The following is a 67,137-nucleotide window of genomic DNA, read 5'->3' as shown; positions in this document are numbered from 1 at the left end:
AACAATTAGATCTAGAAGTGTAGGGATTCTTCTCATAGGTATCATATTTGTATGTCGAGGGCGGAAAAACTGAGTGAGTCAATCTAAAATATTTGCAGGCTTTTATAGGTAGGCTAAATTTCTCATTAAATATTTTGTTTGACTTTATTTCTACTTGTATCAAAACATTTTCATTTGATTAAATTTATATTAAGTTGATCTGACCCAAAATATTTTTTTTTGACATGACTTAATAGAAAAATTTAATACAGTAAACAAAAAAATTTAATTATGTATGTGTATATATATATATATATATATATATATATATATATATATATATATATATATATATATATATATATATATATATATATATATATATATGTATGTATGTATGTATGTATATGGTGCTTAATTAAAGATGCGCATAACTTAATAAAATTCAATTTTAGTTAATATATCATACAAGAAAGTCCAAATTAAAGATCACTTGTCGAAAAGAAAACATTCCTTATGAAATAAACTAAAAAAGATTATAATCTAAGCAAATTAAAAATAAAAAAATAATTGAATTTATATATTCAAAACTATACAAATTAATTACCTATCTATAAGAGCAAATGAATAATGTCATTTCTATTTGCATATACTCTCTTGAGCTTTGCCTCTCTACAAAGATTAATCAGCTCACATATATCAAACATTATAGACAAATAATGTTATGATTGAATTAATTTCTTAAATAGTCATTTATATTTCAAAAATTCTCATCAATTAAAATTATATTTGATTTTTTATAACTATAAGAATCACTCAATTATTTTTTTCCTAAAAATGCAAAACAAAAAAAATTATTCTCTTTTAGTTGACATACCATGTCACATTAAACCCTTTATTCAATTTAAATTTGAAAATATAAATAATATAAAATAACCTTTTGAGAATATTTTTTTATTTTGATTCATTTTGAAACAACTCGAAAAAAATGAGACTAAAACAATATTATTACCTTTATAGAATTAAATACCAAGCAACTCATTTATTTTTTATTTTTTTTAAAAAAATCTCACAAGTCCAAACTTTAATTTGTTACAACTGATAAGTAATGTAACTTATTTTTAAGCACAAGGAGAGGTTTTCTACATTAATCCTAAATTTTATTTTAAATATATTTTTTTACCACACAAATCATTTTGATCATATAAATATTCTTAACAAATCTAAAATTGCTAATTTGTTCCTCACTTCTATCAAATTGTAGTCAAATATTTTTTTTTATCTATATCATTACTCAATCTGACAGTTCTAAAATTTAAATACAAATAATAATTTTTTCAAGTAATCTAATATGTAGCTAAACCTTATATTTAGAAACTCTTCCTACTAAGACTGTAAAAAAATGATGATGCTTTTAATATTATTTTATGATTCATTGTCTATGCTTAAAGTGAAAATTCAACTTCTTGTGAGCCTACTTGAAATCTTAACTATCATCAAAATTCTATACGTTTTTTCTCTAACGGTTCATAACCTAGTGAAAAATAATTTAGAGTGAGGAATTATTTCACCAAAATGTCGTATTTTTTTCTTTCAATAAAGACCCAAAAGTTCTAACACGTCAATTTTAATATTTCTCCTTTACATTAAAGTTTAGCATGTTCAGACATAACTTTATCTATCCTAGTCCATGGACATGGTTATATAAAATAAAATTAGCAACCTCAAGAGAATTAAACACCAAAATCATCTATATAACATGAGACCCATATTATACGAATCAATATTATGCATAAATATAAATGAAAGCCTCAAACACCAAACTCAAAGAAGCTCACTAAGTGGAAATTGAGGGAGTAGGGTCTTGGAAGCATGAATCACACAACAAAATACACTCCACACAAGTAACTCAACACAAATGAGGACACAAAATAAAGGAAATACAACTATAAGAAGTCAAGGAAGTGAAAGAACTCAAAAGGAAAAAAAGGTTGCTTTTTTAAATCTTGAAAAGACTTGGTCTTTTATTTCAGTCACAGTTGTTGGAATGCAACAAATATCAACAAATGTGTTCGGAAAATTGACAAAAGAGAATAACCTCACCGATGAGGCCTGAATGAATTATGAACTTGTTGTTCAACTCATAAAACCCGACGTAGTTTGATTTGTGCCATTATGAGAATCGTCGATTAGGTCCCTATTCACCGGTCTAGACGACATCATATTTCCAAATTTTGGTTCAAAAGGAAAACACGAAGATATCCTGCCTGTAATTTTAGTGCATCATTGAATGGTTACCTACATTGCCAAGTAACATTATTTTTCATTTTTCGAATTCATTTCAACCTATACTCACAACACACATTTCTAAAAGTAATAAATTCAACTTGGGTAAAACAAAACCTTATTTCATGTTGTGGTATGCCATAGTTGGTACTCGTCAACTATCAATTTTGCGATTTAGGAGGGTATAACTAGGTAATGTTCCTTTTTTCCTGTGATTTAGATAGGTAAGAATTTGACACAACTAAGTCTTGAATTGCTTGATTGACAAAACACGAGAAGTAACTATTTGTGTTAAGGTGAAAAAATCATTTTTCAAATCCTTCAACACCTTGTTGGACCACTCAACCTTTTTGAAGATCCTTGTTACCATTTCATCAGTCGACTTTCCTGTGGTTGTGCTAGTTCATTTGGTTTGGGATGGTTATGAGATGTGACATATCTATCTTTTTTAGCTTCCCTATATCTCTAATTCCCACCTTGATATCTCCTATCTCTCTTAAACCATTGTCTTGATCCTTGTTCAAACCTTGGTTCCCACCCTCTCTTATGTAATCTGGATAAAAAAAACATTTGACTTTCAAAAAATTGTACCTTATTGTTGTGTTATGTTTAAACTTGTCACACTTTATTCATTGCTCATTCCTTTTACCAACCATATTTACTAACTTAAGTCCACCTCTCATGGCATGTTTAGATACCAAGTCAAGTTGGATCATCATAGTTGCCATATTTTCATCATGCTCGTGATCTTTTCCATTTTTTCCTTTCTCATGCTCCATTATTTAGAAGATACTTGATTCTTACTAGTATAGTATACTTGCTTTACTTTTGTCATTTTATCAAACAACATTATTGCCACCTCGAATGGTTTTCGTATTAGCCTACTTTGTATAAGTTGGTAAACCAAGTCTTTTTTGACTGAATGAACACTAAAATAAAAGTATTGTATTAGTAAATTGTCTAGAACACCTTATATCGGACATTTAGTAAAAACTTTCAGAACTGCAACCATATTTCGTGAAGAGGTTCATTTTCTACTCTTTTGAAGTTCTTGTTGTTATCCCTAAGCTTTACCATTTTCAAGGAAGGAAATAATCTCTCTAAGAATGCTTTGGTTAACTTTTCTGATGAAGTGATAGAATCATCTGTTAAGTCACCCAACCATTTTGTTGCTTCTTCCATTGAGAAGAATGGTAAAACTCTCAACCCAATAGATTTTAATGAATGTTCATGAAGATAAATGACCCAGAAATATCCAAATTTTTTTGAAGGTGTTCATGTGGATCTTCATGAGATAGTCCCATGAACATTCCCCTTATTTGGAGAAATTATAGCATTGTTACAGTTATGTAAAACAATTCTCTCCATGTCGTAGGAGGTAACTGATGAGTCGAGGACTTTAATTCTTTTATGTTTATTATTCAAGGATTTAGTATCCTCAATGCATGTTTTATGCCCATAACTGATGTTAATGTGTTGATATGAAGAAATGAAGGGTTTGGAGTGAAGCATTGACATTCTGGTTAAAAAAGAAATGGAAAAGTTGAAGAAAAGAGAAGTTGGACCTCACAAAATCAACTTAGTGACTCACCGAGTAGGCCTACAACTCGACTAAAGTTCCAACAAAAAAGCCTAGATACAATACCAATTTGGCGAGCAAACGGGCAATTTCAGTGTCATGACAAATGGATTGATATTAGTGATCTAGCTCACCAAAAGTTTCATAATGAATTTTATAATGGAGCCAATAAAAAATGTGAGTAGAAGAGAAACTCAGCGGATCACTAAACTGGTCGGTGAATCCAACTTACATCACTGAGTTGGCTCTGTGCTGAAATTTTAGGAAAACATAAATACAATTTTTAAAAGAAGATAAGGAGTTCCACATTGTTTACTTCTTTGTTCTTAAGAGTTTACTTTCTAGAACATTGTTTTTACATTTTTAGTAGTGTTTGGATTCAGATTAAGTGATTGTAAGATTTTAGCTTCTATTTTCAATATTCGGGGATCACAGATCGGGGATCGCAGATCGATAGCAAATGATATGGAAAAGTTTGTTGTTAATGATTTCTTGTTTTTCATCATTATTAGATAAAACCCCGTACCTTAGGGGTGTGATTGTGTAATACTTTGTTTGACTGATGGGTATTGTTAGTAGCTAATTTGAATGTCGTTTTTAAGTGGGTTCAATGTTTATGTTTTAATCGATGAATTGTTGTTGCAAATGTAATTCTAGATTAGTTCCCTATGCGTGCTATCGAAAGAGGTGAAAGAGTATAATGATTGATTGATAGTTCTATTGACTGAGTCTTTAAAATCTAGCTTTAGAGATTGCGTTTGATTGTTTCTTTACAAATCGAGCCTGAAATAGTGAGTGGATATGAATTTGGGTTGCTTGGCTATGTTATGCTTGTTGAGGTTCGAAAGAACTCACTTCAAGCGCAATAGTTGATTGAGAGATAGATATTATATTCAAAACATAGACAACTCATTGAGATTCAACAACTTTAAACAACTAGTAATCACCCAACAAGAAATTGAAATTTGACTGATCACATTACTAGGGCTCTATCTTTAGTTGCTTGTTTACCGTGCTAAAGTAATCTTTGTATTAAATTGTTTTCTAAATCATCCATTTGATATTAATAGTTGAAACTATGTGATTTTTAAAATATTGCAAAAATTTTACTTTTACAAACGTTTATGCTTCGTTTCTACTTCTTAATTGAATTCTTTATTAAATTACTCTCTATGGCATTGAACCCAACTCTTAGTTAGGTTTATAATTTTTAGCTACCACCTACACCTAGAATAGGATGAAGTGTAGTTGAGAATTTATACTTCTATTAGGGCCCGTCTGGCCATATATTTTAAAATTATATTTGGGAAAAACTTTTGGAAAATAGTGTTTGTTCATACAATTTTTCATTATTTGGAAAATATTCCAAATTTTCAAATACTAGTTTTTCTAGTATTTGGGCTAAATCTCATTATTTGGAATCTTTTACAAAAACATCCTCTATAGTAGTTGTTTGCAACTATTACACAACTTTTTACATGAACACCAAAGTAGTAATGAAATATTAAGTGAATATTAAATGATGATATAGTTCTTTATTAAAATGATGAACAATCAGCTCAGGGTAATCAAGTTGTGTTTTTTCAACTTCACAGTTTATGGAATGATGGTTGTTGCACTCACTCAAAACTACAAGATTATTATAGTTTCATGGACACTATTTTTTATTGTTGCAACAAAGATCTAATTAAATTGTAATACAAACTTATGGTTAGTTTTCATATTTTTTGAATTTTATGGGTATAAATCATATTTTTCTACAAAAAAGGTGAAATATACCCAAATACTATGGTAAAACCCATGGTGAAATTTCACCTAAATATTCACCCAAATAATATTTGCCAAGAATATGTGAAAATTTATGGCCAAATACTAGCTTATTGAAGTGTAGTCGTGATATAATTTTATTTTAGTTGAATTATCTTATTTGTGTTCTAATAGGTTGTTCTAAAATAGAGTAAGAAATGAGTGTAAATGGGAGTAACACCAGTCAACTTTGGAACAATGTGATATCGGGAGTTTATATGATATTAACGAGGATCAGTTGGGAAGTGCGGGTTCTATTGGATTTCCTTCAATTGTGAGCAATGTGTTGTTTCATGTGACTATCACAATGTTGCAGTTCTTGCAAATGAAGTTTCTCTTTAAAGGACCCTCATGAACACATCTAAATCTTCGTAGATTTTTGTGTACTTCAAGAACACACTCAAGATACAGTCTGACTCTATTTATTCCTTATTCTCTAATGGGAAAAGCAACAAAGTGGTTGCATGAACTACCATGGAAATCACTTCTTAGTAGGAGCTCACAGATGTGTTTTATGAAAGGGTTTTCCTTCTTTCAAATATGGTTAAAGTTGAGGGATAATAGTTAGAATTTCATGTGTATTGATGTTGAACCTATCCATGAAACATGGTTGAGCTTCCAAAAAATTTTCAAATATCCGACTCGCGGGTTGTCCGACGATGTGTTATTGAAATATCTCGACTAGAGTATAGACTTAGTTAACAAAGGTTTTGTAAACCAATTCATTTGGGTAGGAATCATGAGACAACTGTTTAACATAGCATCTGCCCTTCTTGATGAAATGATAAAAATTTATCTGGCATGGTACATAAGAGAAGATCAAGTGTCTCCTTTGAATCTTTGGCTAACAAAGGAAAAAATGAAAAGATTCAAGTCCGAGATGAAAAATTACTCGAAATGATTACCTAAATGGACCGATTGCCCAAGCATGTCATGGGAAGTGGTCTGTGAATGTGTTCTTAACTAATAGTGGAATAATATTTATAAATCACCCTCAGAGGCCATGCACAATTAAGAAGTGCAATTCTTAGCAAACCAAGAGGGAGGTTATCGTCCAAGCTATCCAAGGTCGGGCGGAATCAAGGCTGGAATAGAGATCATGATGATGGTTGGAGATATCGATATCATAAATGGCGTGACTGTGGTGCGAATTGGAGATAATATGGAGACAAAGATCTTTATGTTCCTCCTCATAAACATCAAAATTCAAAAGAACAAAAGTTTGATCCTGAAGGTTTCTTGATCAAAGAAACGCTTTCTCGTATCTTTTAAGGGGTGTAGGGTCGGACAAGGTGCTCATATAAAAGATGATGTATATTTTCTTAAAAAAATGGTTACAAGAATCTCAATTTATATTAAGCATGTTGAAACACAGATCGATTAGATCTCAACTTATTTAAACCCAAGAGTGAAAGGGAGTCTCCCAAGTGACATGATCACATAGCCATGTCACGCACCGACAATAAATGATTTTCTTCTTGGGAGGCAACCCAAGGTTTCTTTTTTTAGTCATTTGAATAATGTTTTTTAGATGTGCAAGTTGAAATCCAAAATTTTTAAGATAAAGGCATATTTTTGTGAGCTAAAGTCCAGCCAGCGATTCGCTGAGTGGTTCAACGAGCCCAATTTTGATCGCTCTTTAAAAAAAATTAATGGTTGAAGTTATGTAAACTTAACTGAAAAAAAACCACTCAGCGCACCATTGGGTAGATCGGCGGCATTAATGAAGCTCGCCAACTGAGGCGTGAACTAAAAGGCTAATGCCTTTTCAACCATTTTAAATTGAAAACCTGTTTTTATTTTAAATTTAGAGACTCTTGCACTCTTTAAATCTCATTTTAGATAGTATATATTACTTGAGGTTTTTTTGGTATCTTCGTGTGATTAAAATTTATTTCATTGCTCACCTTTGCTTTTTCTTAATCGTTTCTTTGTTTGATTCTGGAGTTAGTGTATCGAATTCGCCATTGAATTCAAATGTGAGCATACCATTAAGTAGTTAATTAATATATTGTATGATGATTATATGCGTAATAGAGCGCACGAGTTCTAGTTTTTAATCGAGCATGTCAAATAATTTATGTTAGCAAAAATTAATTGATTTTGAGTGTGAATTGCTTAAATTGTGGTTGTTGCATATTCGGTTTTGTGTGGGATAAGTCTGAGTAACCCAAATTCCATAAAAAAACTTGAATTTTCCCAATAATATATTGGGCAACGTCATTTTTAAGAGTGAAATCTTTGTTTGGTTGAATTTTAACTTATTGAGGGAAGTATGAGTACCCCAACTCAAAATTGTGTAATGGGTAGGCTTGAATTGCGTAGAATATTGCCTGAATTTGTCTGTGGTAAGTTGATGGTTTATAAATTAAAAATTGGTCTTGGAATTTTACACGTCGAGACATTTGGAAAGCTTGGTTGAGCTCTCCGAGGGACAGCGATTCACCGAATGTCCCCTAGATAACTGTGTTTTCCTGAATTATTGCTGAATTATTATGTAACTTTCGGTGATATGCATGTTCTCACCAAGTTTACTCAGGGGCTCACCGGATAACCTTAAGCTCGCCTTCTTGAACCCTAATTTTTGTTAATTTATTATCTGATTTGTGGTGATTCATCTTTTCTTCACCGATCAAGTTCGGTGACTCGCCAAATACCTTTTTGCCTTGCAATTTTATATTGAAATTTTTATCTTTTGTTTTGTTACTTTAGGTGAGCTATTTCTTGCTCATGGAATGATATTAGTGTCTCACCAAGTGGTTTGGCAAGTTATTCAGCAACTTTTTGAAAATTTATGTTTCACTAAGCCATTGAAACCAGATTCGTTTTGTTTTCTCATTTTGAAAGATATTTCCAGACTTGAAGTTCCAGGAAAGGTTCCACCACCCCGAAAAATGGATAAAGGGGTTGTTATTACTATGGAGTTTTCACCTCGTTGATCAACTAGACCTTACTGAACTCATGGTAGTGGTTGGGGAAATTAAAGCAGCTAGTGGAGCCCACTTCGAGTAGTTCTAACTCTAATACCATGGATGTATATTCAACCCACCTCACTATGTCTAATTTTTAGAGTGATGATGATGTGGGGTCTAGAAATCAAATTCATAATAGACACTGAAATGAAGACGTGATGATTTGTAATCCAAAGTAGTTCATGAACCAACATGATAACCACCACTCCACACACCTCAAGGACATATAGCAGAAAAATCCAAGCATCTCTGCCACGATCTAAGAACCAGTTGAAGGTTGTTGATATGTGGAAAATTTTGGGGGAGAAGAGGTTATCCATAAATGAGGTAGTGGACAGATACCCAGTAGTATGTGAGACGCTCCAGATTTATAAATTTGAGCAGTTCAGGAAGTTCAAAAATATGTACGTGCCTACATGAGTTAGATATTTTTACTAGAGTTATGCATAGTTTCTCCCAAAAGAGAAGAACAAATATGGGTCGGTGGTACCGTTAAATTTGTTAAGGTGTGTGGAAGAGAGTGAAATGTAGTGAGATGGACATCAATGATTTTCTTGCATGCACAACACAGATATGGCACCGTTTTAGGCACTTTATGAGAGGGTATGTATATTAACCATAGGATGGTTTGAGGCTGGAGATGTGAAATCTTTGGGGATTGATTTAGTAAGGGATGATTAAGATAAGGTGAGTAGTATTCAACATAAGCTTTTAGCTGCTAATAGTAGCCAGGCGAATGTAGACCATAAGGTAAGAGACATGTCATTTCAAGCTAGTGAAAATGTGCTTCTTAAGGTATTACCTATTGAAGGAGTGATGATATTTCGCAAGAAAGGCAAGCTAAGTATGCGATACATTGGTTCCCTTGAGGTTATTGGATTTGTATGTCTCATGGCTTATAGATTGGCTTTACCTCCTAACCTATCGGGAGATCATTCGGTATTTCATACGTCCATGTAGAAGATATATCATGGTGTCGGGGATTATATTATAAAATTAGGCTTATCTATTAGACAAACACTGTCATTATGAGAAGCAGCCGATTACAATTGATCATGATGTCCAAAACTTGAGGACCAAGGATATTTGGTCCCTGAAAGTTTAATGAAAGCATTGTCTAGTTGAGTAAGCTACTTGCGAAATTGAGAATCACATACGAGACAATTGTCCCTAGATTTTCTTCAGTTCACGTACAACTCTAATCTAATTTTAGCACGTTTTCTCCTAGTTTTCAATCGGGGATGAGTGATGATTAAATTGCTATCTATTGTAACGACTGGTTCCCATCATTATTGAATAGCCAATGGGGAAAAACTTTGGTGTGGAAAACTTTTTGTAGTAACTTGGAATTTCCCAACCTAGTCCAGATTTAGATAAAAACGTAGTCAGTAAAGTTGAGAGAACTATGGTGAAAACTGGGAGTTATAATTATGATTCTTATAACATAAGCGGATGGATAAGACGTTAAGGAACTCATACGACTTTACAAATTGAATTTGGGCGAGTAGAACTTATAAAACTGAACTTGGCGTGAACGGGTAGTTTCTGAGTGTCATTGGTTGAAGGTGTGTTGTAAAAAGGGGGTTTTTGAATTTTTTTTGTATCTCTGTGTCCGTGCAAGTTTCTAAGGAATGTTGTTCCCGCCAGGGCGTGGCTGCTATGGAGAGATGTGTGCTGCCATAGAGGGCCGATCACAAATTAAATCGGAAATAAACCCCAAACACTTTTTATTCAACACTTTTCAACTTTGAGAGCTAGGAGACAAACCAAAACGAGTTCTTGACCATTTTTCACAATTCTTAAGGCTAAAGGTAAGGTTTTAGCTCCCCAAATCCATTTTTCAATTTGTAGAATGTAAATTTGTTCGTAATTATTGTTGGATTAGGGTTTTGGAACTGTTTGGATTGTGGAAAATGCACTAATTTGAATAGTAGGATCATGGGTTTGGTCTAGGATTGATAGCATTGACTTTAATCAAGTTAATAAGATATTATTTATTTATTCCCATGTTATATTAATTGTTGGTAGACCAAGAACAATCGGAACATATCTAGAAAGGGAAGAATCAAGTTTCTTAGGGAAATCATGTTTTGTTTGAGATAAGTGATGGTTGTGAATTCATGTTGTGTGATATACATTTGTTCTTGTTCTTTATGATATAAGTATGTATGTGAATGTTACATTATTTATCACACTAGTTATAAATGAGGAAAGTTAAATAATAGAATGTCATGAATCATGACTTGATTGTATAATTATGAGATTGTACTTAATGATTATGATTGTGTCTTGTTGAATGGATCAGTTGTCACGTTCCGACACACTAACTAGGATCGGTTTCCACGTACTGACATAAATATTGGAACAGGTGTCACAACCAAAAGGAAAACTTGGAGTGGCTACCATGAACCGTTATACTAAAAGTGTAGGTTCGGGTTCCATGAGAGAAATACTTACTTGATATAATTGTATAATTGAGAATTGTGAAATGTTCCATTTGTTTGTAAGTGATGTTTATATTACATATGTTTGGTGTATGCATGTTTATTATGTCGTAATGACTTATGTATGTTGCACTTCGTAGGATAGTCGTGTGATCCAACCAGTGCATTGTGGTTGTGTATTTATACTGCACTTGCTATTTCATTTTTTAGTACCGGACATCTTCAAGCGGCTATTGACAGACCTCGTTTAAAATATTAGTGATCATTTTGAATTCAAGGTTGAGACAGTTCTTCTGGGCTTCCATGAGTTCTTTTTCTGTTTATGTCCATATTTCAGACTTAGACTTTCTACTTAGTTATTTTTATGTTAGTTTGGGGTTGTACCCCTTCTTTTTTAGACTTATGGCTGATTTTTTGATACGTTGACTTTCATGTTCTATGTGTTATTTTCAGCATTTTTTTGTTGGACTTTTGGAGATTATGGGTGCTCTATTTCTTTTCCATAGCATTTAAAACTAATTCTGTAACTTTAAGTGCCTTAGTTTTTAATGGTTCTCCCACTGAAGGTTAGTGTGGTTGCCACTCGCTATAGTCTGGGTCGTGACAGGGGCACATCAATATGGAATAAGGAGATTTCTACTAGAAACTTAGCCTCACGCTAATATCCTCTTACTGCTAAGCATAAATCCCACTAAATAGTAATTAATCTTAACTCATTTTATCATTAGGGAACATAGATCTTCTCCTTTTATCGTATCATTATGGGACATCAATATTCGTCTTCAGTCTTATCATAAGATATCTTCTTAGACCATGCATGAGAAAACCTTTCACTCTCCATGATATTTTTTGAAATAACTTTGAAGGACCATAGTAATTCATTTCATGCTAGAGATGCCCTTCTACTAATGGAAATAATTTTGAATGCGTGATCTATAATCATTGATGGCATATCTTGATACTAATACTAATCAAAACCTAATTAAGGAATATAGCCTGAAAATCATTGAGGGTAAATCTAGATGTCATTCATGTCCTGTGGCAAAGTTTCATAGAACATACTAATAGATACATTTGTCTATATTCTTAGTTGAGTCATAAACATATCTTCCATGAAAACATGCATAATTTCATAAAACATATTAATGGATTCAAGCTTGTTCATAAATTCATGTAAATTAGGGTTCATAAACTAACTTCATATATAAATGCGTGGGTTCACATAAAATTATTTGAAAATAATGTAATTAAAATCAAATCATCAAAATAAGATCATAATAAAGCAATTTAATCCATAAAAATATAACTCATGAGTAAATGAGTGAAAATCTAGTCTAATCTTCACAAATTAAATTGGAAGTTTAAAGAAACTTTGGGACTCAATGGTGTATGGAAACAATTTATGAAATCCCTACATACCTTGATTGTGTAAAACTTTAGGATTAAGAAGTCTAGAAAAGGGAGTCAAGTAGGAGGTCATTAGCCTATACTAAGCCATGAAGCCCTTTATGGAGTTATTTACAAGCCGTGAAAGGAGCCACGACTCATGGTGGTGCTCGTGGATCCTTCCCATGTTTGAACAAGAGGGTCTACCCTCCCACGAGCCCTTAGATTTCTCTTGGTAATCCTCACAGCCCACGGTGGTTGCCGTTGTGGAGAGAAAGAATCCAACTCAAAACCAACCTCCTCCCAGGAACCCCTAGCTAGCTCGTTAAAAGCAATACGGATCGTCATGGTGGTCGTAAAGAGGCAAATACAAGGAACCTCTCCCTAGTCCACTATTCAAGGACCAGTGTTTCCACTATGGCCCGTAAAGTCCTTGAAGGCTCGTGAGTTCCATAATTTAGTGGTTGCGTCAGCTGTATGTCATGGTTAGTTGGGTCTTTTCCTAATGATTTATCTTCATACAATGTCATTTTACCCTTACCAAGAACCCCTATATAAGTGATTTTAACCATGAAATCATCCTATTCAAGTCATTCTCTCCAATTTGTAAAATAAGAACAAGTATTCTTCTAAAAGTATTTCTCTCCATAGAAAAGGTTGAAGAAGAATGGCTCAACATAGGGTTCAAAGTAAACTCTCCAATTCCTCCATTAAAGTAAAGCAATTTGCATTGAGGTATGATAGTTTTCATCCATAGAAGTCTTTTATCCATGGACTTTCCCAACTTCTCCAATTTTCAAAGTTAGAATTTCTCAATTGAGTTAGGGTTTTTCTTCTATGTTGTGGGTTCTCTTGATTATTGATTTAATTGATTGAATTATTATCTCTCATGCATGAATTAAGTTAATTTTTTTCATGATGATCCCTTATGAAACCATGTAATTTACATGTTTTCCATGTTATGATTATATAATCTGTGTTTTGTATTATAAAAGAGAGGTTTATGAATTCAAGCACGTTCTCATGAAATAAATGTAAATGTATTAAGTATTATTTCAGAGTGAGGTATGAATGATGTTGATATTGTTATGTTGTTAAAATAATTTTGTCATAGACAAATGTAAGCATGAACTGTCAAAGGTTTTCTCACACTATAAGGGTTTTGAAGGTTTAAAGGCTTTCGCACCTAAAATGAACCAATGTTAAGGAGCTATTCTAATGTTGAGGAAAAAAATGATTACCCATGCTCTCAAATTTGATGACAAGAGGTGATTACCCATGTCACATGATCAAAAGGACAAGAGTCGATCACCATGTAACGTGATGAAATGACAAGAGGCGTGTAATGACCCAAGATCACCCCCACTCATTACCATCATATTCGACCTTGAAGAGGTATTATAAAAGCCCCTATCATTCGTTATAGCACATATCATAGAATAAAAATATGGAAAAATTAAAAATTTTAATTTTTAAGTTCAACTTCACTTCATATATGAAAATAGAATCTAACTTCGTCACAATGTACCATCTAGACATAGAAGTATAGAAATTCGAGACTTAACCCTTACATCAATAAGGAGTCTAAAAAAAGGAAAGTAAAATAATGTCTTTCAACATAACAAAGAACTAGGAAACTAGAGCATACGGTTTTGTCCTCTGACTTGAGGATTCACCAACTTGGAGAAGCAAATCTAAGTGTTAAGAAATAGCCTTGAAGTATCCTCAAAGGACCGAACCTACAATGTCTGGGAAAAAGGGAAGAAAATATGGGTTAGTACATCACTCGAACAAAGTATGTCTACTATGCATTAAAATCATCAATGCATGTATAAAAGGACATTTTTTTCAAACATGGTTTTTATCAAGTAAGCTAAACATACCCATAAGTTAAGCATCACAATACAACCGAACATAATATTATCCAAAAATGTAGAAAACGCAAGCAATACTTGTGTAATGCAAATAATAGAATCCCATAACCCTATGCAAATCTAAGAATCACATTAAGAAACCTACGTCATACATATATTCATAATCTCATATTTCATCATGAGTTGTTATATTCATAAAGACCAAGCATAGCTTAACATACATAGAACTTAATCAACATAATCACAAAAGAACGCTACTACAACCATATCTTAGGATCCAACAAGTGCAATGTGTAAGACAACTCCCATACCCTCCCTCATTCTATGTAGAACCCCTTAAGAAATCCCTTGTAAGAGTTCATAAATTTCCTTTATTCATTTACCATTAAATTATGGAATGAATTTTCCGACATCTGACCATGAGAGCTATATGGAATCTTGGGTTCTACTCTGTAACAACCTGTTTAGTCGTTTTGAGCAGCAGAATTTATTTCTGGAAAAACTGTCTTGGTCGACGGATCCCACGACGGACCGTCATGGGCACGGCGGACCGTCGAGGGTGTCTCGTTCCAAAACACTTAGAATTCTGAAATTTGGGTACTGAAATTGACTCTCTAAACTTCGTGAAGATATGGCAGGACGGACGTCGTGGGCACGACGGACCGTCACAGACTCTTCAGGGAATTGAGTCTTTGAAGTCTGTGACGGAAGCAGCAGGACGGACCATCGCAGGCACGATAGCCCGTCACAGACTACATAATCCCAGGCTGGGTCGGATTTCTGTTAAATGTTTTAAGGGGCGTTTTGGACTATTCCTGCTTATAATTATAAAGTTAGTGGTTGAATATTAATAATCCAATTTCTTGAGGGTTAAAAGAGATAACCTTGAATCAATTAGTGGGTTAATTCCTCATCTTTTATACTTAATTATATGCTAATTAGGGTAAAAGAAAGAGGGTTTGAATAAGAAAAATAGAAAGAACAAAGAGAGGGAGATCGATCGAGAGAGAGAGAAGAACGAAGAGGAAAACGAAAAGGCTTGGAAAGTAGATTAATTGATCACCATTCTTCAGTGGAGGTAGGTTATGGTTTTTATGCTATTCGTAGTAAATTCTTAATAGCGAATGATACGTATTGGGTAGTGTTGTAAACCCTTCTATATGCTTAATGGTATGCTTGCATGAATCTGATTATATAATTGTGATAAAATAAGCATGATGAAGCTATTGAATCCTAAATCTTGAAAACCCTAATCTACTTTGTTAATGATGATGCCTTGGTAGAAAAGAAGGCTTGATGAACATGTAGTAGATTAGGGGATCGGGTGCCACGTTCCGGTACCAGGATAGTATATGAGGATCGGAGTGTCACGTTCCGACACCAGGATAGTATATGAGGATCGGAGTGTCACGTTCCGACACCAGGATAGTATATGGATCGGGTGTCACGTTCCGACACCAGGATAGTATATGGATCGGGTGCCACGTTCCGGTACCAGGATAGTATACGAGTATCAGAGTGTCACGTTCCGACACCAGGATAGTATATGAGGATCAGAGTGTCACGTTCCGACACCAGGATAGTTTATGGATCGGGTGCCACGTTCCGGTACCAGGATAGTATGTGAGGATCGGAGTGTCACGTACCAACACGAGAGGGATAAAGATAATGAATCTTGAAAGATGTTAATATACTCAATTTAATGAACCTAATTCACAAATGAGTATGATGGGGAGGCGTGAGTCCTCATTGATGTTCTTGGTGTTGTGACCAAGGGTTGTGGTAGTTGTAAATGCCGCATGTTGAGTATTGTAGTTGATTTTATGATATTATCTGATATATACTGTTTTCTATTTTGAGTTGGCCGATGATATCTACTCAGTACTCCTGTTTGTACTGACCCCTACTTGTATGTTTCTTTCTTTGTTATTTGTGGAGTACAGTAAACGAACCGTCGTCTTCAACTCAACCGCAACTCTAGCAAGTCTTCATTACACCGGATTTCAGGGTGAGCTAACGCATCTATCTTGGACTGGATCTTCTTCTTCATGTCTTGATGCCTTGAAGTTCCGGCATGGACTAGCTTTATATTTATTTTAGCTTTCTAGATACTCTTAGAATTAGTAATTCGAGGATAGCTGTTCTTGTGATGATGACTTCCAGATTTTGGGTATAATAATAAGTGTTTGAGTTTTAGAAGTTATTAATCTATTTTTTATTAATGAGTTTTAAGTCTTCCGCATTTTATTTTGTTCATTATGTTTGAAATGACGGGGTTTAGATTGGTTGGTTCGCTCACATAGGAGGCTAAGTGTGGGTGCCCCACATTACGCGTTTTGGGTCGTGACAAACTTGGTATCAGAGCATTAGGTTCGTTGGTCTCATCACATAAGAACGAGTCTTGTAGAGTCTTAAGGAACGGTAGGGGGACGCCTTTACTTTTCGTTGAGAGGCTATAAGACATTAGGAAAACTTCATTCTTTCTTTTCTTTTTTTGTGCTATTATTTGGATCCAATTGATATCTAGGTGATACAAATTGGTATCTGACCATCTTCACTCTATTTCGCAGATGGTTAGAACTAGAGCAACAACAACTGCGCCAACATCAACATCGGCAAGACAAGAAGCGTCTGAGCCAGCCACTGGGGCTATAGCTCGAAGAGGAGTAGTGACAAGAGGCCGTGGAAGAGGTCGTGGGAGGACGTCCTCTAGAGGAAGAGGACGAGCACCTAGCCCATCTGGTACTAGGGAGGTGACTCCTCCACCAACTGAGGAAGTGGTAAGAGAGGGTGAGGATGATGGGAATGAACAAGTACATAATGAGGAATTGCCACCCCAACCTACCACAGAGTTGATCACTCAGGTTCTTGCTTATCTTAGCGGGTTAACTGATCAGGGCCAGACACCTCCAGTGTTTTCTGCACCAACACCTCCGGTTCCGGAGGTACAACATGCAGCTACTATGGCTCCCCGCATGGATGCCTCATTGGAAATAGGCACGTTTCCTCGGTTGACTACAGGGCCTATAATGACGAGTGATCAGCATGAACTTTTCAGCAAGTTCTTGAAATTGAAACCTCCAGTCTTCAAGGGTGATGAATCAGAGGATGCCTACGATTTTCTGGTCGATTGTCATGAGCAACTACACAAGATCGGTATAGTAGAACGATTTGGTGTTGAGTTTGTGACCTATCAGTTTAAAGGGAACGCGAAAATGTGGTGGTGGTCACATGTTGAGTGTCAACCAACAGAGGCACCACCTATGACTTGGGCATCATTCTCTAGCTTTTTTATGGAGAAGTATATACCCCCGTACTTTGAGGGATAGGAGGAGAGATGAGTTTCTAAGCCTAGAGCAAGGTAGGATGTCGGTTACTGCGTACGAGGCTAAGTTTCGCGCATTATCCAGGTATGACACCCAACTATGTTTCAGTCCACAAGAGCGGATTCGCCGCTTTGTGAAGGGGTTGAGATCAGAGTTGCGAATTTCAGCCTTACAGGTAGCAGCTACAGTGAAATCCTTTCAAGAAGTGGTAGACTTTGTGATAGAGGTAGAGGGAGTGAAGCCAGATGACTTCACCATGGCATCGACATCAAAAAGGTTTCGTAAGGGAGGTGAGTTTAATGGTTCTTACTCCAGAGGACAGGGTTCAGGAGGTTACCCCGCCCGACCTCTTCAGTCTTCACTACAGACTGTAGTTGGGGGTCCACCTCAGACCGGCCAACATTTCTCTAAGTTTGGTGGTTATCCCCAGACTTCGTCTTTCTCACAGAGGCCGATTCTTGAATCCAGAGAGTGTTATGGATGTGGGGAGACTGGACACATTAAGAGCTATTGTCCAAAACAGAGTTACAGACCTCCAATAGTTAGAGGTAGAGGTTGTCAGGGAAGAGGCCGCTATTCTGGAAAACGTGGGGGCCGAGGTAATGGTGGTCACCGAACCAACCGGGGTGGCGAGCAAACTGGAACTACTGCGGCGCAGCATGGTAGGGGCAACGAGCAAACAGGTGATAGGGCCCATTGTTACGCCTTCCCTGGGCGGTCTCAAGCGGAGACATCTGATGCTGTTATCACAGGTAATCTTTTGGTTTGTGATTGCATGGATTCTGTATTGTTTGATCCTGGATCCACATTTTCTTATGTATCTTCCTCATTTGCTAATGGTCTTAATTTACATTGTGAATTGCTTGACATGCCTATTCGTGTTTCTTCTCCGGTGGGTGAGTCTGTGATAGTTGAAAAAGTATATAGGTCTTGTCTGGTGACTTTTGTGGGGAGCAATACTCATGTAGACTTGGTTATCTTAGAAATGGTTGACTTCGATGTAATTCTGGGTATGACTTGGCTTTCTCCAAACTTTGCAATCTTGGATTGTAATGCTAAAACTGTGACGTTAGCCAAGCTTGGGACAGATCCGTTAGTGTGGGAGGGTGGCTACACTTCCACTCCAATTCGCATCATCTCCTTTCTTCGTGCTAAGAGAATGGTTAGTAAAGGGTGTTTATCTTTCTTGGCACACCTCAGGGATGATACTACCCAAGTACCTTCAATTGAGTCGATTTCGATAGTCCGTGAGTTTTTAGATGTATTTCCCGCAGACCTTCCTGGTATGCCACCAGATAGGGATATTGACTTCTGCATCGATCTTGAACCGGGGACTCGCCCCATTTCTATACCCCCTTATAGAATGGCTCCCGCAGAGTTAAGAGAGTAAAGGCTCAACTTCAAGAATTGTTAGAAAAAGGCTTCATTAGACCAAGTGCATCTCCTTGGGGTGCTCCTGTGTTGTTTGTGAAGAAGAAGGATGGAATATTTAGGATGTGTATAGACTACAGGCAACTAAATAAAGTAACTGTCAAGAACAAGTATCCTCTTCCTCGCATTGATGACTTGTTCGATCAGTTACAAGATGCTTGTACCTTCTCAAAAATCGATTTGAGATCTGTCTACCATCAATTGAAAATACGGGCAACGGATGTGCCCAAGACTGCTTTTCGGACCAGGTATGGGCATTATGAGTTCTTAGTAATGTATTTTGGGCTTACGAATGCCCCTGCCACTTTCATGAGCTTGATAAATGGGACTTTCAAGCCATATCTGGATCTCTTTGTGATTGTATTCATCGATGATATACTGATATATTCCAAGAGTAAGAAGGAACATGAGAAGCATTTGAGAATTGTGTTGGAAGTGTTAGGGGAGAAAAAGCTTTATGCAAAATTCTTCAAGTGTGAGTTTTGGCTAGATTCAGTGTCCTTCTTGGGACACGTGGTTTCTAAGGATGGGGTGATAGTGGATCCTTCTAAGATTGAGATAGTGAAGAATTGGGTAAGACCTACTAATGTGTCAGAAATAAGGAGCTTTGTTGGTTTTGCTAGCTATTACCGTCGATTTGTCAAGGGATTCTCTTCCATTGCTTCCCAATTGACGAACTTGACTAAGCAGAATGTTCCATTTGTATGGTCGGACGAATGTGAGTAAAGCTTTCAGAAACTCAAGACCTTGTTGACTACCGCACCAATCCTTACCCTGCCAGTGGAAGGTAAGAATTTCATTGTCTATTGTGATGTATCCTATTCGGGTTTGGGTGCAGTGCTAATGCAAGAGAAGAACGTAATTGCTTATGCTTCAAGGCAATTAAAGGTGCACGAATGTAATTATCCGACCCATGATTTGGAATTGGCTGCGGTAGTGTTTGCCTTAAAGCAATGGAGACACTATCTATATGGAGTTAAGTGTGAAGTATACACGGATCATCGTAGCCTACAGTATGTCTTTACTCAAAAAGATTTGAATTTGAGACAGAGGAGATGGATGGAACTACTGAAGGACTACGATATCACTATCTTGTATCATCCGGGAAAGGCTAATGTTGTGGCAGACGGTTTAAGTAGAACTGCAGGGAGCATGGGAAGTCTAGCTCACTTGCAAGTTTCTAGACGTCCATTGGCTAGAGAGGTTCAGACTCTGGCTAACGACTTTATGAGGTTAGAAGTAAATGAGAAGGGAGAATTGTTGGCTTGTGTGGAGGCAAGATCTTCTTTTCTTGACAAGATTAAAGGAAAGCAGTTTACCGATGAGAAACTAATCCGGATCCAAGATAAAGTATTGCGAGGAGAGGCTAAGGAAGCACAAATCGATGAGGAAGGTGTTTTGAGAATCAAGGGAAGGGTATGTGTACCCCGCGTTGATGATTTGATCAACACTATTCTGACAGAGGCACATAGTTCAAGGTACTCTATACATCCTGGTGCAACCAAGATGTATCGTGACCTAAAGCAACATTTTTGGTGGAGTAGAATGAAGCGTGACATTGTTGATTTCGTTGCCAAATGTCCAAATTGTCAGCGAATGCCCATTCCTGAATGGAAGTGGGAGAGAATTGCAATGGACTTCGTGGTTGGTCTTCCAAAGACATTAGGTAAGTATGACTCCATTTGGGTAATTGTTGATAGGTTAACTAAGTCTGCTCACTTTATTCCGTTCAAGGTGACTTACAACGCAGAGAAGTTAGCCAAACTTTACATTTCGAAAGTTTTGCGATTGCATGGAGTTCCACTCTCCATCATATCAGATAGAGGTACGCAATTTACGTCTAAGTTTTGGAGAACATTGCATGCTGAATTAGGTACTAGGTTGGAATGTGCGTATCTCAAAAGAGACTTCAGATAATGGCATGTTGTATCTGCAAAGACCTGCATATACAGATGTGGCATGTGCGCATCTGGCAAGAGATTTCGTCCAATAACATGCAACATCAACCACGGACTTAACGCATCAGCCATGTCATGTGCACATAAGCTAGGTGACTTAAGTCTTGGTCTGAGTTCATCTAGGAAGCATCGGTTTGGAATGCATGCATCAGCAAAGCGGTGTAATCTACCAAATGGGGACTACAACCAAGGACTGCACTATGTCATGTACACATCTACTCTGGCGTGTGCACATCAAATCAGTTACATAGGTTGAGTTCTACATACATCAGTTAGGTGACACCAATCAAATGGATGGAAAGATCCGTCAAGGCATGAACACATCAGTAGTGTCTTCTGTGAATCGACTCGATGACATTTGTTTAAACATGCATCGATAAGGTGATGTCGACCAACAATAGGCAAAAAAAGACAAAGTATTCACACATCTAACGTGGTTATTGAGCATGTGGCAAGCGTCATCAGACAATTGAATGCACCATTATTCAAGGTATGCACTAATAACCCATGGCGTGTGTCCGTCGGTTGGGTACCATTGACATAAGCCAACGGCAGGAACAATAAGTCGAGAACTGTGATTTTCGGGAAAATGACATTGGCCAATGGAAATCAGCCTCTGCCAAGGTCTACAAGAATATGACTTGGCATGTGCGCAATTGGAAAGTGATGTTGGACATTGTAATGCAACATTAGCATGGGCTTGCATGCATTATTCGTTGTATGTGTGCATCGGTTGGACGACATTTGCATCGTCCAACGTTAGGAAGCATCAACTAGAGTATGTGATCTTCGAGCAAGCAATGTTGGCCAATGGTACGTAGCATTAGCCAAGGTTTGCACACATTAGCCATGGCGTGTGCACATTGGCAGGGCCACATCAACATTGACAATGGTAGAAAGCATCAGCCAAGCCTAGTGTGCTTCGAGCAATCGACATTAGACAATCTAAAGCAGTATCAATCAGGAAAAATGGGTCATGGACTGCCGCATAAGTCGTTTATTGTTCACTCTCTCAACCAACGTCATGTGTGGACCGTCTGCATCGGTTGTGGCCTTTGCACATCACTTAGAGATTGTTAGTCTTTGACTTCCCCATCGTCCTTGGCATGCATACAATGACCAATCAACGTCAGATGTGGGTTGCCCTCATTGGTCGTAACCTGCACATTTCTTTGACGACTTCTTTCATGTACTGCACAAGTCTTTTGTGGCTTCTATACACAACTCATCTGTCATCTGTGTGGCCCACCTACATCACCTTTGGCCTACACACACTGGTAAGAGGACATCAATGTATCCTTCTTTTATCGCCTTTTACATGCACACTATGGTCTATCAAGTTCAAACGTGTGCTCCAACTATCATTTGTGGTCTTCATTCATCTGTTATCTAACGTCAGAAGTTCCCATCTATCATCAGCTGTAGACTTCACATATCCATATGCCATTATTGGACGTGGCCTGCCAATATTGTCCATAGCGTGCACACATCGGTTTACCGATGTTAAACGTGTTGTGGCAACATCACCTGTGGCCAACACACTTCGAACTAGCAACACCGAAAGTACCTACCCAGATCGTTTGTGTCTTGCATTTGGTAGAGGAGCAACGTCGCATGCAAAGAAATTGATCGATGTCTAGTCAGAAATTTGCGGATGTCCATTCCGTACAAAAATCAAAAGTGTGAAACGCACTACTTGCATAGCATATTCAAATATTTCTTATCATTTATTCTCAACGTTTCCACCTCACGTCGTTTATTCTTATCTATTTCATTTTGTTAATGGTTCGTCCAATGTTAAAACATCTTTTATTTGTACAGATATGTACTTGATCATAAGTTTCACATCTTAAGAAGTATTTTCGAGCATTTTAATATGGTTTAGACTTTTTTTAAATTTTTTTTTGTAGTTTTTTAGTTTTTACACATTTTAAAAATTTAAATTAAGAAACTGTTGAATTTAAGGTTACTAAATTTATTTGTGATTTTTTGTCTTTAATTTTAAATTTTCTTCATATTTGCTTTTTTAATTAATTAATAACCCATTTTCGGGAATCACCAAAAAAAAAATTCTTGAAATTGTTATTTTATGAAAACTATATATTTGTAAATTTTTTCCATTACTTTTATATATTTTCATAATTTTTATAATTAATTACCCATTTTCCAAGATTAACAAAAAAAAATTTAAAAACCTTAGAAATTCTAGATATTGATGAATTTAATTTTATAATATTTTTTTCATATTTGTTACTCGACAATTACCTATTTTTCATGATTTTACAAACAAAAATAAGAAAAAAAAATTGTGAAATTATTGAAATCAGTTTACTATATTTATTTGTGAATTTTTGGCGTTATTATTATTTTTGTTAAGTTTTTCTAAGTTTCGAGGATTGACTAAACAAAAAGAAAAATTAAGAATAGTCTAATTATTGGATTTAAGATTACTCTATTTATATGTTAAAGTTTGGACTAATTTTATATTTTGTCATATTTTTCTTATTCTCTATTAATCAATTGTTCATTTTTGAGATTTACTTATGAAAAATAACTTTTTTTAAAAATTGTTGAATTTAAGGCTACTACATGTATTTGTGATTTTTGTTACATTATTTTTATATTTTTCATATGTTTAATTAAGTTATTCCTTATTTTCGTTATAACCCAAAAACATACAAAAAAATAACTACTATATATATGTATGTATATATATATATATATATATATATATATATATATATATATATATGTATGTATGTATATATATATATGTATGTATACATATATATAAAGTTATTTGTGAAAGCTCATGCTTCATTGTACCTTAGAACGTGCATGTTTGGGTTTTACATGTTCATTATGAATATTTGAAAAAACGATGTGTATTCCTCTAAGTAAAAATTTGTGTTATGGAATTAAGAGATCCAACTGGCCACACATTTGATGTGGCATGTGGGCATCAGGTAAACGACTTCGTCAAACTGTAAGTGGCATCAACCAAGGATTGTGATCTTTGTTCAAGAGAGGTTGGCCAATAAGAGAAAATATAGGACAATGCATGCACGCATCAGCTGTGACGTGTGAAAAACCGTTGGTCGACATCAATGTTTAAAAATGGCAGGAAGGATAAGCCAAGCCTAGTGTGCTTTAGGAAAACGACATCAACCAAAGTCAAAAGGAATCTTCCAAGAGACATTCGTTTTGGACAGGCGCATAAGTTGTGGAACTTGCACATCACTCAACGGTCATCAATTTATCCTTCAACAATTGCCTTTGGACTCCCCACAATGGCCATCTAACATCGAATGTGGGTAGCTTGCATCAGTCGTAGCCTGCATATTGCTCAAATGACTTTGGTCATGGAATGCCCGAATATGTCGTGGCTTTGGCACATTGCTAAACTGTCATCAGGCGTTGACTAATCCCATATCCCTTGTCCTACAAACAATGGTTAAGAGACAGAGGCGTTTCCTGCGCCCATCATGTTTTTGCTGGAAAAATAGTCAGTTGACGTCGGGCTTGGCCTTTTGATTTTCTTAAGTCCTACACGCATTGGTTATGCCATATGTGCATTGGCTGGGCAACCTTTGCATCGACCTACATCAGGCTACATCAGCCATGTTTGGTGTGCTTCGGGCAAGAAACATTGGCCAACAATAGTCAGCATAATTTGTAGCGTGACGGTAAGGTGACTTCGGTGTAGGCTGACAACTAGCAACATCTACGAATGCCTCTCCGCTAAGGTCAAGCGACATCAACCAACAACAAGAGGTATTTTAATACGACAATGGTTGTAGGCTGCCGTATCGGCACTAGTTTGTGCGCCAAACTTACAGGACGTTCGACATGGACCAGCCGCACCGGTCGTGGCCTATGAACAAAACTTTTTAATAGTCGAGCATGTTCTTTCCTCATCGCCCTTGTCCTACACAATATGTCCTGCTGACGTCAGACGTGGGCTACCCATATCCATCATAACCTGCATATTTCTCAACTGACATCGTCGATGAAAGGCCCATTAGGGCTGTGGTTTGTGCACATCGCTTATTCGATGTGGGGTGTGGACTTTCCCCATCTTCCTTTGCATGCAAACAATGGTGAGGAGACGTAAAGTGTTGCCTTCCCCCATCAACTTTGGCCTACACAATGAACAAATGATGTCGGACATTTCCATTCTCTATTTAATTTTCCTTCACGATACTTTGCTGACGTGAAGCGTCGCCTTCCCGCATCGCATTTGGAATTCACAATAGTCAACCAACATTCGACGTAGACTTCCCCCATATTCTTTGGAATGCACAAAATGGAAGCCGACGTTCAACATGGTCTGCTTGCATTGCCTTTTTCCTGCACACAAGGGCAAACCTATGTCAGGCTTTGCCTACCCGCCTTGTCTTTGTCTAGCACACAATGGGAAACTGACATCGGCGTGGTATGCCCGTATCACCTTTGGTTTGCACAACATGGTCAGCCATCCTCACACTTTGTTTTCCCTCATAGCCTTTGGCCTACACAAAGGTCAGCCAACGCCAAACATGGGTTACCAACATTGTCTTCATCCTACACATATCGATCTACCAACGTAGAAAGTGGCATGATAACATCGTCTTTAGCCTGCACATATCAGTCTGCCAATGTCCAAGATGGTTTGCCTCAATCGTTCGTATCCTCTAAAAATAGTCTGTTGTATAAGATATGACCTGTCAGCATCGTCTATAGCCTGCACTCAATGGTTTAAGATATAAGACAACGATAGGCAGCATACGCCAAGGACAACATGCATCTGTCATGGCATGTGCAAATCTAGAAAAAGACGTCGGACAATGGCATGCGTATTTTGCAGGGGCAAACAAACATGGATGAGGAATGTGTGTATATTTCAAGAACCGTTGGCCAGTGATATGCGACGATGGCAAACGACATGCAACATCAGCCAAGGCTTGCATACATAAGATATGTCGTGTGGACATAAGCATGACCATTTAAGCCATTGTCTAAGTGCATCGACTTGGAAACATCAGTTGTGGCCTATCGAAATCGAACAAGCCACATCAGTCAATGAAAACAGGTATTGACAAGGCGACACTAGTGGTGGACTGTCGCATTAGTCCAAAACTATTCCCATTGCATGGGCAACATCGGGTGTGGACCAGACACATCACCTATGGCGTATGCACATCACCTATTGGTCATCACACTTTATCTTTCTTCATCGACCATGTCCCATACATAACGTCCAGCCGATGTCTGACATGGGCTGCTAGCATTGTTTGTAGCCTTCAAATTAATGAATTAGCATCGTCCGTTGACTTTCTACATGGACCATGTCTCGTGTAAATCTCGCAGCTGTCCTTGGGCATTGATTGTGTGCATCGCTCTTAGCCTACAAACAACGGTCAGGAGACATCGAGTGTTGCCTGCCCCCATCACCTTAGTTTAGTGCACAACATTTAGCCGAGTCTTCATTACACTGAATTTCAGGGTGATCTAACGCTTCTAGCTTGGACTGGATCTTCTTCTTCATATCTTGATGCCTTGAAGTTCCGGCATGGACTAACTTTATATTTATTTTAGCTTTCTAGATACTCTTAGAATTAGTAATTCGAGGATAGATGTTCTAGTAATGATGACTTCCAGATTTTGGGTATAATAATAAGTGTTTGAGTTTTAGAAGTTATTAATCTATTTTTTATTAATGAGTTTTAAGTTTTCCGCATTGTATTTTGTTCATTATGTTTGAAATGATGGGGTTTAGATTGGTTGGTTCGCTCACATAGGAGGCTAAGTGTGGGTGCCCCTCACGACGCGTTTTGGGTTGTGACATACTCCCACATCGAAAAGAGAGGGTTAACACTTGCCTAAGGTATTGCCATTAGTACATGCAATCTAGGTGAATCCACTAAGCTAGAGTCCTATGTGGGCACATAGTTAAGGATCAAGGAGATTGTTGCTAGAAACCCTAACTTTCTAAATGTGGAGTTTCTATCTCATTAGACAACACATATATTAGTAATCTAGACTTGCTAAACGTGAAGAAACCCATGTGGGGAGCCGGGCTTATTAAACGTGAGACCCCACCTCATGTACATGCCTTTAGGTGCTAAGTATATATTCCTTTTAGTAATCATATTTAGTCATCACATAAGTTCACATGAGCCTTTACTAGACTCTTATGTAAACATCTTATCAGAATAGCTCATTGGTGTTCATAAGTGAGAACAATCCTGTCAGTTACAAACAAATAAGAGTAAACCTTTCATATTAACAATTTATTATAATCATGAGAATTACCTTTCAATCATATAACAATCATACCATAGCATACATACATACTTCATAGCTAATTCAAGTGTATCAGGTTAAGGATGAGTAGACCTTGTCCTCAACACCACAATAACATATTAGATATAGCATCGTTACTATCCAAGTAATTCATTTTTCATACTTGACTTCAAGAAAGAACCAACATTCATACCTTTTTGTCCTTAATGGGAATTGATGTTTCAATCACCCAATAATGTATAAACAACACATAATATAAGGTAACTCATGAAGCCATAACATAACTAACTCCAATCTAAACAATTCATATATTAATTATCTTCAATCAATTCACCATATAAAATCCAACATTTATTGAATTGGGGAAGAACATAGGTCCAATCGAATTTCAAGTGAACAACAATAATTATCAATTATTATACACCTAACCAACCTTAAGTAATCATAATTCATTATAATTGATTCATCATTTCGTTTTTCAAAGGAGAATCATATGTAGAGAAAAACCTTATATTTTGGGAAGTTTTAAAGCATCTTTGGAGGGACCTCTTGGCGAAAGGAGTCCCAAGAGTGAAAGAAACCATACCTTAATGAGTATTTAGCCACGAAATTGAGTTGAATCCTTTGAGAATTTGTCCTGTTCTTGGAGCTTCTAATTTCTTCAATGAACATTTAAGAGAGAGAAACTAGAGAGAAGGAAGAGCTTTAATACTTTTTTGACTTTTTATTGAGTGTTTTGTGTTTTTAATTGGGGAATGTGTGTAAAATGACTAAAAACTATGTATATTAGCCCTCCCAAATTACCCTAAACACGCCAACACTAGTTGGACCTTATAACAAAAGTCCAACTTGACTTTTTATTTAATCCCATCATTATCAAGATTAGAACTAGGTCCGTGATGCGTAGCGGGGTCCAAATTCATTTTTCAAAAAAAGTGTAGCGGGGTCCAAATTATCAATTTTCGTGGCTAGAGTTTGTTAAGGATATTTCGAGATTTGGCGAGTCGTCATGCTTTGAGAAGTAGACATTTATTATTTTTAGCCTTTAGTTATTTTCAATTTTGGAACTTGACATATGGGCTTTGCGTAGATTCACCCCTAAATACTAGATGGATTTGACACTAATGTTTTAGACTTCCGCATTACTTCTATAACTTTTTTTGGACTTGAAATGTTTCTCTTTTTTGTATGAATAAAATTTAAGTGGGTTGTATGGGGCCTTTTGGGGTCTTATAAACCATGTTATGCCTAGGGGTTACCTTGGGACAAACAAACTTGTTAATCAAAGCACAACGTTTTTAAAGGTCCTAGAAAGTCTCATAAGCCACATCGAATAGAGTCTTGTTCATGAGTATTAAGAGGTTCAAGCATATGAATGAAAAGCTACGAGATATTTAGGAAACTCTACTTCTTTCATTAATCCTAAGTCGTGTGATAGAGTTTAACTCTATAAGGTCTCTCTCCTCGTACCTATCTGATATTCCAACGGAGATGGCTACTAGAAAAGATTATAACAAGAAGCTCCTTCTCAATTTCATCAAGCTCGCGTCGACACTTTAGCCGAGCAAATGACTAATGTGGTGTTTAGGGGTCTTTTCATGTGTTTTCCGAATCTATGAAGGCTTAATCCAATAAGGATGTTGTGGTTCCCAAGAAATCAAATGTGGGTACAACGGCATCTAAAGTGAGGGACTTTACTAGAATGAATCGTTCGGGGTTTCATAGTTCTAAAGTCAAGGGAGATCCTTACCAGTCCATTGATGAGGTTTACAAGGTATTGATTATAATAGAAGTGACGCCGGTGTAAAAGGGTAAGTCGGTCACTTATCGACTTAAGAGTGTCGCTTAAATTAGGTTTAATTAATGGAAAGCAGGGAGATTGGAAGATGTGGATCCTCTCAATTGGGAAAGCTTAAGGTGTATTTCCTTAATAGGTTATTTTCCATTGAGATAAGGGAAGCAAAGATGCTTGAGCTCTTGAACCTTATTTAAGGAAGTATGAGTGTGAAGGAGTATTTTTTGAAGTTTACAAAATTGTCTCGATATGCTCTTACAATAATTATTGACCCTATGGGAGGATGAGCAAGTTGGTTTTGAGTGTGTACGAAATGGTGGTTAAGGAGTGTCGTACCACCATGCCTATCAATTACAGGGATAATTCTTGTCACATGGTTCATGATCAACAAATATATAAAGAGAAACTCAAGGAGAAGTATAGGAAGTCAAAAAGGGCTAAAAATAGTGATGGTAACTTGTCACATGCATGGTACAATGGGCAAGGATGTTCTAAGTTTCGACAAAGGTTTTCTAGACATGGTTCCTCTGATTTTTCTTCTAAGTTAAACAAAGATTGGGTGTGTAATATTATGAATCAAGAAGTAAATGGTGGTGGGTATTTATTACCTACTTGTGCTAACTATGGAAGAAAACATGAGGGTAAATCTCTAGCGGGTTCCGATGCTTGTGTTGGGTGTGGTAAGATGGAACACAAAATAAAAGATTATCCTTCGGTTGCTAAGAATGAAGAAGATAATAGCCAAAGGTCTCAACCTGACCTTTAACCTATTCTAAGTGGTTTGGCTACCCATATGTTGAATGTCTTCCAAGTTGATATTTACTTTATCATGTTGCTACCTTCTCTTGTATGACACCATATGTGACTATGAGGTTTAATATTCTTCCGGACATGTTGCTATATCATTTTTTTCCTCTCCTTTAGTTGTTGATTCTATTGTGGGTAAGAGGGTCTATACAAAGTGTCCTTCCTTATCTCATAGAGTTTTACACTTATTGATATGGTAGAGTTGAATATGTTAGATTTTGATGTTATACTTTGTATGGATTGGTTGTACTCATGTTATATTTTTTATTGACTATAGTAGTCAAGTTTTAGTTCCTTAATAAGCCTGATCTAAAGTGGAAAGGGGGAATATCTATGCCTACCGGTCATTTTTCTCTTGTCCTAAAGCTAGAAAGATGATTGGTAAGGGTTGCATTCACCATCAATTTATGGAAAGGAATGCAGATTCCGTAACCCATATTCTTGAGTCGTTCTACGTGGTTAAAGAGTTTCCGTACTGAAAGGGAAATAAAATATGTATTGAACTTATCCCAAACATACAACCTATCTTTATACCTTTTTACCGAATGGATCCATTAGAACATAAGAAATTGAAAGATTTGTTAGATAAGGGCTTCATCTTACCCAAAATCTCTGCATGGAGTTCTTTAGTTTTGTTTGTTAGGAAGAAGGATGGTTTTCTCCGTATGTGTATAGACTATTGGCAATTGAACAAGTTTACCGTTATGAATAAGTATCCTCTCCCAAGGATAGATATATTTTCTTTGACCAGCTTCAGGAGCGAGTTACTTTTCCAAAATTGACATTCGGTCAAGCTATAACCAATTAAGGTTAAGGGAAGATGACATTCCAAAGACGGCTTGTCGAACTCAGTATGATTATTATGAGTTTTTAGTGATTTTTTTTGGTTTGACTAATGCTCTACAACGTTTATGGATTTGATGAATAAGGTTTTTAGACAATATCAGGACATGTTTGTGATTATGTTTATTGATGATATATTAATTTATTCGAGAAGTGAGGATGATGACATCAACCATTTTAGGATTGTGTTGCTAATTCTCAAGAACCAACAACTTTTTGCAAAGTTTATCAAATGTGAATTTTGGGTAAGGTCCTTACCTTTTCCTGGTAATATTATTACCAGTAAGGGTATTCAAGTATATCCTATTAAGAGTTGGTCTAGACTTATATCCCCTTCGAAAATTGATAACTTCTTGGGTTCAGTTGGTTACTACAAATGGTTCATTGAAGGGTTTTCTTCTATTGATTCTTCATTAACAACATTGAATAAAAAAAGGTTAAGTTCTTATTGTCCAAAGCATGTGAAAGGAGTTTTCAGGAAGTTAATAGTAAAGTTACTTCCTCTTTAGTGTTAACCTTACTGAAAAGGATTGATGGTTTTGTTGCTTATTGTGATGCCTCGAGAATTGGCATCAGATGTGTATTTATGCAAAAAAGGAAAGTTATTGCCTATGTTTTACGACAATTTAAGATTTATGAGAAGAATTATCCTACCCATGAACTTGAGTTAGCGTTGGTTGGTTTTGCCTTAAAGATTTAGAGGAATTGTTTTTATGGGTCTATGTAGATATTGTTACCAATAACATGAGTTTGTGATATTTTTTTAGTCAGAAGGATCTAAATCTTTGCCAAAGAAGATGGCTTGATCTACTGAAAGATTATGATATGAGTGTTCTCTATTACCCCAGTAAAAGAAATATGGTGGTTCATTCTCTTCGTTGGTAAGCTATTGTCAATGTTGCTCATATCGAGGATGATAAGAAGGATTTAGTTTGAGATGTTCATTATTTGTACGGTTGGGTGTTATTCTGGTGGACTCTAACAAAGGTGGGGTTATGGTTCAAAATAGGTCAGAATTGTGTTTTTTGTGCTGGATATGAAAGCCAAGTAAGGTCATATAACTCTGGTTGAATTGTAGGAAGTGGTGCATAAAAAGTTCATAGAGGCTTTCTCGAAATGGGGATATGATATACTTAAATATCAAGGTAGTTTGTGTGTTCCTATTATTAGTGACTTGAGCGAGCATATCTTTTTAGAAATCCATAGTTCTCGATATTTTATTCACCTAATAGTCACTAAGATGTACCGTGATTTGCGCGAGATCTACTGGTGAAATGGGATTTGTCACGACCCAAAGTACACCCTACAAGATAGGGAATCCTTCAAGTCGCCACACGGCGTATTCTACCTCTCGGAGGTCTTGCACAATCCCTTAGACATCATTCATTGCATATATGTATATGAAATGTAGTGCGGAATTAAATTTTTTTCACAGTAATGGAACCAAAGTTCAACATCTCGGTCATAGAAAACATAGGAAAGGCTAAGTCTCTTTGTAGCTATCTTAGACTCACGGATATCTTGGGTCATGGAACATATATAAACAAAATAGAAAATATCAATGTGTCATACAATGTATTTTGCAAAAAATATCTAAACATAGCTATGTCCTATAATCAATTGAGGAAAAAACAAAACATGCTTGAAAGGATGCTAATTCAAAGCTTGCTCATAATATACTCCTCATTTGCCACCTGCACCACTAGAGATAAAACATTATGTGGAATTACTACATTTTAATGCGCTAAGTATGGTGATATGCAATAAAACCATGCTAAAAGGACATTTGTTTTAAAGTATGTTTTCATGCTCTTTTCGGGAAAACCTCATAAAACAAGTATAAGAACCACTTACAAGTCGATATTCAAACATATAAGACATATTCTTAGCAATATACAATATAAGATTAACATCACTTCAAACCATTAGTATATAACCCTCATACCAAAGTTTATCCTAAGACTTACTTAAGTAAGACAAGAAGAGACCGCTCATACACCCTCCTCAAGCACACCTAAATAATCCTTAAGACTACGTCGGATGAGAATACTTTTTTTCGTTACTTAGACTGTATACCCAAGGTTACTCTAAGACTCACTTGACTAAGACATGGAGTGACCGCCCATACACCATCTCCAAGCCTACCTAAGCAATCCTCAAAGCTACCCTAGATAGGGATCCTTTTTGTTCTACATATATTAACTTAAGTCATAATCATTCATTAAGTCTATTAAGATATTATTAAGCGTTTAGAGGACTTCACATAATTGTCTTGGATAAGAACTAGGGAAACCACATCCTATTGTTTAAATAGTATTTGTGTTATGTACAGATAGCGGCTCATTCAGCTACCTACATGTTGAAGAACTTCTCCAACACTCGAATGCATCCCACATGATGAGAATAGGCATTTGCCGACATAGACCATACTAGCTAGGAATGGAATCTGGAGTTTACCCTACTTCGGTCAAGGGATTCATTGTACTCTAGTCTCCTTCTCAAGTAGAGCCACTACCAAACACAAATTTTCTCGGTGCTAGCCATGTTCACATAGAGTAAGTTCAATCACAATACCAGGGATGGATCCACTCAATTGTCAATACGGATAGATCGATAAATTTCTTAGAGATAGTTTCATGTCGTACTAACCGACCTATCCCTATGTCCATCAATAGTATAAGAAGGATACTATTAAGACTTTCAACTTGAAGGATATCATAACCATTTTTCTATATTGAAGGTTCTAACTTATTGACCTTCTTTACATGTTTAAGGTCACTTACCAGTAATACTTAGAAGGGTACCATCTTAGGTCTACCGATCCTAGACTTTCATTAAACATTCATTCATACACATTCCTGACAAAGGTGCATAAGCCTACTAAGTCAAGATGTTCATATTCATATTCTTCATGTATCAAGTAGAATGACATAGGTCTACCAAAACAAGACACACACATCATCATCTTATCAAATGTACAATAACATTCAAGTAGCACATAGGGACAACTACATCTACTACAACTCACCCATCCATTCTTATAGATATATCAACATAGATCATATAAGACTCATATAGTCAATTAGAAAGAATCATACTTCAATCCCACAGATATACCTATATCATATAATCCTTTACATTACTCAACTATACAAGTTATAACATGATATCAACATAACTCGCATATATGTGTCAACAAAGCCATATTCATCACAATCATAACAAATAAGCACCGCCACTATTAGTGGACCATACCAATAAACACAATTCAATACCTATACTACACAATATACAAGAAATTAGGTCATATTACCACCATTCCATCTTCAACATCACCAATCCTTATCACAAAGGATCTTAACAATAGTCCAATAACGAGTTACACACACTTACAATAAATCAATCACATCAACATGAGATCCTCCTACCAAAGGTGATTCTCAGGTTCACTTGAGTGAGTTGTGAAGCGACGGCACATACAATCCCTTTCACACACACTGAAGAGATCCTAAAAATTATGTTGGATAGATCATTCTCACCTAATCCAATAGCATAGATATAATATGACATTTTCCCTTCCAAAGGTTATAATGACACTTGCTTAACTAAATCAAGAAGATAAAGTTCATGATTCACCTCTTTAAGATTACCTAAATAATTCTTAAGACTACCTATGTTTAAATCATGTCTACATAATAAACCATTTTCCCTTACTATAGTCATTCCGAAAACTTATTTAGGTAAGATACAAAGTGAACATTCCTATGCCTTCTTCACACCTAACTAGACAACCCTTAACTACTCTAGATAAGTACTTATTTATTTAACATCATTTCTTAACTTAAATCATCACATTCATTAGTTCATTTAAGAGATATTCATCACATAAGGACATTTAAGTAATGGTATTGAAGAAGACCTAGGGACTCCCACTTACATTTTCAAAGCCTGTTGTCCAATGTCTAGCTAGTGTCCCATACCACCACCTAATCTTCAGAGAACTTCTCTAATGCTAATAGGTATCCCATATGATGAGAATAGGAAATAACCAACATAGACCATGGTAGAAAATCATGCAATCCAGAGTTGTGACCTATTCCAATAGAGGGTGTTCTATTTGCCAATGGTAGAACTTGGACATATACCATGTAGGCACATGTTTCGGGAATATCAAGGGCTTACTTTGTATTTTAGTCTTTTTATTCACTTGAGATAATTCCCAAACCATACTAACTCGGTTCTATCCTTTGTTCTCATAGAGTAATTTCCATTAAATGATCATACAAAGGGGTTCCTTATCAAGTTCATAACCCAATCACATTCACCCTACCATAAAGGTCCTCTAGGGCCTCCTTACAATGGAAGCAATATATCTCATCATGACTTTCCTAAGGAAGATATGATGTTGTTCCATCCAACCAACCTTAAGTCCATCATTCATTACATGAAGGATACCAATGCGGTTTTTGAATTCAATGTTCATAACCTTACCACTAGGTTCAAGGTTTCACATAAAGTCCCTCTTAGCATCATTGAAGGTCACTTGTCATTTATACATTCAAGTCTAAGAGGCTTTATCATCATCAATCAAGAAATATCATATTCACATTCATACATTTATCAAGTAAGGGACACGAGTCTACCACACAAGACACACCATACTTTACATATGACCTTTAGCAGGTCATTTTAGAAGCACATAGGCACAACCAACCTCATCTTTAGGTCATCCTATCCACTAATGTATCATCATTAATATAACCATTATAGACTCATATAATCAAGTATGAACAATCATGCATCAACTCTAAGACTATACATATAATGACATAGTCATAGTCTAACATGATCACCTAACAACGTCAACAGAAGAACACATACTTTCACATTACTGACATGTAGGTAGATATCATGATACTTCACATAATAAACTACGCACATCATCATAATATCTCAAGTAATGCCGATAAGGCCATGATCATCATCATACATAAAGTAACGCCGACAAGGCCACATCAATTGCAAGTAAAGCACATAATACTGCCACGATAAGTGGACCATACCAATCATAACATAATTCAAGTCTAATTAACATAAAATAAGTATAATTAAGGTAGTGTACCACCAATCCATTCTCACCACTTAAATCTATAGCTAAATTATCCAATTCAATACCATAAGGCCCTTACCCATGGCAATAATCATCAATTCAATACATAAACTATAATACTCAATGAATCTACGTCAATTCGATATAGATTTATCAATCTAAGACAACCTATACATCAATCAAATAAAATTATTATATAATTCAATAGAGCATAGAAAACTACACTAAAATTCATAAGGATCAAGACAATATCACTTATCCCATAAAGTAGTAAAAAACTGGGGTTCATCAATTACATGGGTTTATAGGTTAATTGTGTTAAAATAATCAAATTAACAACAATTCAATTAATATTCAATGCTTTAAAACCTTTAATGCAAGAACTCATGGATTGATTTACAAAACTCATCTTTTGTGAAGTCTTTAAAAATCACTTTGAATATTGGCTATTTGATGAATAGAGTTTCAAGGATCAAAAACCATACCTTAATGAATCTAATCCACGAAATTGATGAAGAACCACCACTCAAATCTCCAATATAAACTCTTCTTTGATTTTTGGCTTCAATGGAGTATTAGAGAATTCTTTAGGATTTTGTGTTTTTATTTTTGAAGAATGAATTATCCTAATTGTTTAAGGACTATAAACATGTTTAAAATACCCAAAGTACCCCTATGGAACCACCTTTTCTCTTATTTGGACGTGGGGTGAAATTACCATCTAACCCATTGAATTTCCAGTGAAGCTGCGAAATTGACAGCCCTTACACACAACTCCAAATGACGGCCCGTTTCCCAACAAACGAACCGTCCTATTGGTCCATGGTTTTGGACGTAGACTTATCTTTTGCAGGGACTCCTACCACTCCTAATTCCTAACCAGCGAATCCCATTGATGGGGCGTCGACTGGCCAATGAGTCATCTATTGCCTCCATCGTTTTTGACTGGTTTGGGCAGTCTCGGCTCTTGAAAAGGGTCATTCCTCAAGGACCCTTGGTTGGTCCTTGGGGACTTTCACCCAGACGTTTTAAACCCAAATATGTTTCTATACGAGTTTAGGACATCTCGCATCAATTTCATGCAAAACAAACTCGTAAAACTTGACGAAACATGCCAAGACACACTAGGTCGTTTGAAGGCAAACCTTTCGAAAGTCATGGACGTTTTTGGAAGCTTGACCTCCAAACTTCATAAAATTTGACACACAGCCTATAGACACTATAATAACTCATATAAGAACCTCATAATCTCATGAAATAAACATATAGGCACATAACCAGATATGAAGCACATGGATTACTATGTCGTCAAACGTCTTAGTCGTCCTTTGACGTTTCACTTCAAAATCACCTAAAACTCCAGGCACTACCTCATTACGACATTATAGACCATTTTAGGACCTTAGACCCTCATTAAAAGCATGTTTGTCTATAGCTTCACCTATGTTTTTTGAGGTATTACTGGTTTGTTGTCAAGGAGCCTCAGGTGGCTCATTTATTGTGATCCCTTTGTTCCTCTTTAGAGAGGAATGAAAAAGAGAGTCTCTCTCAAATTCGGAGGACTCAATTCTATTGCCTTTTGGTTTGGATATTTCCCAAAATATACAACAATTCAAAATAAAGATCGGGTGAAGGTTAGTCGAAAACAAACTAAAAACAAACATAATTTAAAACAAGTTTAGAGGCTCGCCAACTGGGAAGGCTATTAGCCTAGCAGTTTGGATGAGCTAAAGAGAGCTCACCATAATTGGCAAAACATGGATTACTTTAACTCAAGCATGAAGTCTAGAGTCAGTTAAAACTCGATGATTCATCGAGATTGTTTCAGCGGGCTAAGACAAGTCAGCCAAAAGTGACAATGCACAACTAAAAGGGACTGGAAAAATTGGTGATGTCTACTCCCACTTTGAGATTGATCGATTTATTTTCGATAGGAGAAGACAAGACCACTTAATAAGATCGTGCTAGGTCACTTATTAAAATTTAGAAGGTGATTTAAGGGCTTACTCATCGATTTGCCGAATCATCTTGGCGAGCTAAGACAAACTTGACAAATAGTTATTTTTTAGTCTAATGCCTATATTCATAACATTTACACTAAGGTGCAATAATAACCATTACCCAATCGAATTTACAAACTATACAAATGCTAGTCTACCCGTGGGTACTCAGACTATCTTCAAATATCATAATGTATTGCCAAAACCAATTATTTCCCTTAACAAATATCTCACCCTATCCCTAATTTAAAAAATACAAGTCGTCAAGGTAATATTGGGCTAGTCACACTTCAAACACACTTAATTCAATCAAGACCCAAAAATTCTATTACGTAAATTTTAACATTTTACCGTCACATTCAAGTTTAGCGTGTTTAGGCATAAATTTATCTATCCTAGTCAATGGGCATGGTTATTTTAAAATAAAATAAGCAACCACAAGAGAATTAAACACCAACATCATCAATATAACATGAGACCCATATCATACGAATCAATATTACGCAAAAATATAACTGAAAGCCTCAAAAACAAACTCAAAGAAACTCACTAAGTGGAAATTGAGGGAGGGTCTTGGAAGCAAGAATCACACACCAAAATACACTCCACATAAGTAAATAAACAAAAATGAGGACACAAAATAAAGGAAATACAGTTATGAGATGTCTGGGAAGTGAAAGAACTCAAAAGGATGAAAGGTTGCTTTTTAAAATCTTGAAAAGACTCTCGACCTTTTTATTTCAGTCACATTTGTTAAAACGCAACAAATATTAAGGAATGTATGTGGAAATTTGATAAAAGAGAATAACCTCACCGATGAGGCTTAAATGTAGTTTGCTTTGTGCCATTACGAGAATCGTCGATTAGGTCCCTGTTCACCGAATGAGACGTTATCATATTTCCAAATTTTGTTCAAAAGGAAAACATAAAGATATCCAACCAATAATTTTAGTTCAACATTGAATGGTTACCTGCACGTCCAACTACATCATTTTTCACTTTTTTAATTCATTTTAACCTATACTTACAACACACATTTCTAAAAGCAATAAATTCAACTTGGGACCAAGAAAAACCTTATTTTATGTTGTGGTATGCCATAGTTGGTACTCATCAACAATCAGTTTTGCAATTTAGGATGGTATAAGTAGGTCACGTTCTTTTTTCCTTTGATTTCGATGGGTAAGAAATTTACACAACTAAGTCTCAAGTTTCTTGATTAACAAAAATCGAGGAGTAACTATTTGAGTTTAGGTGAAGAAATCATTTTTCAAATCCTTCAACACCTTACTGGAGCTCTCAACCTTTTTGAAGATCCTTGTTAGCATTTTCATTTGACTTTCCTGTGGTCATGCTAGTTCTTTGGTTGAAGATGGCACATATCTATCTTTTTTTTAGCTTCCCTATATCTCCGATTTTGACCCCAATATCTCAAATCTCTCTTAAACCATTCTCTTGATCCTTGTTCAAACCTTGTTTCCCACCCTCTCTTATGTGATTTTTTGGATAAAAAAAACCAATTTACTTTCAAAAAATTGTACCTCATCGTTATATTATGCTTAACATGGCACACACTATTCATTGCTCATTCCTTTTTCCAAACATATTTACTAACTTAAGTCCACCTCTCATGGAATGTTTAGATACCAAGTCAAGTTGGGTCATAATATTTGACGTGTTTTCATTATGCTCGTGATATTTTCTATTTTTTCCTTTGTCACGCTGCATTATTGATAAGATACTTGATTCTTTCTAGTATGCCGTACTTACTTTATTTTTGTCATTTCATCAAATAACATTATTGCTACCTCGAGATGGTTTTCGTATTATCCTACTTTGAATAAGTTGGTCAGCCAAGCATTTGTAGACTGAATGAAGACTATAATAAAATTATTGTATTAGTAGATTGTCTAGAACACCTCGTGTCGGACATTTAGTAACAACTTTCAAAACTGCAACAATATTTCGTGAAGAGTTTCACTTTCCACTATTTTGAATGTCTTGTTGTTATCCCTAAGCTTTACCATTTTCAAGGGAGAATAATAATCTCTCTAAGAATGCTTCGGTTAACTTCTCCCATGAAGTGATAGAATCAGTTGTTAACTCACCCAACCATCTTGTCGCTTCTTCCATTAAGGAGAATGGTAAAACTCTCAACCCAATAGATTTAAATGAAATGTTCTTGAAGATAAATGACCCAGAAATATACAAAAAGTTTCGAAGGTGTTCATTATGATCTTCATGAGATAGTCCCTTTAATATTCCCCTTATTTGGATAAATTAAAGCATTGTTCCATTTATGTAAAACACTACTCCCGCTATTGTAGAAGGTAACTGATGATTCCGGGACTTTTATTCTTTTACTATTTTATTAAAGGATTTAGTGTCCTCAATGCCTGTTTTATATCCATAACTGATGTTAATATGTTTATATGTAGCAATGAAGGGTTTGGAGTAAAGAAGGGACATTCTGGTTCAAAAAGAAATGGAAAAGTTAAGGAAAAGAGAAGTTGGAGCTCACAAAATCAACTTGGTGACACACCGAGTAGGCCTGCTGTTTGACTAAAGTTCTAGCAAAATAGCCCATATACCATACCAATTTGGCGAGCAAACGGGCAATTCACTGTCATGGCAAATGGATTGATAGTACTGATCTACCTCACCAAAAGTTCTAGAATGAATTTGATGAAGGTTGCAAACAAAAATGCGAGTAGAAGAGAAACTCGGCGGATCACTAAACTGGTCGGTGAATCCAACTTACTTCACTGAGTTGGCTATGTGTTGAAATTTTAGGAAAACATAAATACAATTTTTGAAAGAAGATAAGGATTTTTCACATTATTTACTTCTGGGTTCTTACGAGTTTACATTCTAGAACATTACTTTTACATTTATTGATATTCAAAAACTTTAAACAACTACTAATCACCCAACACGAAATTCTCATTCGACTGATCACATTCCTAGGGCTCTATCACTTATTTGTTGTTTCTCGTGCTGAAGTAATCTTTGTCTTAAATTATTTGCCGAATCCCCCATTTGATATTAATTGTTGAAACTTTGTGAATTTTTTTAAATATTGTGAAATTTTACTTTTACAAACGTTTAGGCCAGATTTTTACTTCTAATTGAATTCTTTACTAAATTTCTCTCTGTGGGACTGAACCCAACTCTTACTTAGAATTGGATGAAGAGTAGTTGAGCATTTATACTTCTATTAGGGCCTGTTTTGCCATAGATTTTCTAAATTATATTTGGGAAAAACTTTTGGAAAATAGTGTTTGTTCATATAATTTGTCATTATTTGGAAAATATTCCAAATTCCCAAATACTAGTTTTTTCTAGTATTTGGGCCAAATCTCATTATTTGGAATCTTTTTAAAATTTAAATTTTAAATTTTACAGCAAACTTTAGTCTTTTACAAAATCATCCTCTATAGTAGTTGTTTGTAGCTATTACATAATTTTTTACGTGAACACCAAAGTAGTGATGAAATATTTAGTGAATATTAAATGATGATATAGTTGTTTATGATATGATGAACAATCGGCTCAGGGTAACAAAGTTGTGTGTTTTTCAACTTCACAGTTTATGGAATGATGCTTGTTGCACTCACTCAAAGCAACAATACTGCTCTAGTTTCATGAACACTATTTTTTATTGTTGCAACAAAGATCTAATTAACTTGTAATACAAACTTATGGTTAGTTTTAATATTTTTTTTGAAACTTATGGGTATAAAACATATTTTTCTAAAATAAAGTGAAATATATGCCCCAAATACTATAGTAAAAAACACGGTGAAATTTCACCTAATTATTCACCCAAATAATATTTTCGAAGAATATTTTGAACTTTATGGCCAAACACTAGCTTATTGAAGTGTAGTCGTGAACTAATTTTATTTTAGTTGAATTATCTTATTTGTGAACTTATTGGTTGTTTTAAAATAGAATAAGAAATAAGTGTAAATGGGAGTAATGCCAGTCAACTTTGGAATAATGTGATATAAAGATATCATATGATATTAACAAGGATTGGTTGGGAAGTGCGGGAGCTATTTGATTTCCTTCAATGGTGGCAATGTGTTGTTTCATGTGATTATCACAATGTTGCAGTTGTTGCAAATGAAGATTCTCTTTAAAGGAACCTCATGACCACATCTGAAACTTCGTAGATGTGTGTATACTTCAAGAACATCATTCAAGATACAGTTTGACTCTATTTGTTCCCTATTTTCTAATGGGGAAAGCAACAAAGTGGTTGACTAAAGTACAAAGGAATTCAATCACTTCTTAGGAGGAGCTCACAGATGTGTTTTACGAAAAGGGTTTTCCCTCTTTCAATTATGGTTAAGTTGAGGGATAATATTTAGAACTTCATGTGAATTGATGTTAAATCTATCCATGAAACATGGTTGAGCTTCCCAAACTAGTTCAAATATCCGATGCCCGGGTTGTCAGACGATGTGTTATTGAAATATCTCTAGTAGAGTCTAGACTCGGTTATCAAAGGTTTTGTATACCAACTCATTCGGGCTAGAATCATGAGACAATTCTTTAATATAGCATCTGACCTTCTTGATGAAATGAAAAAAAATCAATCATGCATGATACACAAGAGAAGATCAAGTGTCTCCTTTGAATCTTGGGCTAACAAAGGAATAAATGAAAAGATTCAAGACCGAGATGAAAAAATAGCTGAAATGATATCCTAAATGGACCTATTGACAAAGCATGTCATGGGAAGTGGTCACAATTTTGTGAATGCGTTCTCAACTAATAGTGGCATAGTATTGATGAAGAACCCTCAGAGGCCATGTACAATTAAGAAGTGCAGTTCTTGGCAAACTAAGAGAGAGGTTCTCGTCCTAGCTATCCAAGGTCGGACGGAATCAAGGTTGGGATAGAGATCATGATGATGGTTGGAGATATCGAGATCATAAATATCGTGACTATGGTGCAAATTGGAGATCTAAATATGGATACAAAGAACTATATGTTCCTCCTCATGAACATCAAAATCCAAAAGAACAAAAGTTTAATCCTAAAAGTTTCTTGATCAAAGAAATGCTTTCTCGTATCTTGTAAGGGGTGGTAGGGTCGGACAAGGTGCTCATATAAAAGATGATGTCTCTTCTCTGAACAAAATGGTTAAAAGACTCTCATTTTCTATTAAGCATCTTGAAACATAAATAGGTTAGATCTAAACTTATTTAAATCCCAGAGTGAAAGGGAGTCCCCCAAGTGATACTTTGATGAACCCGAAAAATGAGGCATGATCCCATAGCCATGTCATGCACCTACGTAAAATGATTTGCTTCTTGGGAGGCAACCCAAGGTTTGTTTTTTAATCTGTTGAATAATATTTTTTTAGATGTGCATGTTGAAATTCAAAATTTTGAAGATAAAGGAAAATTTGGTTTGCTAAATTTCATTGAGCGATTCGCTGAGTGGTTCATTGATCCCGATTTTGGTCACTCTTTGAAACAACTTAGTGGTTGCAGTTTTGTAAAATTCGCTGCAAAAAACCCACTAAGCGCATCGTTGGGTAGATCAATGGTTTTAATGAAGCTCGTCGACTGAGGCGTGAAGTAAAGGCCCAAGATCCTTTCAACCATTTTAAATTGAAAGTCTGTCTTTATTTTAAATTTCTCGACTCTTGCACCCTTTAAATATCATTTTAGATAGTATATCTTGGTTGAGGTTTTTTTGGGTATCTTTCTGTGATCAAAATTTGTTTCATTGCTCAAATTTACTTTTTCTTAATCGTTTCCTTGTTTGATTTTGATGTTTGTGTCTTGAATTCTCCTTTAATTTCAAATGTGAGCATACTATTAAGTAGTTAATTGATCTATTGTATGATATGATAATATGCCTAATCGATCGCCCGAGTTTTAGTTTTTAATCGAGCATGTCAAATATTTTATTTTAGCAAAACTTAATTGATTTTGGGTGTGAATTACTCAAATTGTTGTTGTTGTATATTTGGTTTTTTGTGGGATAAGCCAGAGTAACCCAAATTCCACCAAACACCTTGAATTTTCCCAATAGTAGATTGGGCAACATCATTTTTAGGGTTAAATCTTTGTTTGGTTGAATTTTAACTTATTGAGGGAAGTGTGAGTACCTCGACTCAAAATTGTGTAATGGGTACGCTTGAATTTCTTAGAATATTGCCTTAATTTGTCTGTCGTAAGTTGATGGTTTAAAAATTGAAAATTGGGCTTGGAATTTTACACGTCGAGACATTTGGAAAGCTGGGTCTTGCTCTCCGAGAGACTCGGCGATTTACCGAATGTCCTCTAGATAACTATTTTTTCTTGAATTAGTGCTGAATCATTTTGTAACTTTAAAAGATATGCATGTTCTCACCGAGTTTAATTGGGAGCTCACCGAATAACCTTAACCTCGTCTTCTTGAAGCATAGTTCTTTTTAAATTTATTCTTTGATTTTTGGCAATTCATCTTTTCTTGACCGATCAAGTTTGGTGACTCACAAAACACCTTTTTGCCTTGCAATTTTATATTGAAATTCTGATGATTTCTTCTGTTGCTTTTTGTGAGCTATTTCTTGCTCATTGAATGATATTAGTATCTCACCAAGTGCTTTGGCAAGCTTTTTTGCAACTTATTTGAAATTGATGTTTCACTAATCCATTGGAATCAGGTTCATTTTGTTTTCTCATTTTGAAAGATATTGCCAGACTGAAAGTTCCAAGAAAGGGTCCACTACTCCGAAAAAGGGATAAAAGGGTTGTTATTTCTATGGAGGTTTCACCTCATCAAACTAGACCTCGCCCAACTCAAGCTAGTGGTTGGGGAAAATTAAAGCAGCTAGTGGATCCTACATCGAGCAGTTCTAACTCTAATAGCATAGATGTATATTCCATCCACATTACCATATCTAATTTTTAGAGTAATGATGATGTGGGTTCTAGGACTCAACTTCATGATTTAGTTCCACCAGATGAATAGACACTCAAAATGAACATGTGATGAGTTGTGCTCCAAAGTAATTCATGATTCACCACGATGTCCGCCACTCCACACACCTCCACCACCTCAAGCACATGTAGCAGAAAAACCCAAGCATCTTTGCCACGCTCTAAGAACCAGCTGAAGGTCGCTAATATGCAGACAATTTTGGAGGAGAAGAAGTTATCAATAGATGGGGTGGTGGATAGATATCCAGCAATATTGGAAACACTCCAGTTTCATAAATTTGAATACTTCAAGAAGAACCAAAATTTGTACGTGCCTACTTGGGTTGGATATTTTTAATAGAGTTATGCATAATTGCTCCCAAAAGAGAAGAACAAATATGGTTTAGTGGTATCGTTAAGTTTGTTAAGGTGTGTGTAAGAGAGTGAAATGTACTGAGATGGACACCAACAATTCGCTTGCATGCACAACACATATATGGCACCGTTTGAGGCACTTTATGAAAGGGTACGTAGATCACCCATAGGATGGTTTGAGGCTGGAGACGTGAAATATTTGGGGGTTAATTTAGTAAGGGATAATTAATATAACGTGACGAGTATTCAAGTTAATCTATTAGCAACACAGAGTAGGCAGATGAATGCAGACCATAAGGTAAGAGACATGGCATTTCAAACTAAAAAAAACGTTCTTATGAAGGTATTACCCATTAAAAGAGTGATGAGATTTCTCAAGAACGGCAAGCTAAGTGTGTGATACATTGGTCACTTGAGGTTATTGAATTTGTATGTCTCAAGGCTTATAGATTGGTTTTACCTCCTAACCTATCGAGAGATCATCCGGTATTTCAAATGTCTATGTTGAAGAGATAACATGGTTTCGGGGATTACATCATAAAAAAGAGATCATGTGTTAGACAAACACCGTTAGTATGAAAAACAACCTATTGCAATTCATCATGATGTTCAGAAGTTGATGACCAATGATATTAGGCCCGTGAAACTTTAATGAAAGCATCGTCTAGTTAAGTAAGCTACTTGGGAAAGCGAGAATCACATACGACATAATTATCCCTAGTTTTTCTTTAGTTCACGTACTACTCTACTCTAACTTTAGCATGTTTTCTCCTAGTTGTCGCTCGGGGATGATTGATGAGTAAATTTCTATATATTGTAATGACTAGTTCCCATCATTATTAAAAAGCCAATGGGGAAAAATTTTGGTTGGAAAAACTTTTTTGAAGTAACTTGGAATTTCCCAACCTAGTCCAGATTTTGATGAAATCGTAGTCAGTAAAGTCGAGAGAACTATGGTGAAAACTATGAGTTATATTTATGATTCTTATAACATGATTGGATATCTAAGACTTTAAGGAACCCATACAACTTTATGAAATTGTATTCGGGTGAGTAGAACTCCCAAAACTGAACTTGGCGTGAAAGGGTAGTTTTTGAGTGTCATTGTTGAAGGTGTGTTGTGAAAAGGGGGTTTTAGAATTTTTTTGTCTCTCTGTGTCCGTGAAGGGTTTTAAGGAAGGTTGTTCTCGCCACGGCGGGGCAGCTATGGCGGGATGTGTGCTGCCATAGCGGGCCAATCACAAATTAAATCCGAAATAAACCCCAAAAACTTTTTATTCCACACTTTTCTACTTTGAGAGCTTGGAGACTACCCAAAACGAGTTCTTGATCATTTTTCACGATACTTAAATATGAAGGTAAGGTTTTAACACCCTAAATCCGTTTTTCTATCCGTAGAATGTAAATTTATGTGTAATTATTGTTGGAGAAGTGTTTTGGAACTGTTTGGATGGTGGGTAAAGCACTAATTTGAATAGTGAGATCATGGGTTTAATCTAGGATTGATAGCATTGACTTTAATCTAGTTAATTAGATATTATTTATTTATTCCAATGTTATATTAATTTTTTTGTAGATAAGAATAAGCGAAACATATCCGTAAAGGGAACAATCAAGTTTATTAGGGAATTTAAGTTTTATTTGAGATAAGGGATGGTTGTGAATTCATGTTGTGTGATATATGTTTGTTCTTGCTTCATTATTATACAAGTATGTTTGTGAATGACTGAGGTAAGTTAAATGATTGAATGTAATGAATCATGACTTGATTGTACAATTATGAGAATGTACTTCATGATTGTGATAGTGTCTTGTTGAATGGATCAGTTTTCACGTCCCGAAACAATAACTAGGATTGGTTTACACATTCTGACATAAACATTGGAACAAGTGTCATGAACAAAAATACAAACTTGGACTGGCTACCACGAATCGTTATACTAAAAGTTTGGGTTCGGGTTCCATGAAAGCAATATTTACTTTACATAATTGTATAATTGAGAATTTTGAAATTCTCTGTTTGTTCGTAAGTGATGTTTATAGTGTATATGTTCAGTGTATGCATGGTTATTATGTTGTAATGAATTATGTATATTGCACTTCGTGGTATAGTTGTTTGATCCTACTAGTGCACTATGGTTGTGTATATATACTACACTTATTATTCTTTGTTGAGTAACGACATCTTCAAGCGGCAATTAACAGACATGTTTAGAAGATTAGTGATCATTTTGAATTCAAGGTTGAGACAGTTTTTCCGGTATTTCGTGAGTTCTTTTTTCTGTTTATGTCCATAATTCGGACATAGACTTTCTAGTTAGTTATTTTTCTTAGTTGGGGGTTATACCACTTGGTTTTAGAGTTATGGTTGATTTTTTGGTTAATTGACTTTCATATTTTATGTGTTATTTTCAGCATTGTTTTGTTGGACTTTTTGAGATTATGGGAGCTCTACTTCTTTTTCTCAGCATTTAAAACTACTTATGTAACTTTAAGTGCCTTAGTTTGATTTAGTTGTGTAGTTTTACTACTAGTTTTGTTGTTGTAATGGTTCTCCCACCGAAGTTTAGTTTGGTTGCCACTCGCTATAGTCTTGGTCGAGACAGGGGCACATTGATATGGAATAAGGAGATTTCTACTAGGAATCCCTAGTAAAAGCTCATACATTTTCTTTATTCATTTACTTTTAGATTATGGAAAGAATTTTCCGACATTAGACCATGAGTGCTACATGGAATCCAGGGTTTTACCCCACACCGAAAAGTAATGGTTAACACTTGCCTAAGGTATTGTCGTTCCTACACAGATATCTAGGTGGATCCACTAATCTGGGGTCCTGTGTGGGCACATAGTTAAGGATCAAAGAGATTGTTAATTGAAACCCTAACTTGCTAAATATGGGGGGTTTTATCTCATGAGACAACACATATATTGGTAATCCAGACTTGCTAAACGTGAGGAAAACCATGTGGAGAGCAGGACTTGCTAAACGTGAGACCCCTACCTCACTTACATGCCTTTCGATGCTAAGCATATATTCCCTTTAGTAATCATATTTAGTCATGACATAAGTTCACATTATCCTAACTGGACTCTTATATTAACATCTTATCATAATAGCTCATAGGTGTTCATAAGTTAGAATAATCCTTTCACTTAGAAACAATAGCAAGTGATAAACCTTTCACTTTAACAATTTATTATAATCATGAGAACTACCTTTCAATCATATAACAATCATACCATAACATACATACGTACTTCATAACTAATTCAAGTGTATAGGATTAAGGATGAGTGGACCTTGTCATCAACACTACAATAACATATCTTTCATACTTTAGTTCAAGGAAGAACCAACATTCATACCTTCTTGTCCTTCATGGGAATTAATGTTTCAATCACCGAACAATGTATAAACCACACATAATATAAGGTAATTCATGAATCCATAACATAACTAACACCAATATAAACAATTGATATATTCATCATCTTCAATCAATTCACCATATCAAATCACAGATTTATGGAATTGGGGAAGAACATGGGTCCAATCGAATTTCAAGTGAACAACAATAATTATCCATTATTATACACCTAACCAAACTTATGTAATCATAATTCATCATAATTTATTCATAATTTAATTTTTTAAAGAAGACCCATGTGTTGAGAAAAATCCTATATTTTGGGGAAGTTTTGAAAACTCTTTGGAGGGACCTCTTGGCGAAAAGAATCCCAAGAGTGAAAGAAACCATATCTTAATGAATATTTAGCAACGAAATTTAGTTGAATCCTTTGATAATCGGTCCTCTTATTGGAGCTTCACAGTTCTTCAGTGAAGGTTTTGGAGAGAGAAGGAAGAGCTTTAATATTTTTTGACTTCTAATTGAGTGTTTTGTGTTTTTTGATTTGGGAATTGCTGTAAAATGACTAAAAACTATACATATTAGCCCTCCCAAATTACCTAAAACACACCAACACTAGTCGGACCTTATAACGAAAGTCCAACTTAACTTTTTGTTCAATCCCAAAATTATCGACATTAGAAGTGGGTCCGTGATGCGTAGCCGGGTCCAAATTCATTTTTCAAAAATGCTTTTTGAGGCAGAAGACATCCTATCATCTCCTTAACGTGGCTCTGAAATATTTAAGATTTGGAGTGAGGTGCATGACGCACTGCCAGTGTCATTTTTTCCCATCGAAATTTGTTGTTCAATTTTCATCTCTAAATCCTCAAGACTTCCACGACTATTTCCCGAAACACTTGGGACTTTAATTACCCCTGTATTAGGTCATAATTCACTAGGTTACTATCTATTTTAGGTCATAAAATTTCTGGGATGTTACAAGGCGATTACCCATGTTTGCTTTTAGAGCTAAGAGGAATATGAATAGAAACTATTTCCTGGAAGTTAGGCTTAAGCCTGAGTGGACATGTGGTGATAACATGTGTACTATAAATGATGTGCCGAAATTGTATTGTACATGTAGACATTATCTAGTGGATCCACATAAGCTAGATGTTCATGGTTCTTATTGTGGAAAGTAGGACAACTATTTTTGGTGCGGGAGATATCGGATTCCATGAAGATAACTCTCAAGGTCTTATACATCGGATAAGGATACTTCCCACAAGAAATTTACGATAAACTAAATTTACTTCAAGGAAGTATTCAATATATTCTTAAGATGATGACTATGTGTATTGACCATGTGTATGGCTCATTTTTTCTAACTCTTTATTTCAAGTTTTAGAGTGGTTATTGAATTTATTAAGTTATATATGTTAAACATGTTTTCAAATGTTTTATGCATAGCTATCATACTTGATATATTTTTTTTACTAACACATACTCTTTCCTACATTTCGCCAAATGTAGGGTCCGACATTTAAGGTTCCCGATTTCGTGGCTACAGTTTGTTAAGGATATTTCGAGATATGGTAAGTCCTCTTGCTTTGAGGAGTAGAGATTTATTATTTTTAGCATTTACTTACTTTCAGTTTTGGAACATGACATATGGGATTTGTGCAGATTCATTCCTATATACTAGAAGGATTTGAGACTAATGTTTTAGACTTCCGCATTACTTTTAATAATTTTTTTGGACATGCAATGTTCCTCTTTTAACTCTTCTATTCTATTTATTGTATGAATAAAATTTAAGTGGCTTGTATGGGTACTCTCGGTGTCTTATAAACCATGTTATGCCTAGGGGTTACCTTGGGAAATGACAAACTTGGTAATAAGAGCACAACGTTTTGAAAGGTCCTAGCAAATCTCATAAGCCACGTCAGGTAGAGTCTTGTTCATGAGTATGAAGTGGGTCAAGCTTATGAATGAGAGGCTACAATATATGTAGGAAACTCTAATTTTTGATTAATCTTAAGAATATTTAGAATATACATGAGGGAGAATGTGATACAAGAGCTCCTTCCAAGCTCATCAAGCTCACGTCGACACTTTGGCCGAGCAAGTGACTAATGTGCAGTTTAGGGGTGTTTTCATATGTTTGCCAAGTCCATGAAGGACCAAGCCAATAAAGAAGTTGTGGTTCCTATGAACTCAAATGTGGGTACAACGGCATCTAAAGTGAGGGACTTTACTAGAATGAATCATCCGGGGTCTCATAGTTCTAAAGGCAAGGGAGTTCCTTAATAGTCCATTGATGAGGTTTACAAGGTATTGATTATAATAGAAGTGACACTAGTTTAAAAGAGTAATTTGTCCGTTTATCAAATTAAGGGTGTCACTCAAATTAGGTTCAGTTAATGAAAAGTAGGGAGATTGGAAGATGTGGCTCCTCTCAATTGGCAAAAGCTTAAGGTGTCTTTTGTTAAAGGTTCTTTTCCATTGAGATGAGGGAAGAAAAGATGCTTGAGTTCTTAAACCTTAGTCAAGGAAGTATGAGTTTGAAGTAATATGCTTTGAAGTTTACACAATTGTCTCGATATGCTCTTACAATAATTACTGAGATGAAATGAGCCAATTTGTGATGGGAGGTCGGATGATTTGTAAGAGGAGTGTCATTCAGCTATGCACACGACAACATGAACATTTCTCGTTTTATGGTGCATGTCAAGCATGTGTAAGTGGCAAGGGATAAGAGGAAGAGTAGAGATGTTAAGAGAGTAAAATTGTTTGAAGGAAGGTTCTTCAAAGAATAAGTTTGAGATACAAGAAAAGCCTAGGTTTAAGATGCGTATTTTCAAAAGTTTGGTTTTCATGTGGCTTCTTCTCAATCTCAAAAATTAGGTTATGAATTGATTTGTTTATGTTTTTGATTGGATAATATGAATAGATTAACATGTATTATGACTTATTTATGATATATCTTGATGATTTGGTATAGTTTGTAGATGATGATCTTTAACCCTTAACCCTTAGTTCGATATTGACATGAATTATGTTGAAATTGATTCAATCGACTTGGTTATTGGTTGAATTTCTATATTAATTGATGTTGTTACATTAATAATGAAAAAATTAGAGTGAATTGTACTCTTTCATGCTAGTTCTTGAGAGGAATATCTAGGTTAGAAAGTGAATTAACCTAAATGTTTTATCTTAAGCTATGATCTAGTATTGAATTGTGATGTAGTTAATCTTCTAGCCTTGCTATCATGTTGATTATTGAGTTATCATGTTGTACACCTAAATTGTATTGAATTTTATTGAATTGAGGGTTTATGGTAAGACCTTGATGATGAATTATGAAGAAGACTTAGTAAGGCTTATGATCTCTATCCTTTACATCCAATTGTGGTTAATTGTGATTAAGTCATAATGTTATATTGGAGTAAGCCTTGTATTAGGATTGATAGGATGATATGATGTTGAATTGAAATGTCTTGACTATGTTGTGAGGTTGATTAAGGTGTATATGTTATAAGGATGGTTATATCTATCAATGTGGCTTATTATGATATGAAATGTTAATGTGCTAACCTCACTTATGTGAATCGTAATGAATGGACTTATACACATGCAATTCTTATTGACCTATTGATGATGATGAGTATACAAGGGTTAGGCACTATGACTTAAGCAAAGCTATGATTGTTATTAAGGGCTTAAAGATATTTCAAAAAGGTACACTAGCTTAGCACCGAGCGAATTGGAGTGAGGAGTGTCCCTTCCCATATAGGGAAAGTAGGAGCATTAGAGTATTCATGAGATTGGAGACTACTATGGATGTAGCATGAAGAGGGTCCCAACTTTATCTCCTAGTTATTGAACTATGTTGCCTCCATAGGAATAATAGCTAGTAGATCCACGTTTTTGCTATGTTTTATGTTTTAGTACTACTTGGCAAGTAGTCCGCCTTCCTTTGATTTAGGTTTTATGGCACAAAACTGGATTCCACACTAGCTCATGTGGTCTATGTCGGTTAGGGAAAGATGTTCCCAAAAGGTAAAATGAATTTAAGGTTTTAACTCTAGCTAGGATAACCTAAGAGGTCTATCTTAATCAAAGTAGGGGTATGTCACTCTACCTAAGCATTGAACTAGTCAACCTTGAGGGGAGTCTTAAGAGGATTTTTTTATGTATGTTTATTACTATAATTATATATGATATGTATATGATAAACTTGCACATCGTTGATACTATATGTTGATTAGTTCACTTATGAGTATGTGTGTGTTTATACTGTCAAAGTAAGATGAAATGCATATCTAAATGTATTGTTATGTGAAGTAGCATTCTAGTCATGATTCATGTCGGGTTACTTGATTGAGTAAGGTTATGGGGCTTTTCTTGGTCATTGCCCTTGTTGACTTTTATATGAGTTCATGTGTAATTGTCTTGCTTTGTTATAATGAAATGTACTCCTATTCATACTTATTGTTAAATATGACTTGATAATGGAGTTATTTCGATATGTGTCTACTTATATGATACGAATGGTAAACTTGACTAGACTTGATGTTGTAGTATTCGGATTAATATGCCTATGACTTAATAAATGTGAAATATTGATTGGTATGGTTGTGTTGTATATGCATGAAGGTTTTAAATGAAAAATGCATACTTATTGAAATGTCCTTTTTTCTTAACATGTTTTGTAAGTATATGTATATACGGTCTCATACTTAGTATAACTAAATTACTAACCCCATATCTTCCTTTTTCTCCAACATTTTAGGTTCCGGTCGTTGAAACTCATTCGAGACGACTTGAAGAAGACTTGGATATTCTCTACCATCCAAGTGGGTAGGTCTTCACTTCCCCGAGGGCGATGCAAATATCGAGCTTATGTTTTTCTTTAGTACTAAGCCTCTTTTATTATTTTTCTTTTTATTTTAGTACGGATTATATAAAGCCTATATGTGGCTCTTTTTACATTGATGTAGGGTTATATCCAAATTGCTATTATTATTTAGATGGTATGAGACGAGAAAATCTTTAAGACCATGTTCTATCCTATATATATGTTCAATAAAAGTAGAAGGCTAAGTAAACTTCCTATACGAAGGGTCTATATATACTTGATATGGATATTATGTGTATGTAGAGGTTTATGAAAAATTCTGAGTATAAGTAAAAAAAAGTTATAAATTTAAGCTAAATGCAACTTATGAATGTGATGATGTAAGCTAAGAGAATAGTCTTAGTCCTTAGAGAGTACGACGACGCCGGTAACGTCTAGGGGGTAAACCCGCATGTGACAAACATGGTATAAAAGCATGAGATTGAATTATCTTAGAGTTAGTATCTCTCTCAACCATGTCTATGTAAGTTTGTGTTCGTAATTGTGAAGTGTGCCACACTTATGGACGGGAACCTACATGATGCCTAGGAATCTCTCATTTTTTTGGAAATCTTATATCGTGCCATTAAGGTATACTTATGGTGTGCTTTTGCATCTAATCCTATTGTTGTTATTATAGGAAGAATGAACACTCGAATGAAAGTGGCACTAAGACTTGAAGAGGAAATTGCCTATGCGGGAGCTCCTCCCCATGGTTATCAAGTTCCTCCACTTGAAGAAGATGCTAATATTGAACAAGCTCCGGTCATTCCTCCTCCTTTGATGGATGAGAATATAAGGGCCGCTCTTCTTCAAATGGCCCAAGCTATAACTACTCAAGAACAAGCTGCCACGACTCGAGCCCAATCTTTGACGGCCCAAGCCAGCGGAGAGGTTGTACCCCATCCTCATCAACAAGTTACTACTATTACTTCCCATCTAAGGGACTTAACTCGGATGAACCCTCCTACCTTCTACGGGTCTAAGCTTGAAGAACACCCCCAAGAATTCATCAATGAAGTCTATAAGATACTCTTAGTTATGGGGTTGTACACAAGTGAGAAGGCCGAATTGGCCACTTATCAACTCAAGGACGTGGATCAAGCATAGTTTGTGCAATGGAGGGATAGGCCATTGAGAGGTGGCGTAGTGACTTGGGAGATATTCAAGAAGGCTTTTCTAGATTGTTTCTTTCCTAGGGAGATGAGGGAAGCTTAAGTGGTGGAGTTCATCAAGCTTCGCTAAGGAGGTATGGTTGTTCATGAATACTCTTTGAAATTTAAAAAAATTGTCGAAATATGCTCCTTCTTTAGTTTCTGATCCTAGAGATGAAATGAGCCAATTTGTTATGGGAGGTCGGATGATTTGTAAGAGGAGTGTCATTCAGCTATGCACACGACAACATGAACATTTCTCGTTTTATGGTGCATGTAAAGCATGTGTAAGTGGCAAGGGATAAGAGGAAGAGTAGAGATGTTAAGAGAGCAAAATTGTTTGAAGGAAGGTTCTTCAAAGAATAAGTTTGAGATAAAAGAAAAGCCTAGGTTTAAGATGCGTATTTAAAGTCATTTTCCTTCCAAGTTCCCTAAGTTTAAGAAGGAAAAAGTTACTAATTCAGCAACTGATAAGCCAACTTGTGGAATGTGTGGAAAAAAGCACTATGGTGATTGCCTTAAGGGAACGAAAAACTGTTTTGGTTGCAGTAAAAGCGGACATAGGTTAGGGACTGCCCTAATGTGAAGGTTCAAGAAAAGGGTGGTCAAGCTCAAGTAAGTGGGTCGAATAAGGCTCCAAAGAACAATCGCTTTTATGCTCTCCGCTCTAGGGGTGAGCAAGAGACTTCTCCCGACGTGGTGACCGGTTTGTTGAAAGTCCTCTCTATTGATGAATATGCCTTACTTGATCCTAGTTCTACTTTATCATTTGTTACTCCTCTAGTAGCCAAAAAAATTGACATTTTACCTGATAGTTTGCATGAACCTTTTATAGTGTCTACTCCAATGGGTGAGTTGGTTGTTGCAAAAGGGTGCATAGAAATTATCCATTAATGTTGCCCAATAGAGTTTCTTATGTTGAGTTAGTTTATATGCTTTATTTTGATATTATATTGGGTATGTATTTGTTGCATGCTTGCTTTGCTTTCATTGATTGTAGGACAAGGGTAATGAAGTTTAGCTTTCCAAATGAACCGTTGTAGAGTGGAAGGGGGGAAACTCTATTCCTAGAGGTTGTATAATCTCGTCTAAAAGCATGAAAAATGATCTCAAAATGTTATCTATACCATATTGTAAGAGTCCAAGATCTAGACTCCAGAATTCCTCCCATTGAGTCGGTCCCCGTAGTGAGTGAATTTCCAAAGGTCTTTCCTAAAGACCTTTCCGGTATTCCACCTGAATGGAAAATTGATTTTTATATTGATTTGCTACCGGATACAGAATCCATTTCAATTCCTCCTTATCGAATGGCTCCTACTGAATTGAAAGATTTGAAGGCACAACTCAAGGATTTACTAGACAAGGGTTTCATAAGCCCTAGTATTTCTCCATGGGGTGCTCCGGATTTGTTTGTCAAGAAGAAGAATGGGTCTTTAAGAATGTGTATTGATTACCACCAACTCAATAAAGCCACAATCAAGAACAAGTATCCTCTCCCTCAGATTGATGACTTGTTTGATCAACTCCAAGGGGCAAGCTACTTTTCTAAGATTGACTTGAGGTCGGCATATCAACAACTGAGGGTGAGACGTGAGGATATACAAAATATGGAATTTCATACTTGATATGGTCATTATGAGTTCTTAGAAATGTCCTTTGGTCACACAAAATCTCTGGCGGCCTTTATGTACATAATGAATATGGTGTTTTGAAATTACCTAGATTTATTTTTCATTAACTTCATTGACGACATCTTGGTATATTCAAGAAATGAGGGTAAGAACATGAACTATTTGAGGGTAGTATTGCAAGTACATAAAGAACATCAATTGTTTGCCAAATATAGAAAATGTGAGTTTTGGTTGAGGTCAGTGACATTTGTTGGCCATATCATCTCTAGTGAAGGAGTTGACGTTGATCCAAGGAAAATGAAGGTGGTGAAAAATTGGCCTAGACCTTCTACTCCAATCAATAATAGGAGCTTCTTAGGTTTAGAGGGTTATTATCGGAGGTTTGTGGAGGGTTTTGCGTTTATTGCATTTACTTTGACTACTTTTACCAAAAGTGTACTCAATTTGAGGTGTCGGAGGCATGTGAGAAAAGCTTCCAATTGTTGAAAGATAGACTTACTTCCGCTCCGGTCTTGACCTTACCGAATGGTACAAAGGGTTGTTTTGTGTATTGTGATGCATCCTGAGTGGTTTTGGGGTGTGTGCTTATGCAACATGGTAAGGTGATAGCCTATCAATGAAACTTAAGGTGAATGAGAGAAACTATCCTACTCCTGACCTTGATTTAGCAGCCATGATACTTGCTTTGAAAATATGGAGGCATTACTTGTATGGTGTCCATGTTGATGTCTATACCGACCACAAGAGTCTCCAATATGTGTTTACCCAATAGGAGTTGAATCTCCGACAAAGAAAGTGGTTATAATTGTTGAAATATTATGAAATGAGTGTCCTCTATCACCCCGGCAAAGCTAATGTGGTTGCGCATCCCCTAAGTCATATACTATGGGTAGTGTATCTAACATATATGAAGACAAGAAAGACATAGTGAAGGATGTTCACATGTTGTCTAGGTTGGGTGAGAAGTTGGAAGATTCTCCAAATGGCGGATTCAAGGTCCATCATAACTCCGAGTCATCATTGGTAGTTTAGGTGAAGTCCAAATGACATCTTGATCAACCATTGATGGAGTTGAAAGAATTGGTTCTCGGTAAGTTAAATGAGTCATTCTCCTTTTTGGGGGATGGTGTGTCAATGTACCAATGGAGATTGTGTGTTCCCAATATAGATGGGTTGAGGGACTAGATCCTTGAGGGAGCCCGCTACTCCATTCATCCAGGTTCGACAAAAATGTACCATGACCTTAGGGAAGTATATTGGTAGAAAGGTATGAAGAAGGACATAGCAGAGTTTGTCGCTAAGTGTCTTAATTGCCAACAAGTAAAAGTCGAACATCAAAAGTCGGGTGGCATACTATAATAAATCCAAGTTCCTACTTTAAAGTGGGAAAACATCAATATGGTTTTATATTAGGTTTACCTCGGACTCAAAAGCAATACGACTCTATATGGGTTGTTGTGGATAGGTTGACTAAGTCAGCTCACTTTATTCCCGTCAAGTCTACTTATTCGGTGAAAGATTATGCTAGCATCTTCATAGATGAGATTATGTGTGACCATGGTATACCATTATCCATCATATCAGATTGGTGTGCAAAATTCACATCTAGGTTTTGGAGTTCATTCCAAAAAGGGTTGGGTACTAAGGTATAGTTGAGTACCGCATTTCATCCCCAAACGGATGGTCAAGCGGAACGTATTGTTCAGACCCTTGATGATATGCTTAAGTCTTGTATTATTGATTTCAAGGTAAATTGGAATAAGCATTTTCCTTTTGGTAGAGTTTGCGTATAATAATAGTTTTCATTTATCCATTTCCATGGCTCCCTTTGAAGCCTTGTATGGTAGGAGATGTAGGTCTCCTATTGGATGGTTTGAAGTGGGAGAGCCTTTGCTTCTTGGTCCCAATTTAGTTTATAAGACTTTGGGGAAAATTCATATAATAAAGAACCGGTTGCAAACTGCCTATTGTCGGCAAAAGTCTTATGCCGATCATAGGAGAAGACATTTGGAGTTTCATAAAGGTGATAAGGTGTATTTGAAAATTTCACCAGTGAAAGGGGTGGTTAGATTTGGCAAAAAAGGAAAGTTGAGTCCTCATTATATGGGTCCCTATGAAATGTTGCAAACTGTTGGTAAAGTTTCCTATGAATTAAAACTTCCTAGTGAATTGGCTTCAGTTCATCCGGCTTTCCATGTTTCCATGCTTATAAAGGTATTAGTGATGTCGAGTCTATTATTCCTATTGAGGGTATTGGTGTCAAGCATAACCTCTCTTATGAGGAAGTTCCGGTTCAAATTCTTGATAGGCCAGTCAAGAATTTAAGGAATAAAGAGATGATTTTCGTAATGGTGATATGGAAGAATCACCTAGTTGAGGGTGCGACATGGGAGGCTAAGGCCGACATGAAGTCCCATTACCCTCATCTATATGATAAATAAGGTTAGTTTTCTTACCAATAATGAAAATAATGACTAAAAATTGAATTTGTTTTGATTTTTATTGAATATTGCAAAATGTTCATTTTGATCCTTGCTTTACAGTGATTATAGTGAAGTGAGCATTTGAACTTGAAATTTTGCTCTTTGGCTTGTTTTGAGTTATATCTTGCATATTTATATGGTGAGTCTTTATGAAAAGATATATAGAATGATGTGGTTCATGTTGCCTTGTATTATTGTTGGTTGGTCTTCTAGTCTTGAGTCTATTCCTTCCAAAAGGATTTTTATGTCATTCAGGGACGAATGCTCCTAAGGGAGGGATAATGTAACATTTCAAAAATCCAAGATGATTCTTAAAGCCTAACATAGGAACCAAGAGGTCCAAAAACTATTTTAACACCTATTTAATCAATATAGGTCATTTAGGAAGTCTAGGAACCAAAATTTCCAAGAACGTCCATGACATCCGGAAACTAGTTATAAGAGGTTCTAGCGTGCCTAAGTCTATTTGACAAGCTTTTAGAAGTCGTAAATCCATGAAAATTGGTGTAAGGCTAGTTAATAGGTGTTTAAGATGATTCATGTTAGAAACTTCCAGGTACAGCTCCCTAAGGACTAAACAAGGGCCCTTGAGGAGAACCCTAGCACGTAGGAGGTAACACTGTCTGGGAAGTGTCCAACCACGAGAGGGCCAACATCAGCTCATGTGTGGATCTAAAGATTATCGATGCCAACCATCGACCAACACTTAGAAAATTTTTTGGATCCCTTTCTTTCACAAGTCTCTGATCGAGACGACGATTATGCATCACGGAAGTCATAGTACTCGTCGACTCACAGATGGACCGTCGATCGGGATTTCATTTTTGAGGGTCAAATTCCCTGCACATCTTAACTTCGTTTCATTTAATTATTAAGGGGGTTAGGTGATTAATTAGGGGTTTAAGGGAGTCTAATAAAGTTAATTAAGCGCCTGTATAAATACCCAACCCTCATTAGATTAAACATAACTAACAAGACAAATCCTCTTTCTTCTCTCTTCTTTCTCTCTCTGTTTGGAAGACACCATTGAAGACTGGCTAGGGGAGGTATTTGGGGGATGTAAAGGGAATATTTCACCATAAAATCCTCATCAAATGTTGAGGTATTGGATCTAATTCACCTTTGAGACTTCTTTCCTCAAAGGGTTCCTTCAAAATATTTTCAAAAGTTGGGTTTTCATGTGGATTCCTCTCAATGTGGAAAATTAGGTTATAAATTGATTTTTTTTATGTTTAATATTGGATAATTAAATATATTAACATGTATTCAACTTAATTATTGTATATATTGACTATTTGGTATAGTTTGTAGATGATGATCCTTAACCCTGAACCCTAGGTTTGATATTGACATAAATTAGGTTAAAATTAATTCAATTGACTTGGTTATTGGTTGAATTGCTATTTTAATTGATGTTGTTACATTAATCATGAACATATTAGAGTAAATTGTAGTATTTCATGCTAGTTTTTAAGATGAATATCTAGGTTAGCAATTGAATCAAACTAAGTGTCTTATCTTAATCTTGACCTAGTATTAAATTGTGATGTAGTGATTCTTTTAGCCTTGTTATCATGTTGATTATTGAGTTATGATGTTTTACACATAAATTGGATTGAATTGAGGGTTTATGGTAAGACCTTGATGATGAAGTGTGAAGGAGACTTGGTAAGTCTTATAATCTCTATCATTTACTTCCAATTATGGTTAATTGTGATTAAGCCAATGTTATAAAGGAGTAAACCTTGTATTAGGATTTATAGGATGGTATGATGTTGAATTGGAATGTATTTACTATGTTGTGAGGTTGATTAATGTGTATATGTTATAAAGATGGTTATATCTATCAATGTGACTTATTATGATATAAAATGCTAGTGTGCTAACCTCACTTAAATAAATCGTAATGAAAGGACTTATACTCATGCAATTCTTATTGAGCTATTGATGATGATTATTATACAAGGGTTATGCTTTATAACCTAAACTAAGCTATGATTGATAATTAAAGGGTTAAAGACATTTCAAAAAGAGAGTCTAGCTTAGCACCGAGCGAATTAGAGTGAGGAGTTTCCCTTCCTACATGGGGAAGGTAGGAGCACTAAAGTATTCTTCAGATTGGAGACTAAAATGCATGTATCATAAAGAGGGTCCCAACTAAATATCCTAGTTGGTACTACATTGGCAAGTAGTCCGCTTTCCTTCGGTGTAGGGTTTTGTGACAGCGGATTCCACACTAGATCATGTGGTCTATGTCAGTTAGGGAAAACTTTCCCAAAAGATAAAATGCATCAAAGGATTGAAATCTATCTAGGATAACCTAAGAGGTCTAACTTAGTCTAGGTAGGGGTATGGGACTCTACCTACGCATTGACTAGTTAGACTTGAGGGGAATCTTAAGAGTGACAGCGGATTCTTATGTATGTTTACTTTTATAATTATATATTATATGTATATGATGAAGTTGCACAACGTTGATACTATATATTGATTAGTTCACTTATGAGTATGTGTGGGTTTATAGTGTCAAAGTAAGATGAAATGTAGATCTAAATGTCGTGTTATGTGAAGTAGGATGTTAGTCATGATTCTTGTTGGGTTACTTGATTGAGTAAGGTTATGGGGATTTTCTTGGTCCTTGCATTTGTTGACTTGATTGGGAGTCATGGGTAATTTTCTTGCTTTGTTATAATGAAATGTACTCTTATTCATACTTATTGTTCAATATGACTTGATGATGGAGTTATTTGGATATGTGTCTAATATAAATGGTTGACTTCACTAGACTTTATGTTGTATTATTGTGATGAATATGCCTAAGACTTTATAAATTTTAATTATTGATTGGTATGGTTGTATTGTATGCTCATGAAGTTTTAAATGAAAAATGCATACTTTTCTTAGCATCTTTTGTATATGTATGTGCATATAGTCTCACACTTTAGTACAAGTGGCGTACTAACCCCATCTTCCTTTTTCCACAACATTTTAGGTTCTGGTCGTTGAAGGCTCATTCAAGACGACTTGAAGAAGACTTGGATATTCTTTACCATCCAAGTGGGTAGGTCCTCACTTCTCGAGGGCGATGCCAATATATGGTGTCTATGTGTGTATATGTGCGATAAAGGTAGAAGTCTATGTAACCTTCCTATAAGAAGGGTGTATTTATACTCGATACATATATTATGTGTATGTAGAGGTATGTGTAAACCTCCAAGTTGAACTAATAAAATGTTCTAAATTTCCGCTAAATTCAACTTATGAATGTGATGATGGGGTAAATCCATATATGAATATAATTCTAACTCTCAAGATTGAATAGAATATAAGATAAGATACAACAATCCATAACCCAACTACTCACCATATTCCTTCACTTAGAAGAAACACATGACAACACAAGTGAGAAAATATATCGTATGCACATCCTCATCTGAATTTTCCATAGCTTGGAGGCAATAAAAAAAATTTCTCTTTTTTTTTACCACCATCCGGAGAATTAGGAGGAACTTTCTTGGACTCTTTTCCTATAGCCGCAATAGTAGGACAATCTCTCACCTTATGATCATCCTTACCACAACTAAAGCAACCATCAGTACCGGCTAGACATTTCCCAAAGTTTTTCTACCCAAAAGTAGCACAAGTAGGCGTAACACCTTAAGAACAACCATCTCTCTCATAGTTGGTCTTAAGAGCACTAGAACCATCTTGATTTGGAACCCTTTTCTTAAACATAGGTTGAACTTTCTCATCGGTTCTTCCCATCTTAGAATCTATACTCCTCCTCCAAAGCTTCGAATAATCAATGGATTAAGCATACACCATAAGCTAAATAAAGTCATGTCACCATTATTCATAGCCGTACGACACTCTTTCTTCACAATATGTGAAACATCTGTCAAAAACCTACTCATTTTATCCCTAATGGTTAGACACCAAGGATGGAGCATACTTAGACAATAGGATAAACCTCAAAGAATACTCTTCAACACTTATATTACCTTGCCTAATGTTAATGAACTCCTCAAACTTCACCTCCCTCCTCTCCCGCGGAAAATAATTTCCTATGAAGGCCTCCTTAAACTCTTCCCACTCTATAGGAACCTTCTCAACCGGCCAATTTTCATTCCATTGAGTGAACCACACTTGAACAATCTCTTTCAATTGGTACGAAGCTAACTCCGCCTTCTCCCTAGAAGTTACTCCCATAGCATGGACTGTCTTATAAACTTCATCCAAGATGGCTTGAGGATCCTCTCCCGCCTTAGATTCAAGGAATCTGAGAGGATTCATACTCACAAAGTCCCTCAATCTAGAGGTCATGGTACTCTCAAAAGCATTCACCCTAGGCTCAACAACCCTATTCACATGAGTTGTCATGACTCGGTCTAAGGCAAGGTGAGCCTCTGTAATATCCCCATTAGTCATGACTAGGGAAACCACCAGAACCTCATTACCTTCACAAACGATGGGCACTTGATCAACTCGATAAAGAACGTGAACACCTTGTGGAACTTTTCCATCTTAGCGAGGAAGTTCCTCGTTCAACCCTTCCTCTTCCATTTTTCTTGTGGACATACTTCTTGTTGTCATATACTATTAACACAAGATAAGAGATTAGGAAAAGACACTGATAACCTCAATTCTATGGCATGGTACAAGAGTGATAAAGAAAGTGAAACTCAATCGTCCTATAGTCTCTCGCTCATTGATGTGTCGAAACTCACACCGATGAAAAAGACTCTACTAGACATGTCATTAATGAGACTTTGGATTCCTAAAGACTACTACATAACCTTATGCTTTGATACTAAGTTTATCACGACCCAAAGTAAATCCAAGAACATATGGAATCCTTCAAGTTGCCATGATGCGTACTCGACCTCTCGGAGCTCTTGCACAAGACCTTAGACATCATTCATTGCATATATGTATATGAAAAGTAGTGCAGAATTAAAACTTATCACAACAATGGAACTGTCACGACCCGAATTCTAGAATTCAAATTACAACCGACGTCGTTGACCTCTCTGAGGTCGCAGACAAGCCTTATCTTGCATTCATCACATTCATACGGTTAATTTTAGCAGAAAATTTAAAACTTTTAAACATATGAAGTATACATAGACTTCATATAGTTATTTCATGAATTCATCATATACTAAGATCAACATAAATGTAACAACCATCTATCATAAGAATCAATTCAAAAAAGAATAAGAATATATCATAAGTATGTTTGCCAAACACAACCTTATTACAAAAGCTTCGAAAAGAAAGTACGAAAGAAATGCTAGGTACAACATCCATTAGCTTTGTCTAAAACAAAGGCTAGACTAAGACTGTAGCATCCTCGAAATCAAGAGGACCTACCATATTGGTATGGAGAAATGTTGACGTCCAAACTGTTTCAAGAGTCGTTAATTTGTCCCTTAACCTACATCTATAAAATAGCAAATAGTAAGGGCTATTACACCACTTGCAATAAGTATGGGTACATTCACACCTACACATAAGGCTATGCATGATAAAAGAAAGCTCTTCCTAAACAACATGCCATTTCTGGAAAGCCTAATGACTAGACTTTCCTAAATTCTTAGATATGAATTATGGTATGAATATGATGTATTTTAATGCATTCAAAGCACACAACTTATTTTCTATATGATCAAATAACATTAATATCATCCACATAATTTTATAACAACTCGATCGAAGATTTGGAAATTTGATAGTCCAAACCCGAGAGTTTTATTTTTTACACTTAGATTATTTTTAGTCTGTTTCTTCTTCTTATTGTGTAGATTAATAACTCTTTTGATCCTATATTTTACACACAAGTGCAATAATTCATTGTAATCCCATTCCCACAATGAATCAAGTAAGTAATCCAAGGACTAAGAAATGATTTCCCTACCTTATAGTGAGTCATTCTTTAAACTATATATTCATTATCTTTCATAAGCAATTCTCTATTGATCATGCCATTGATTTCATTAATTTTATGTTTTATATATTATACATTTCATATACATAAGACCTTGGAATCGTTGATGTAACATTAAGACATCTCAAGTGAGGGCCCAACATATGGGACCTCAACCCGAGGGCCTTCTTTAGCAAACACAAAGTTTTCTTCATTTAATCGTTCGTACTTCACATTATTCATTTTATTCATTCGTAGGCTGATGGAAGCACCAACTATACCTAGGATGAAGTTTCAGACTCTCATAAGGATCATTAAGTGCAATGACCAAGAATGACCTAATGTCATTACTTGAATCTAATTTTACCTCCTGATTGTCTTGCACAAACACATTCGATATTGTTCATTTCGTTTTATTTCATACATTGAGGCTGGACTCATTCTTTCTTTGGGATATTTAACCTTAACCGACATATATCATGTGAGCATCATGAAATCTAGTGTCTGCCCCACACCAAAAAGAGGTGGAATCACCGGCTAAAGTGACCCGAACATGCTAGCATATGTAGGGATTTGAACCCTTCTTGATCCCTATATTTGAAGTATAGGTTCAAATACTAGGAGATATAAAAATAATCGTACCCGGCATGCCGGACAATCTCATCTCATGAGAGTTACGTGAACCTCTGCCCTTCCCGAAAGAAGGCATCACTGCTTATAGCTAGCCTATCGGTGCTCTGTATAGAGTTTCATTACATTAATCTCATACGTCATGGAAGCTGGATTCTAGTATGAGGACATCATATCTCGATATATGATTTCTAATGTCATTATTAGTATTAAGTATACATTAATCTCAATACTTTCGTTAGAGTGTTCATAGAGACTGGTCTCTTCTTTAACTTTACACTCTCATAGGTGAGTACATTTTGGTAATATTTACTTGGGCTCACTTGAGATTGCTCTCATTTTTCACATTTGCATCTTATCATGTTGTCACCACATTCATTAACATTAGCACATTTGTTTTTCATAATTATTCACCCCTTTACGTGAATGCCATTTCTTCTTTATCTTCTAGTGTTGACTCAAGAATTATGGAGGCTTGCTTCTAGATTATATTTACTTACTCTATTGATGACTGGTCATCATTAATTTACATTGATGAAATGTGAATTTTCCTTACATATCATCCTTTGGTGTTAATGAGACTGGCTCAAACCTTCTAACACCTTCTTACGTGAGTATTCTTTTAACATAGTAGTTTAGGTGTAAGTGAGACTTGTCTCACATCCTTTAACACCCCATTCTAGTCATATACTTACTTTAGACCCCTTTAATTATGTTATAACTCATGTTACTTACTTACTTTAGTGTAGTAGATTTATATCATCGTTTATGGACGATGAGCACTTCTTTCAATGAGTTTCATAAGTTCATCTGTCATTCTTTTAGAGCATTATGGGAATTTTCCCAATGAGTTGCATGCCCTTGATTATGGGTTCATTGAATTAGTTTATAAGTTCTTATATTATCATTTGATACTCTAACTACAAAATATTGGCATATGATTAGTATTGGCCTCAACCTTTAAATATTAAGCTACATAACCATTTTTGTCGGCACATGCCAATTTTACGTATGTTCACATTTAAATTTAATATGTATGAACCATTAGAGAATCATTTAATTATTTAAAATATTATTATATCCATTTACATGCATCACTTTTAGACAATGTATCGTTAGCCATTTTATTGGCATAAGATTAGTATTGGCATAAACAATTGGGTATAGATTGCAAAACCTTCTTTGCTGTCATAGGCCAAATTTACATTCTTTCATGCTTGGTTGGATATGTATATTATTCATTAGCTAATACTTTAATTATTTAACATAATATTATAGTCATTTGGTTGCATCCCTTTTGGACAATTCTTGTTAGCCATTTTATTGGCATAAGCCAAACAATTACTCAAATTATGATTTCATGGAGATCTTTTTCTCTAACCTTACAACATAACTTTAGGCATAACGTTTTTAAACATATTAAACGGCATAATATTATTATTTAACAAATACAAAATCATCAACAAGTCAAATTTATAGTAGGTATGCACAACAAACCGTAATCATCTTCATACATAACAGTTTCGGACACATCTTAACATAGCATTAATCTCTTAACCAATCTTGGTTCATGACTTTAGGGTAACGTTTAAGACATATTGTAAAGAATAATATTAATATTTGATGAATTTAACACCTTAATAACATCACTATAACATCAATGAAATATTCGGACAAACACATCAACACTTACTACAATTACGGGTGTAACTAACACATCGTCGATTCATGATTCACGTTTTAAGCACTTAACTTTATACGATCACAACTTCATAGGTTAATCGACATTTATATTTCAAGAAAATTACACATAATATCAGAAATCACCACATACCAACAACATGATGTCTAACATATTAAACATAGAATCAAAAA

At 35.6% G+C, this 67,137-nt stretch overlaps 1 protein-coding gene across 1 annotated transcript; it reads left to right on the top strand.

The window, feature by feature from the left end:
* The first annotated feature begins 9,381 nt into the window (after positions 1–9,381).
* Positions 9,382–56,217, top strand: LOC138340300 (uncharacterized). Its single transcript, XM_069292013.1, has 6 exons — positions 9,382–9,561; positions 17,761–17,878; positions 17,970–18,335; positions 54,079–54,332; positions 55,157–55,442; positions 55,874–56,217. Exons 1-6 carry the CDS (start codon positions 9,382–9,384, stop codon positions 56,215–56,217), a joined length of 1,548 nt encoding a protein of 515 aa, XP_069148114.1.
* The last annotated feature ends 10,920 nt before the right edge of the window (positions 56,218–67,137 follow it).

The sequence above is a fragment of the Solanum lycopersicum genome, chromosome 12 (assembly GCF_036512215.1).
Source record: "Solanum lycopersicum chromosome 12, SLM_r2.1".
Taxonomy (NCBI): domain Eukaryota; kingdom Viridiplantae; phylum Streptophyta; class Magnoliopsida; order Solanales; family Solanaceae; genus Solanum; species Solanum lycopersicum.
The sequence above is the reverse complement of the archived record's forward strand: the minus strand, read 5'-3'. Positions and strand labels throughout refer to the sequence as shown.

Excerpts from the sequence above, each read along its gene's own strand:
- LOC138340300 (XM_069292013.1), top strand. The coding sequence starts at position 9,382 with ATGTCATTTCAAGCTAGTGAAAATGTGCTTCTTAAGGTATTACCTATT. Across the intron at positions 9,562-17,760 it reads ACCTATCGGGAGATCATTCG|TCCACAAGAGCGGATTCGCC; the intron begins GTATTTCATACG and ends ACTATGTTTCAG. Across the intron at positions 55,443-55,873 it reads TATAGTGTCTACTCCAATGG|AATCCATTTCAATTCCTCCT; the intron begins GTGAGTTGGTTG and ends TACCGGATACAG.